At 45.6% G+C, this 70,000-nt stretch overlaps 3 protein-coding genes across 3 annotated transcripts in view; 1 reads left to right on the top strand and 2 right to left on the bottom strand.

The window, feature by feature from the left end:
* Positions 1-7,101, bottom strand: part of LOC120039471 (lysosome-associated membrane glycoprotein 1-like) — a 13,941-nt gene extending 6,840 nt beyond the window's left edge. The window contains exons 1-4 of the mRNA XM_038984862.1: positions 6,807-7,101; positions 1,882-2,000; positions 1,498-1,714; positions 1,206-1,367 (exon numbers count right to left, since the gene is read on the bottom strand). Of these exons, the coding sequence (XP_038840790.1) occupies positions 1,206-1,367; positions 1,498-1,714; positions 1,882-2,000; positions 6,807-6,858 (550 nt within the window). The 5' untranslated portion in view covers positions 6,859-7,101. The remainder of the gene's footprint in view (positions 1-1,205; positions 1,368-1,497; positions 1,715-1,881; positions 2,001-6,806) is intronic.
* A 4,415-nt stretch (positions 7,102-11,516) lies between these two features.
* LOC120039470 (cullin-4A-like) lies at positions 11,517-35,088 on the bottom strand. Its single transcript, XM_038984861.1, has 19 exons — positions 34,464-35,088; positions 33,733-33,848; positions 29,775-29,878; positions 27,793-27,862; positions 27,597-27,670; positions 27,149-27,311; positions 24,534-24,623; positions 24,332-24,414; positions 24,110-24,177; positions 22,922-23,040; positions 22,643-22,835; positions 22,246-22,461; positions 20,187-20,272; positions 17,182-17,289; positions 16,915-17,028; positions 16,524-16,629; positions 13,266-13,438; positions 12,748-12,900; positions 11,517-12,380 (listed from the first exon to the last, which is right to left on the bottom strand). Exons 1-19 carry the CDS (start codon positions 34,603-34,605, stop codon positions 12,285-12,287), a joined length of 2,274 nt encoding a protein of 757 aa, XP_038840789.1. The 5' UTR covers positions 34,606-35,088; the 3' UTR covers positions 11,517-12,284.
* A 1,839-nt stretch (positions 35,089-36,927) lies between these two features.
* Positions 36,928-46,533, top strand: LOC120039476 (transforming growth factor-beta receptor-associated protein 1 homolog). The gene is made up of 12 exons (XM_038984871.1): positions 36,928-37,019; positions 38,163-38,873; positions 38,981-39,175; positions 40,917-41,071; positions 41,608-41,846; positions 42,001-42,186; positions 42,927-42,984; positions 43,215-43,358; positions 43,545-43,703; positions 44,468-44,627; positions 44,995-45,443; positions 45,760-46,533. Exons 2-12 carry the CDS (start codon positions 38,186-38,188, stop codon positions 45,949-45,951), a joined length of 2,625 nt encoding a protein of 874 aa, XP_038840799.1. The 5' UTR covers positions 36,928-37,019; positions 38,163-38,185; the 3' UTR covers positions 45,952-46,533.
* Positions 46,534-70,000: the final 23,467 nt, after the last annotated feature.

Here is a 70,000-nt window from a genome sequence, read left to right as displayed (position 1 = left end):
TGGTCAGTGTACAGTTGTTAATGGTTGATGGTCAGTGTACAGTTGTTAATGGTTGATGGTCAGCGTACAGTTGTTAATGGTTGATGGTCAGCGTACAGTTGTTAATGGTTGATGGTCAGCGTACAGTTGTTAATGGTTGATGGTCAGCGTACAGTTGTTAATGGTTGATGGTCAGTGTACAGTTGTTAATGGTTGATGGTCAGTGTACAGTTGTTAATGGTTGATGGTCAGTGTACAGTTGTTAATGGTTGATGGTCAGTGTACAGTTGTTAATGGTTGATGGTCAGTATACAGTTGTTAATGGTTGATGGTCAGTATACAGTTGTTAATGGTTAATGGTCAGTGTACAGTTGTTAATGGTCGATGGTCAGTGTACAGTTGTTAATGGTTGATGGTCAGTATACAGTTGTTAATGGTTGATGGTCAGTGTACAGTTGTTAATGGTTGATGGTCAGTATACAGTTGTTAATGGTTGATGGTCAGTATACAGTTGTTAATGGTTGATGGTCAGTATACAGTTGTTAATGGTTGATGGTCAGTGTACAGTTGTTAATGGTTGATGGTCAGTGTACAGTTGTTAATGGTTTATGGTCAGTATACAGTTGTTAATGGTCGATAGTCAGTGTACAGTTGTTAATGGTTGATGGTCTGTGTACAGTTGTTAATGGTTGATGGTCAGTGTACAGTTGTTAATGGTTGATGGTCAGTATACAGTTGTTAATGGTCGATAGTCAGTGTACAGTTGTTAATGGTCGATGGTCAGTGTACAGTTGTTAATGGTTGATGGTCAGTGTACAGTTGTTAATGGTTAATGGTCAGTATACAGTTGTTAATGGTCGATGGTCAGTGTACAGTTGTTAATGGTCGATGGTCAGTGTACAGTTGTTAATGGTTGATGGTCAGTGTACAGTTGTTAATGGTCGATGGTCAGTGTACAGTTGTTAATGGTTGATGGTCAGTGTACAGTTGTTAATGGTTTATGGTCAGTATACAGTTGTTAATGGTTAATGGTCAGTGTACAGTTGTTAATGGTCGATGGTCAGTGTACAGTTGTTAATGGTTGATGGTCAGTGTACAGTTGTTAATGGTTGATGGTCAGTGGTGAACAATAAGAGTGCGTCCCAAATTAGCCCCGGTCCAAAGTAGTGCACTATCTAGGGAAGAGGGTGGGATTGGGGGCTCAGCCCAGGTGTTGGTGACAGTACCGTCGGGGCTCAGATCGTCTCCTGTCATGTAGGCCTCCATCGTGACGTTTGAGAAGGTGACGGTGGCTCCTCCCACTATGACAGATGAGGCGCTGATACATCTGTAGGTGGTGTTGACCCTAGCAACCATCCCTACAGAGGTCGTCTCCACAGTTACCACATCTGTAGAAAAACAGACAAGACACATTGGTCAGAAATCAAATAATAATCCATTCCGTGTGTGTGTACACGCAAAGTGTGTTAGTATGTGTGTGTGTGTGTGTATATGTGTGTGTGTCTGTCTCTTTCTAACCGGTGCCGTTGGCCTCTGGGAAGGTAGCGACATCACTGAGGTTGTACTGCAGGGTGAGGTTAGCGACGCTGTACAGAGTGTCATTGGATGAGAAGCTGAGGCCCAGGGTGTGGCCATCCCCGAACAACGCCACGAGCCAGGGGGAGCGGCCGTCACCCCCACACGAGCTGGCCACACCCACCACCGCCGACCCTGGGAGGGGCACCATCACCGTACGCTGGAGAGAAGAAGAAGTTGTACATTTAAAACATGTTCAGGATAGTACCGTTTGCCCAAACTCATGCACACAGTGGTCCTGGGAAGAGAGACTTATGTTCAGGACATTATCAAAAGTACAATCTGTGTTTCTCTAAGCCGGAGAGGATTGTGGGGGATGTAGTTTACCGTGCCGTTGGCGGTGTCATAGGTGATGGAGAAGGAGGCGGAGAGTTCAGCTTTTATACAGGTGGAGTTTCCCTCTGTCACCTCCAGAGTGACCTGAGACTGGACTACTGTCACGCAACCTGGGGAGAGACATCATCATCATCATCACCATCAGCAGCACCATCACTTGAGCAACAACCTGAGTAGTATTATCAAAGACAGTACAGTATGAAGATAGGCAGAAATTGCTTCTCCAATAGAAATCCACGATCACGCTTATAAGTGATATCTAGGTTGTGACTCAAGATTTAGAGAAAACCAACTACTAAGGAAGAATTCTTCACTTCTCTTATTGACTTCTCAAACCCCAAACCTCGGCCTGGTCTGTTTCGCAAGCATTCCTGTGTGACGCACTTCGTAAGCAGTCTTGCGCCTCTTGGTTTAGAAATTCTGTGGTGCTAGTCTCATCTCACAGCTGCTGTACAACCTGAGAGACAACAACAAGCAAACTCCATCCAGTGCAGGGAAACATATCAGTACTAAGCAATGACCAGCAGAGGGTAGTAGAGGGCTAGAGTTGAGACAGGGACTCAGGTCACATATCAATCTAGAGTTGAGACAGGGACTCAGGTCACATATCAATCTAGAGTTGAGACAGGGACTCAGGTCACATATCAATCTAGAGTTGAGACAGGGACTCAGGTCACATATCAATCTAGAGTTGAGACAGGGACTCAGGTTACATATCAATCTAGAGTTGAGACAGAGACTCAGGTCACATATCAATCTAGAGTTGAGACAGGGACTCAGGTCACATATCAATCTAGAGTTGAGACAGGGACTCAGGTCACATATCAATCTAGAGTTGAGACAGAGACTCAGGTCACATATCAATCTAGAGTTGAGACAGAGACTCAGGTCACATATCAATCTAGAGTTGAGACAGGGACTCAGGTCACATATCAATCTAGAGTTGAGACAGGGACTCAGGTTACATATCAATCTAGAGTTGAGACAGAGACTCAGGTCACATATCAATCTAGAGTTGAGACAGGGACTCAGGTCACATATCAATCTAGAGTTGAGACAGAGACTCAGGTCACATATCAATCTAGAGTTGAGACAGGGACTCAGGTCACATATCAATCTAGAGTTGAGACAGGGACTCAGGTCACATATCAATCCAGAGTTGAGACAGAGACTCAGGTCACATATCAATCTAGAGTTGAGACAGGGACTCAGGTCACATATCAATCTAGAGTTGAGACAGAGACTCAGGTCACATATCAATCTAGAGTTGAGACAGGGACTCAGGTCACATATCAATCTAGAGTTGAGACAGAGACTCAGGTCACATATCAATCTAGAGTTGAGACAGGGACTCAGGTCACATATCAATCTAGAGTTGAGACAGAGACTCAGGTCACATATCAATCTAGAGTTGAGACAGGGACTCAGGTCACATATCAATCTAGAGTTGAGACAGGGACTCAGGTCACATATCAATCTAGAGTTGAGACAGGGACTCAGGTCACATATCAATCTAGAGTTGAGACAGGGACTCAGGTCACATATCAATCCAGATAGACAGATAAGTGATTTCACAGCCTGAACACACGTCTACAACATAATCCAGAACCCTCACGTCTACAGCTGAGAAGCATCCCCACCTGTACGTACGACCAGAATAAGTTCTAGCAGTTCAGTTCCAAGCATGGGAGGAGTTCTAGAATGTTTCCCGTGATGATGTAATGACAGTACAGATGTAAAACTGGCAGGTCCCTCCCACCTCCTTCGCATGTACAATTACCAAACCCTTTATTACCAACCCTCTAGTCGGCACACACAGCCTACGACAGACTATTAATACCTGCTATGTTTCAAAATGGCACACCCTATATAGTGCACTATTCAGACTGATTTACACCTGCTGGCTACCACAACAGACACAGAGGTCGAGGGGTTAAATATGTGTCTAGGGACATACTGTTAAAGGTCAGGTTATTAGTGTGTGGCTAAGGAGTGCCTGACCAGAGGGCGTGTCTCAATAGTGTAGACTGGCTTCCTTTCTCTCCTCAGAGGATCAGTTCATCCAAATCCAGCCCTAGTGTTCAGACAGAATGAATGTCAGATAAACTAAGAGTACATTCTAAATTACACCCTATTCCCTATATAGTGCACTACTTTTGACCAGGACTATTTTTGAGCAGCCCTATAGGCCCTGGTTAAAGGTAGTGCACTATCCCCTATAGGCCCTGGTCAAAAGTAGTGCACTATCCCCTATAGGCCCTGGTCAAAAGTAGTGCACTATCCCCTATAGGCCCTGGTCAAAAGTAGTGCACTATCCCCTATAGGTCCTGGTCAAAAGTAGTGCACTATCCCCTATAGGCCCTGGTTGCAGTTTTCTTGAAGATCACTCCGCGACCCTCACGATGCAGCGCTGTCGTTCAGCAGCAGATGATGCGCTGTCAGCCAATGACTTGTTATTCTCACTCGCCGCTGTCATCAAATAGACTCATGCTAGCCACAACAAGTTCTGACTGAGCTCAATTGTCATGAAACGCATATACAGCGATGAGTTTCTCTCTCTTTCATACAAACGTATAACGAGGAGCACCAACAATGTCTTTTGTGTGTGGAAGTGCTTAGTAATGAGTCTCGCATAAGGAACAAATTAATGAACCGACATGTCCTGACCAAACATCCACAGCATTACGGTAAACCCAGGAAGTTCTTTCAGAACAGGGCGGAATGCTTCAGGAAACATCACTTCGACAGTGGAAAAGTAAGTCAGCTAAGCAAGGCATTGTTGTCATTTTATAACAGGTGATGATCAGCAGAAATAAGGGAGTACTAACTAACTCTTATAGTAGTAGATGTGAGTTTCTCTTTCAAACAATCCCCTGGCCTTGTACACAGCTAATAGCTAACATTCGCCAAAGCAAGTTAGCTACTGATAGTGCAGCCGTAGTAACAGTACAGATGAAGATGAAAATGATCAATGCATTCTACAGAAGATAATGGTATAGGAAACCTACAAAATAATAGCAAGAACCCCCTCTGCAGTTCAGAAAATACTGTCATAATGCTGTGCTGATAAACATTTACAATACATGTTTAATCTTACAGTACATCTTACTGTAGAAATGATTGTTGAAAACTAGTTAAGGTTGGAACTGTTGCTGTTAAAAGACTAGTCATCATTTTTATTCTTTACTGGAATAAACTGATTGAAGCAAGATGTTGTTTGAGGCAAACCCACACAGTTCTGGGTTGCTCATCTACAGCAGGAAGTGGTCTCCTGCCTGACTGAGATAGCAGTAGATGTTCTGGTCCTGTTTGGCACCACATACCGATGTGAGTCAGGGTTCTCAACTCTGGATTACTTAAAAAACAAGTACAGAAAAATTCAAGGCTGAGAATGACCTCAGTGTTACACTGTCTAAAACAGAGCCCAGAATAGACCTGCTGCTGTTAAATACATCTTTTATATTCTGAACTGGAATAAACCGATTGATCACATCACACAGATATAGACCAGAAAAGGACTGTGTGTGTGTTTTCTGGTCTAAATCTGTGTGATGTGATCAATCAGTTTATTCCAGTTCAGAATAAAAAATGACTTGTATTTTAACAGCAACAGTTCCAACCTAGACTTACTTTCAACAATAATTTCTACAGTGAGATGTACCGTAGGCCTGATCATTTTTACAGTAAGATGTACCGTAGGTCTGATCATTTTTACAGTAAGATGTACCGTAGGCCTGATAATTTTTCATCTGTACTGTTACTTAGGGTTTCACTATCAAAAAGCGTATTTATGTATAGTTGCATATTTTCCTAAGCTTGGGTCCCAGGAAAACTGAATTTACTGGGTTATTGGGTCCATTAACTATCTGTCCTGGTTGAGAGCAGAGAGCAACAGGCCCTGCTGTGCTTCCATCATGCACCAGTGTGATGATGACTCAGGGAGTTTTACTCCAGTAGTTGAACATGACCCTGCCTGCCTCACATCCTCCATAACACACACACACACACACACACACACACACACACACACACACACACAGAAAGAGATAGCAAAACAGACAACACTGAAACAAAGAGCAACCACACTATAACACTGTTTCCACAGCAGTAGAGAGAAGACATGTGACTCAACACTGTAATCACAGGTTGACTACCACACACACCTTACCAACCCGATTCCCTTTCTTATGTAGGCCTGGATCTTATCAATATTAAATACAAAATAAAGGCAAGGGACAATGTTTCAAATGTCAATGAACCTGTGACCTGGCCCATGAATAGCAGCACAGCACACAAACTGTCCACAAAACAGTAGAAACAAATCCTAACCACAACTACATGAGGCCTATAGCTTATAGTCGGTTGACTTGACAGTGCTGTGACAACACATCTGTGTGTTCGTGTCACTCAGTATGCGCGGCCACCGGCCAGCTAATGGTCGGTCATAGAGAATCCAGTGTTTCAACACACAAAGCACCTCTACGGTCACGTGAAGCGTTCCCGGAACAATGGGTTGACAGAGAGACAGAACGCGCTGTTGATTTTAGGAAAACAAACTGCCCGTTTGTCTGTTCCCATTTGATTCACTTGACCTTCTACTGTCTGTCACACAACATGTCCTAGACATCATGACGAAATCAACATGTTGTGTACAAATACGACAGAGAGAAAAAAAATAACACGTAACACTGAAACGTCCATAAATATAACGTATATCCAAAAACATAATACACGAATATTCTTTATGTTATAGGCTCCTATAGATGTATATATGTATTTCTAACTTCCTTATGCCGAATTAACAAGCCACCATACTACACGATAGTAAAACACTAGCGGAGATTATGGCGTCGTTTCATTTCCCCCTCCGTCTCAGTAACAGTCCTCGATCGACCACCACTATAGTAAACACTTACCAAGAATCGCAAAGCAGGCGATCCCGACAACGAATGGACATGTTCGAGTCATGTTTCAAGTCCAGAGTTCAGTTTAATGGATAGCACAAACCGCTTGTCCAAAGCAGCTGTCCAGGCAGTGCAACAACAGCCCCGAAAAGTAAAGATCGACCTTCCTTTAACTCTTATTCTGTCCCCTTTATTTGGCCGTTATTTAATATTTTTTCATATTCGTGGTCCTGTTTTCGGAGCAGGTTGCAGAAGTCGGACAGTATCGCTCCCTTTCATGTCCTTAATACGAGGAGGGAACGTCCAGTCACGTGAACCAAGCTTTAGAACCACCCAGCACCGTCACGTGAGTCAGCCAGCGACACCCGACATTACAGCTCGATGGCGACCGACACCTCCCCTCCCTGACACAACTCAGTACTCTGCTACTACTGGCAAACCCTGCTCAAATCAGAATCCGATTTCTACTGTAAAATACTGTATCATAGAATGTGTTATTTCGTTCTGGATATTTGAAAACGTCAGCTAAAACAAGTACTGATGATCTATTAGATTTATGTGTTTTATGTTGCGTTAACTATGTATACTGCTGTCGTGGCTCACTTGGAAAATATGTCAACGTGACCTGTCTGGTTAAATAAAGGATGGTGGCTAATGTTTTATAACTTGTCTGTGATTTATGTGGAGAGATATATATAAAGCCCATTGTCTTATATCTTATAGTAAAGAGGAACGGCAGACAGCAGTAGCCAGTGTCTTATAGTAAAGAGGAAAGGCAGACAGCAGTAGTCAGTGTCTTATAGTAAAGAGGAACGGCAGACAGCAGTAGCCAGTGTCTTATAGTAAAGAGGAACGGCAGTGAGACTGAGCCATGTGAGGAGCCAGGTCAGGGTAGAGTACCGCCCTGGGAGGTCAGCTGACTATTTCGGTGTTTCAAATGGCACCCTAATCCCTATATTGTGCCCTACTTCTGACCAGAGCACTATGGATCCTATGGACTCTGTTCAGACGTAGTGCACTATATAGGGAACAGGGTGCCAGTCCTGGTCTAAAGTAGTGCACTAAATAGGGACTAGAGTGCCGTTTGGGATACAAACAATATCAAGGCGAGATATGAGACAACTGGTGCCTCGCCTTCAGTTAGTTTGACTTTCTCGTCTTCGGTTTCATCCTTCTATTCCAGGGATCATCAACTAGATTCAGTTGCGGGCTGATAATAAAAATATATATATTTGTAGACTGCAATTTGACCGTAAGAAGCCCAAACAGATATATTTCAAATCAAATTTTATTTGCCACATGCGCCAAATACACCTGGTGTAGACTTTACTGTGAAATGCTTGCGAGCCCCCCCAACAACGCAGTTTAAAAATAATAGTAACAAGAGGAATGAAATACACAATGGAGCTATATACAGGGAGTACCAGTACCAGATCAACGTGGAGCTATATACATGGAGTACCAGATCAATGTGGAGCTATATACAGGGAGTACCAGTACCAGATCAATGTGGAGCTATATACATGGAGTACCAGATCAATGTGGAGCTATATACAGGGAGTACCAGTACCAGATCAATGTGGAGCTATATACAGGGAGTACCAGTACCAGATCAATGTGGAGCTATATACATGGAGTACCAGATCAATGTGGAGCTATATACAGGAAGTACCAGATCAATGTGGAGCTATATACAGGAAGTACCAGATCAATGTGGAGCTATATACAGGGAGTACCAGATCAATGTGGAGCTATATACAGGGAGTACCGGTACCAGATCAATGTGGAGCTATATACATGGAGTACCAGTACCAGATCAATGTGGAGCTATATACAGGGAGTACCAGTACCAGATCACTGTGGAGCTATATACATGGAGTACCAGTACCAGATCAATGTGGAGCTATATACAGGAAGTACCAGATCAATGTGGAGCTATATACAGGGAGTACCAGTACCAGATCAATGTGGAGCTATATACATGGAGTACCAGATCAATGTGGAGCTATATACAGGGAGTACCAGATCAATGTGGAGCTATATACAGGGAGTACCAGATCAATGTGGAGCTATATACAGGAAGTACCAGATCACTGTGGAGCTATATACAGGGAGTACCAGTACCAGATCAATGTGGAGCTATATACAGGGAGTACCAGTACCAGATCAATGTGGAGCTATATACAGGGAGTACCAGATCACTGTGGAGCTATATACAGGGAGTACCAGTACCAGATCAATGTGGAGCTATATACAGGGAGTACCAGTACCAGATCAATGTGGAGCTATATACAGGGAGTACCAGTACCAGATCAATGTGGAGCTATATACAGGGAGTACCAGATCAACATGCAGAGGTACAAGCTATTTGAGGTAGATATGGACATGAAGGCAGGTCAAGTGACTAGGCATCAGGATAGATAAGGTATTTGAGGTAGATATGTACATGAAGGCAGGTCAAGTGACTAGGCATCATAGATAATAAGATTCAAATGTGTAAAAGTGTGTGTTATGTGTGTGCGTATGTAGTGTGTGGGTTTCTATTTGCCTAAAACAACATGGTTGATTTCTTCAGGGCTCCTGGCCAGTACGGTTGATTTCTTCAGGGCTCCTGGCCAGTACGGTTGATTTCTTCAGGGGTCCTGGCCAGTACGGTTGATTTCTTCCGGGCTCCTGGCCAGTACGGTTGATTTCTTCAGGGGTCCTGGCCAGTACGGTTGATTTCTTCAGGGGTCCTGGCCAGTACGGTTGATTTCTTCCGGGCTCCTGGCCAGTACGGTTGATTTCTTCAGGGCTCCTGGCCAGTACGGTTGATTTCTTCAGGGGTCCTGGCCAGTACGGTTGATTTCTTCAGGGGTCCTGGCCAGTACGGTTGATTTCTTCCGGGCTCCTGGCCAGTACGGTTGATTTCTTCAGGGCTCCTGGCCAGTACGGTTGATTTCTTCAGGGGTCCTGGCCAGTACGGTTGATTTCTTCAGGGGTCCTGGCCAGTACGGTTGATTTCTTCCGGGCTCCTGGCCAGTACGGTTGATTTCTTCAGGGCTCCTGGCCAGTACGGTTGATTTCTTCAGGGGTCCTGGCCAGTACGGTTGATTTCTTCCGGGCTCCTGGCCAGTACGGTTGATTTCTTCAGGGCTCCTGGCCAGTACGGTTGATTTCTTCAGGGGTCCTGGCCAGTACGGTTGATTTCTTCAGGGCTCCTGGCCAGTACGGTTGATTTCTTCAGGGGTCCTGGCCAGTAAGGTTGTTGAGAATGTAGGGGTGGTGGTGTGATAAGAGGACTACTCTAAATGCAACACTTACAAGCAGCAGCAGCTCCTCTGACTCATCACTAAGCCACATACACCCTGTTCTGTTGGGAGGAGTGGAGGGGCAGCCTCACTGAGGAGAATTGCAATAGTTTAAAATACCTTGCTTTACTGTACTTGTGAAATAATTTAACTATTCAATAGCAAACTGCTGGTAAAAGGACTTGGTTTTAGTTGAGATGGAGAGGAGACAAGAGGAAGCCACTTTAGACAAACCCAGGGATGAGGAGAGGTTGGGGGGGGGGTTGAGGGGGGTGAGGAGAGGTTGGGGGAGAGGTTATTCCACAACAGCATGCCAAAAGGAGACAAGCTGGGACCAGAATCTCTGACATCACAGGTCACTCACGCTCCTCCTACTAAAGCAATTATAATTTGTTTGAGGAATGACTCCACAGGCAGAAATCACATCAGCCTGGCCTGGAGCCATGCACTGTCAGCCTGGCCTGGAGCCATGCACTGTCAGCCTGGCCTGGAGCCATGCACTGTCAGCCTGGCCTGGAGCCATGCACTGTCAGCCTGGCCTGGAGCCATGCACTGTCAGCCTGGCCCGGAGCCATGCACTGTCAGCCTGGCCCGGAGCCATGCACTGTCAGCCTGGCCTGGAGCCATGCACTGTCAGCCTGTAGCTCCCTCCATACACACACAGAAACATCATGTTGGTGAACACAGTTGAAAGGATGAACAGAGAACACTTGCGATTCAGTTGAGGATTATTTCTCACAAGGTCAACCAACTACTCAGTCACACCACTATGTTATACACATCTACTCAGTCACACCACTATGTTATACACAAGTACTCAGTCACACCACTATGTTATACACAAGTACTCAGTCACACCACTATGTTATACACAAGTACTCAGTCACACCACTATGTTATACACATCTACTCAGTCACACCACTGTTATACACATCTACTCAGTCACACCACTATGTTATACACATCTACTCAGTCACACCACTATGTTATACACATCTACTCAGTCACACCACTATGTCATACACATCTACTCAGTCACACCACTATGTTATACACATCTACTCAGACACACCACTATGTTATACACAACTACTCAGTCACACCACTATGTTATACACATCTACTCAGTCACACCACTATGTCATACACATCTACTCAGACACACCACTATGTTATACACAACTACTCAGTCACACCACTATGTTATACACATCTACTCAGTCACACCACTATGTTATACACATCTACTCAGTCACACCACTATGTTATACACAACTACTCAGTCACACCACTATGTTATACACATCTACTCAGTCACACCACTATGTTATACACAACTACTCAGTCACACCACTATGTTATACACATCTACTCAGTCACACCACTATGTTATACACAAGTACTCAATCCATTTGATGTTCACACAATGAATTAACTCTTCATTAAATATCAATTTATTCATGTTTCCTTTCTCTCTCTTACAAAGAATACAATCTGGTCTACAAAATTCAGAGCGTGGAAAGTGTTGGTCAAAATACAGGAGAGTGTCCCCAGACCCAAAATCATCCCTCCCCTTGTATCGGTATCCATGTGACCCCCCCAACCTGTTCCTGTACCCTGTCTGACAACACTGTCACAGTGTTATCCCAGGCCGGGAAGTTATGTTACCTCACAGGAAAAAAACTGAATAATCCCCAGGAGCTAAACTACAGATGAACTGAGACTGAAAAAGAAACATGTGGATGGATCACAGCCCCCAGCCCCCCCCCCCAAGCTAAACTACAGTGGAACAGACTGATAAAGATAGATGTGGATGGATCACAGCCAGCCCCCCCCCCAAAACAACACATTTGAGAAAGTGCTACGTTGTTCTCGTTGTTAGCGTCGTCAGCGGATGATTTGTGCCGGCCGGCCTTCCACCCACCAGACAGACTCCTCCAGCCCCAGGACCCAGCCTGCCCTGCTCTGAGCCCCCCCCCCCCCGAGGGTGGTGTTGGCTGGGCTGGTGTTGGACCAGGTTGGGCTCTAGCCTCCAGACTGGCCCTCTCAGAGCTGGGCCCCAGAAGCAGGGGGGAGGGGCGGTGAGGGGGTGGGGTGGTTCAAGGAGAGGTGGGGCTATATCAGGGCCAGCTGATGCTGACTATCTGAGCCCACTGGCAGGGCACCGGAGGGGTGGTGAGGATGGAGGTGGCGCCCCCCTCAGGCCACATAGTGGTACTGGTTGGGACTCTCCTTGTCTCTCTCCATGTAGTCTCTGTCGATCAGCGACTCAATCCGCTTCTTCAGGTCTCCAGGCTGAGGAGAGAGAACACACAGAGAGGAGTGACACCGAGGAGAGAGAACACACAGAGAGGAGTGACACCGAGGAGAGAGAACACACAGAGAGGAGTGACACCGAGGAGAGAGAACACACAGAGAGGAGTGACACCGAGGAGAGAGAACACACAGAGAGGAGTGACACCGAGGAGAGAGAACACACAGAGAGGAATGACACCGAGGAGAGAGAACACACATAGGAATGACACTGAAGGGTATGCAGCTTAGAGCTGAGGGTGTACAGTTCACGTGATGTGAATGCCTGTTCCACATGTGACTATATTTCAGGGCAGGAAAAAAGAACAAAAGCGAAAGAAAATAAATGAGAGTGAAAATGAAAGAGTACCTTGACAGGGAACTTGAGCTGGTTGTAGAGTTCTGACACCAACAGGTTGTGGCCCAGGGTCTTCCTCATCTTCATGATGCGGACAACGGCCGCGTCGATCTGGTACTGTCTGTCCTGAAACACACGCTCAGTGGTGCTCACCTGCTCCTCAACCTGGACACACACAGAAACACACAGAAACAACACACAGAATTGTAATTCACCGTTTATTTTCTGTGAACGTTTCACTTCCTGAATGAATTGACTCCAACTCCAGAGTTGACTGTGTGAATGCATGATGGCCACACTTCCTCCAAATGATGGGCAAGGGAGGGACTCAACACTTAGGCAATAAGATTTAAATGACGGGAACTTGAGGCGTCAACCCTCAGTGGAAAGCACCATTATATGGATGAATTAGTCTGATATAACAGACACAATGATTAGAGGAGTCAGCACTCCTTTCTGTTCAACAGGCAGGCACAGACTTGACAATGTACCGTTTCCTTCACAGAGACAGAGAGAGGTGTTAACCCTACCGTTTCCTTCATCTGAATCTGGTTGATCTTGATGCGGAACAGTTTGTGTCTGAAGTCGTTGTTGAAGTTGAAGCGGTCTCCGTCTTCGATGTCCTTCCCCCGGGGAGTCTTATTGAGGACGCGCGCCTTCCCACAGGCCAGAGACTGCAGGGTACGCCTCAACTCACCCTCCTCTGGGGACGGAAAGGGGACACAGATCACGGTTACACTACTTCATTTCATCAAGTTTAAATTGGGGAAATTACTTGCGTTTCATGAATGAGCCAAAATGTTAATTACCCCAAATACGCAATGAGATGAATGTAGAAGAGAGATCGAGATGATTAGAAGGGCACTCAACATGTACGGCACTGACACAAATCACTGATGACTGGTTGAAATAGATAAGATTGCAGGAGCTGTACTGTTAGAATTCAGTGCAGCCTTTGGTATTATTGACCCTAACCGGTTGAGAAATATATACGATATGGCAATCTAATAGAACCTTCTCTAATGTCAAACATGTAAAGTGTGGTGTACCGCAGGGCCGCTCTCTAAGTCCTCTACTTTTTTTCTATATGAACAGAAAATAAACAAAAATAAACGCAACAAGTGTTGGTTCCATGTTTCATGAGCAGAAATAAGAGGCCAGAAATTTTTCATAACCACAAAAAGCGTATTTCTCAAAAATGTTTTTTGTTTACATCCCCAAATTTGTTTACATCCCCATTAGTGAACATTTCTCCGTTGCCAAGATAATCCATCCACCTGACAGGTGTGGCTTATCAAGAAGCTGATTAAACAGCATGATCATTACACAGGTGCACCTTGTGCTGGGGACAATTAAAGGTAACTAAAATGTGCAGTTTTGTCACAACATAAGGCCACAGATGTCTGAAGTTTTGAGGGAGCGTGCAATTGGCACGTAGACTGCAGGAATGTCCACCAGAGCTGTTGCCAGAGAATTTAATGTTAATTTATCTACCATAAGCTGCCGCCAATGTAGTTTTAGAGAATATGGCAGTACGTCTAACTGGTCTCACAACCGCAGACCAGCTATTACCACGCAAGCACAGGACTGCCACAGCTGGCTTCACAACAGCAGACCACCGGTTACCACGCCAGCCCAGGACTGCCACACTTGCTGGTTAGTCTGAGACCAGCCAGTCCGGACAGCTGATGAAACTGACAAGTATTTCAGTCTGTAATAAAGCCCTTGAGGGGAAAACCTCATTCTGATTGGCTGGGACTGGATGCGCCAGAGATTCGGACCTAATTTATTTATTTCAATTGACCGATTTCCTGATATGAACTAACTCAGTAAAACTGTTGAAATAGTTGAGTTTACATTTTGTGTTCAGTATATTTTTACCAATGACCTGCCACTGGCATTAAACAAAGCATGTGTCTATGTATGCTGATGATTCAACCATATACACATCAGAAACCACAGCTAGTGAAGTCACTGAAACCCTTAAAGAGTTGCAGTCTGTTTTGGAATGGGTGGCCAGTAATAAACTGGTCCTGAACATCTCTAAAACTAAGAGCATTGTATTTGGTACAAATCATTCCCTAAATTCTAGACCTCAGCTGAATCTGGTAATGAATGGTGTGGCTGTTGAACAAGTTGAGACAAAATTAGATGGCGTTACCTTTGATTTGTAAACTGTCATGGTCAAAACATATAGATTTAATGGTTGTAAAGATGGGGAGAAGCTTAGCCGTAATAAAGAGATGCTCTGCTTTTTTGACACCACACTCCACAAAGCAAGTCCTGCAGGTTCTAGTTGGATCTTATCTTGATTATTGTCCAGTCATGTGGTCAAGTGCTACAAAGAAAGACCTAGTTAAGCTGCAGCTGGCCCAGAACAGAGTAGAACGTCTTGCTCTTCATTGTAATCAGAGGGATAATAGTAATACTAGGCATGCCAGTCTCTCTTGGCTAAGAGCTGAGGAAAGACTGACTGTGACACTTCTTGTTTTTATAAAAACACATTGTGTTGGAAATTCCAAATGGTTTGCTTAGTCAACTTCCACCAGACATGACACCAGGGGTCTTTTCATTGTCCCCAGGTCCAGAACAAATGAAATTAAATGTACAGTATTATGCAGAGCCATGACTGCATGAAACTCTAACATCTTATATAGCGCAAGTGGACAGCAAACCAACTAATAAAGCAACATTACAGCACCACGCCTCTCCCCATGTGACCTACTTGTGGTGTGTGTTTGTGTGTACTGACATGTATGTGGAACTGATAGATACATACACACCACAAGTAGGTCACATGGGGAGAGGCGTGGTGCTGTAATGTTGCTTTATTAGTTGGTTTGCTGTCCACTTGCGCTATATAAGATGTTAGAGTTCCATGCAGTCATGGCTCTGCATAATACTGTACATTTAATTTCATTTGTTCTGGACCTGGGGACAATGAAAAGACCCCTGGTGTCATGTCTGGTATAAGTTGACTAAGCAAACCATTTGGAATTTCCAACACAATGTGTTTTTATAAAAACAAGAAGTGACGCAGTCAGTCTTTCCTCAGCTCTTAGCCAAGAGAGACAGGCATGCATAGTATTACTATTATCCCTCTGGTTACAATGACAAGCGAGACTACATGTTAATGTTTAAATATTTGTACACTGTTAAATCAGTCTGTAATGTCTTTTTCATTATGTGTCGGAGCCCAGTAACACTAGCTGTCTCCATTGGCATCGGCTGAAGGGGATCCTAATCAATCTAGAGATAAATAAGGAGAGTAGTTAGATTAATCTAAGGACCAGAGAACATTAATGTAGACCTTTGTACCTATGAAGACAGACCAGACAGAGAAGCTGTACCTATGAAGACAGACCAGACAGAGAGGGAGAAGCTGTACCTATGGAGACAGACCAGACAGAGAGGGAGAAGCTGTACCTATGAAGACAGACCAGACAGAGAGGGAAAAGCTGTACCTATGAAGACAGACCAGACAGAGAGGGAGAAGCTGTACCTATGAAGACAGACCAGACAGAGAGGGAAAAGCTGTACCTATGAAGACAGACCAGACAGAGAGGGAAAAGCTGTACCTATGAAGACAGACCAGACAGAGAGGGAAAAGCTGTACCTATGAAGACAGACCAGACAGAGAGGGAGAATCTGTACCTATGAAGACAGACCAGACAGAGAGGGAGAAGCTGTACCTATGAAGACAGACCAGACAGAGAGGGAGAAGCTGTACCTATGAAGACACAGACACTGTACCTATGAAGACAGACAGACAGAGACAGAAGCTGTACCTATGCCAGTGGCTGATTTGATCTCCTCCACGCTGAACTCCTCCCCCTCGTTGAACATCAGAAGCACCAACGTCTGGAACAGAGACACCTGCAGCTCCTTCTTACCCTGTAGAGACACACAGTTAGAGACACGTCTGGAACAGAGACACCTGCAGCTCCTTCTTACCCTGTAGACAGACACACAGAGACACGTCTGGAACAGAGACACCTGCAGCTCCTTGGTAAAAGACGCATTCGAAATTTGACATTTCAAACAAAGAAAGCTGTCCATCTTCTCAGACAGTGTTGCTCTGGTCGTCACCTACCATTTCTATTGTATCCCAGCATGTTTAACCTGGTGGCTATTTGAGGAGCAGAGAAGCACTGTTGTAGGGAAACCTTTCAGTCTCACCTCTTTAAACTCAGTCTTTAGAACAGCGTGGCCCAGGGTGGGCTGCCACTGGAGCTTCCTGCCACTGTGTTTCCCCAGATAGAACAGCTTGAATACCTCCTGGAGCTTCACCATCTGGGAAGAGCGAGGAGGAGGGGAAGAGCGAGGAGGAGAGAGATACTTTATATAGGCTTCATAAAACCTAACCAACACTCAGATTAGATTCATACCTTCTACAGTACTTATTGCTAGCATACACACCACCCAACCACAGACAGACAGACATACCTCAGGGGGCAGGTGGACCTCCATAGGAGTGTAGGAGGGCCAGTAGCCCATGGTGAGGATGTTGACCGTCAGCTCCAGCTGGCTGGGCTCACTCTGGTTCTGGGTGTACTGGAGGTGACAGACAACCTGACTCAATACATTCATGTACTGGAGGTGACAGACAACCTGACTCAATACATTCATGTACTGGGGGAGACAGACAACCTGACTCAATACATTCATGTACTGGGGGAGACAGACAACCTGACTCAATACATTCATGTACTGGGGGAGACAGACAACCTGACTCAATACATTCATGTACTGGGGGAGACAACCATGTTCAATACTACACTGCTCAAAAAAATAAAGGGAACACTTAAACAACACAATGTAACTCCAAGTCAATCACACTTCTGTGAAATCAAACTGTCCACTTAGGAAGCAACACTGACAATAAATTTCACATGCTGTGGTGTAAATGGAATAGACAAAAGGTGGAAATTATAGGCAATTAGCAAGACACCCCCAATAAAGGAGTGATTCTGCAGGTGGTGACCACAGACCACTTCTCAGTTCCTATGCTTCCTGGCTTATGTTTTGGTCACTTTTGAATGCTGGCGGTGCTCTCACTCTAGTGGTAACATGAGACGGAGTCTACAACCCACACAAGTGGCTCAGGTAGTGCAGCTCATCCAGGATGGCACATCAATGCGAGCTGTGGCAAGAAGGTTTGCTGTGTCTGTCAGCGTAGTGTCCAGAGCATGGAGGCGCTACCAGGAGACAGGCCAGTACATCAGGAGACGTGGAGGAGGCCGTAGGAGGGCAACAACCCAGCAGCAGGACCGCTACCTCCGCCTTTGTGCAAGGAGTTAATTAATCTAAACTAACAATATGCCAATTGACGTTGATGTCAATTAAGGCAGCCCCCCCCAGCACCTCTCTGATTCAGAGGGGTAGGGTTAAATGTAGAAGACACATTTCAGTTGTACAGCTGACACACACACTTGAAGTCGGAAGTTTACACGACACCTTAGCCAAATACATTTAAATTCAGTTTCACAATTACTGACATATAATCCTAGTAAAAATTCCCTGTCTTAGGTCAGTTAGGATCATCACTTTATTTTAAGAATGTGAAATGTCAGAATAATAGTAGTGATTTATTTCAGCTTTTATTTCTTTCATCACATTCCCAGTGGGTCAGAAGTTTACATACGCTCAATTAGTATTTGGTAGCATTGCCTTTTAAGTTATTTAACTTGGGTCAAACATTCTGGGTAGCCTTCCACAAGCTTCCCACAATAAGTTGGGTGAATTTTGGCCCATTCCACCTGACAAAGCTGGTGTAATTGAGTCAGGTTTGTAGGCCTCCTTGCTCACACATGCTTTTTCAGTTCTGCCCACAAATTTTCTATAGGATTGAGGTCAGGGCTTAGTGATGGCCACTCCAATACCTTGACTTTGATGTCCTTAAGCCATTTTGCCACAACTTTGGAAGTATGCTTTGTGTCATTATCCATTTGGAAGACCCATTTGCGACCATGCTTTAACTTCCTGACTGATGTCTGGAGATGTTGCTTCAATATATCCACATAATTTTCCTTCCTCATGATGCCATCTATTTTGTGAAGTGCACCAGTCCCTCCTGCAGCAAAGCACCCCCACAACATGATGCTGCCACCCCCGTGCTTCACGGTTGGGATGTTGTTCTTCGGCTTGCAAGCCTCCCCCTTTTTCCTCAAAACATAACAATGGTCATTATGGCCAAACAGTTCTATTTTTGTTTCATCAGACCAGAGGACATTTCTCCAAAAAGTACGATCTTTGTCCCCATGTGCAGATGCAAAACGTAGTCTGGCTTTTTTATGGCGTTTTTTTGAGCAGAGGCTTCTTCCTTGCTCAGCGGCCTTTCAGGTTGTCAATATAGGACTCGTTTTACTGTGGATATAGATACTTTTGTACCCGTTTCCTCCAGCATCTTCACAAGGTCCTTTGCTGTTGTTCTGGGATTGATTTGCACTTTTCGCACCAAAGTACGTTCACCTCTTGGAGACCTCTAGGAGAGCTCCTTCCTGAGCGATATGACGGCTGCGTGGTCCCATGGTGTTTATACTTGCGTACCATTGTTTGTACAGATGAACGTGGTACCTTCAAGCATTTGGAAATTGCTACCAAGGATGAACCAGACTTGTGGAGGTCTACAATTTTTTTTCTGAGGTCTTGGCTGATTTCTTTTGATTTTCCCATGATGTCAAGCAGAGGCACTGAGTTTGAAGGTAGGCCTTGAAATACATCCACAGGTACACCTCCAACTGACTCAAATGATGTCAATTAGCCTATCAGAAGCTTCTAAAGCCATGACATAATTTTCTGGAATTTTCCAAGCTGTTTAAAGGCACAGTCAACTTAGTGTATGTAAACTTCTGACCCACTGGAATTGTGACACAGTTAATTATAAGTGGAATAATCTGTCTGTAAACAATTGTTGGAAAAATTACCTGTCATGCACAAAGTAGATGTCATAACCAACTTGCCAAAACTATAGTTTGTTAGCAAGAAATTTGTGGAGTGGTTGAAAAACGAGTTAATGACTCCAACCTCAGTGTATGTAAACTTCCGACTTCAACTGTAGCCATGTCAGTAAGCTAGCTAGCTACAACAGCTCCACAGCTGAAAGTCACGGCACTAGCGACCAACGTCCTGGCACACAACTTGTACAGGAGACAGCTACCCGTTTACTTCCTTCTCACAATTGCAAACTGATGAATCCCTGTAACATCTGCAATAATGGAGTCATACGAGAGTGCAGTGAAATAAAACAATTAGGAAGTACAGTATGTTTTGATTTTAAAACAACGGACACTAAATATTGAAATACGAGTTCCACGTCCTACAAGACAGAATGGTTGAGGGACGAGCGTCACGGAGGAGTGACGACAACATAGTCTCAAGTCAGGTGGCATCTATGATTCCCTGGTGGTAAATGTATATTACAGTAAGTAGTGATATGAGTCTGTGTTAACCTGTTTGAACTGGATCATAACGTCTTTGGAGAGCTCCATGTCCTTAAACATCCCCTCCAGCTTACTGGTGAAGGCCGCTCCACACTCTGCAGGGACAGGAAGTCACAAATCATCACACTCACTTCCTGTTAACAAGTTTTTATAGAGTATTATAAGCAGGGTGGTTCGAGCCGTGAATGCCGATTGGCTGACAGCCAGGGTATATCAGATCGTATACCACGGGTATGAGAAAACATTTATTTTTACTGCTCTAATTACCTTGGTAACCAGATTATAATAGCAATAAGGCACCTCGGGGGTTTGTGGTATATGGCCAATATACTACGGTTAAGGGCTGTATCCAGGCACTCCTGGTTGCGTCGTGCTTAAGAACAGCCCTTAGCTGTGGTGTATTGGCCATATTCCACACCTCCTACGGGCCTTAGTGCTTAAATACATTGCATGACCTGGTGACTGGTGGTGTTTCTACAGTCACACACCAGAGGTAGTGACAAACCACCGATGGGCTAACCTCACTGCTGAGGCAACAATCAGCATCTGCCGGAGGACATTTGACATTATCCCACGAACACAGGGCCTAAAATAAAAAACCACGCCAAATGCGGGTAGATTTTGACATTGGCGGGTAAAGACGTCTACTTCACCAGCCATGTTGGCGGGTAAAGACGTCTACTTCACCAGCCATGTTGGCGGGTAAAGACGTCTACTTCACCAGCCATGTTGGCGGGTAAAGACGTCTACTTCACCAGCCATGTTGGCGGGTAAAGACGTCTACTTCACCAGCCATGTTGGCGGGTAAAGACGTCTACTTCACCAGCCATGTTGGCGGGTAAAGACGTCTACTTCACCAGCCATGTTGGCGGGTAAAGACGTCTACTTCACCAGCCATGTTGGCGGGTAAAGACGTCTACTTCACCAGCCATGTTGGCGGGTAAAGACGTCTACTTCACCAGCCATGTTGGCGGGTAAAGACGTCTACTTCACCAGCCATGTTGGCGGGTAAAGACGTCTACTTCACCAGCCATGTTGGCGGGTAAAGACGTCTATTTCACCAGCCATGTTGGCGGGTAAAGATGTCTACTTCACCAGCCATGTTGGCGGGTAAAGATGTCTACTTCACCAGCCATGTTGGCGGGTAAAGATGTCTACTTCACCAGCCATGTTGGCGGGTGGTCAGGGCAACAGAGCGCCAGGATTTCACTCACATGTACAAATAAACATGTCGTTAGGAAGTAGGAAAACATTTATAACTAACTAAATGCTGCAGTAACTGTTTGGTCCTTTTGGTTCATAGATGGTAGGTAATCACAAAGAACTAGGTATCCACTCAAATATATATCCCGTGAGGCGCTGCAACAACGCCTGGCTGGGGAGCTGTGAACACTGGGATTGAAAGTGCTCAATATGCACAGGCATAGAAGTCAGTCTAATTTACTGGAAAGTCCACTGAAGTGAGAACTTGTGTTTCTTGGCTATTTACATTGTTTTGTTCACAAGCTACGTTGTTTTTCAATGTTTGACTTTGCTTCAACTACCAGTGAAGACGTCAGCTACTAGTCAGACCATCTACTCTAATATCTCACAGGCACACCGTCACTGACCACTCCAGCGGCTGGAGTACCATCGTTGCCACGGTAACCTGCCGCCCTTAAAGGGGCAGCTTAACATGTCTCATCTGTGATATTTTGGTTAAAAAAGTTAGTTAAAATGATTAGCCCTATACCACATCACTTCTTACTAGTAATACATTTGTTTTTGAAACATCAAAGCTTCTGAAACATCACAAAGCTTCTGAAACATCACAAAGCTTCTGAAACATCACAAAGCTTCTGAAACATCACAAAGCTCATTCGTTTTTTGTTGTTGTTCTAACTTAACAATATTTTGTCTGGTAAAACTGGAGTGGCTGCCAGACCAAAAAGTTAGTTGTAGTCCCTACCCACAAACAAAGCCTGCTTCAACACAGATACCATAACATGTGATGGTGACAAAGTTGTAATTTTGGAGATCACTGCACTGTATCCTGTTATCATACAGTGTTTGAGTTGGGACAACTTACCGTGTTTGAGTTTGGACAGCATGGACTTCTCAGCGTCCACAGAGGCACTCTTCCCCACCAGCAGGCGTTTGGCCAGGTCCTTCTTATAAAAGGCCTCGAACACATCCTTCCCGTGGATGAAGCGGAAGATGATCATGATCTTGTCTAGAATTCTCTCCATCTCCTCCTCGGTAGCTTCCTTGTTGCCCGCCCGCAATTTACAGTCCACGTACTTCGCTGTGCAGAGACAGGACACCGCCAGTTAGATAAAACATACAGGAAACATTCATATCAACATAACTGGCGTGGGACCTCTGACTGGTGTTTTAAGCAATGGAACATTCGTTTTAAGATTCCAGGTGCCTTTAAATATCTCCTGCCCTGACTCTTTGCACACACACAGCGGTCTTGTCCTCACCGATGAGTTCAGCAGGTTTGTTGGGTCTGTTGTTGATGAAAGCTTCAAAGGCCTCCTTCATAGCGTTGATGAAGCTCTCGTTTCTGTTGAAACAGCCCTGGGCCACGTTGTCCATCTTATCCTTAAAGTCCAACAGGTCTTGAACCATGTCCTTATCCTTCTCTGGGGTGCCCACAATCTCACCACCAAAACTCTGTTAGGAGACATCTCAGTGAGACTAGAGTCAATAGAAGCGTTTCATAGTGAGAGTAGTATAAAGACAGAGAGAAGAGAGCGTACCTTGATGTAGTCTCTCCAGTGCTGCAGCAGAGTGGGGAGTCCTCCCTTCACCTTACTGAAGAGCTGGTAGAGCAGAGCCAGCTCCATCACCCGGTTACCATCTAACAGAATACTGAGACCTGGAGGAGAGGGTCAATATCACCCAGTTACCGTCTAACAGAATACTGAGACCTGGAGGAGAGGGTCAATATCACCCGGTTACCGCCTAACAGAATACTGAGACCTGGAGGAGGGGGTCAATATCACCCAGTTACCGTCTAACAGAATACTGAGACCTGGAGGAGAGGGTCAATATCACCCAGTTACCGTCTAACAGAATACTGAGACCTGGAGGAGAGGGTCAATATCACCCGGTTACCATCTAACAGAATACTGAGACCTGGAGGAGGGGGTCAATATCACCCGGTTACCGTCTAACAGAATACTGAGACCTGGAGGAGGGGGGTCAATATCACCCGGTTACCGTCTAACAGAATACTGAGACCTGGAGGAGAGGGTCAATATCACCCGGTTACCATCTAACAGAATACTGAGACCTGGAGGAGAGGGTCAATATCACCCGGTTACCGTCTAACAGAATACTGAGACCTGGAGGGGAGGGTCAATATCACCCGGTTACCGTCTAACAGAATACTGAGACCTGGAGGAGGGGGTCAATATCACCCGGTTACCATCTAACAGAATACTGAGACCTGGAGGAGGGGGTCAATATCACCCGGTTACCATCTAACAGAATACTGAGACCTGGAGGAGGAGGGTCAATATCACCCGGTTACCGTCTAACAGAATACTGAGACCTGGAGGGGAGGGTCAATATCACCCGGTTACCGTCTAACAGAATACTGAGACCTGGAGGGGAGGGTCAATATCACCCGGTTACCATCTAACAGAATACTGAGACCTGGAGGAGGAGGGTCAATATCACCCGGTTACCGTCTAACAGAATACTGAGACCTGGAGGAGGAGGGTCAATATCACCCGGTTACCGTCTAACAGAATACTGAGACCTGGAGGGGAGGGTCAATATCACCCGGTTACCGTCTAACAGAATACTGAGACCTGGAGGGGAGGGTCAATATCACCCGGTTACCGTCTAACAGAATACTGAGACCTGGAGGGGAGGGTCAATATCACCCGGTTACCGTCTAACAGAATACTGAGACCTGGAGGAGGGTCAATATCACATACCTTTCTGTAAGATGGCCGTCATGTGTTCTCCAAGCAGCTGCTTCTCTACATTAGAGATAAGTGGCTTCCTGTTGAATACAAACAGAGAGAGAGATGATAAAGACAGATGGAGGGGGTGAAAGAGTAAGTAAAGTGGTTCAAATCTGTGAGATGATCTAGTGTACTCTGATTGGAGCACAGGCCTGTCAGTCTAAGGGGTGTGGAGGAAGAGGCGGGTCTTACTGAGTGCTCTGGTCGAGGTAGCTGATGACACGATCGTTCTCTTCTTCCAACCGACGAGCCACATGATGCAGGTACTCCGGCACCTGGACACACACATACACGTCACTTATGACCGTCACTAGGAGAAAGCCAAGTATGCTATCTATATAGGGGCGTGGTCATAATATGGAATCAAAGCATTTGATTGACGGCTGTCACTCACATCTCGTTCCTGCATCAGCCTCTGTCCCTCTGCAGCGTACAGTCTGTTAGTCTCCATCAAAAAACGCTCCTCAAACGACTCTTTATACACCTGAGGAGAGACAATAGATTACACCAGGAGATCAGAGAATCTACATAGACCTGAGGAGAGAGACAATAGATTACACCAGGAGATCAGAGAATCTACATAGACCTGAGGAGAGAGACAATAGATTACACCAGGAGATCAGAGAATCTACATAGACCTGAGGAGAGAGACAATAGATTACACCAGGAGATCAGAGAATCTGATCTCCCGTCTTCAAGAGAGCGAGAGTTGCACCCCTTCTGAAAAAACCTACACTCGATCCCTCCGATGTCAACAACTACAGACCAGTATCCCTTCTTTCTTTTCTCTCCAAAACTCTTGAACGTGCCGTCCTTGGCCAGCTCTCCTGCTATCTCTCTCAGAATGACCTTCTTGATCCAAATCAGTCAGGTTTCAAGACTAGTCATTCAACTGAGACTGCTCTTCTCTGTATCACGGAGGCGCTCCGCACTGCTAAAGCTAACTCTCTCTCCTCTGCTCTCATCCTTCTAGACCTATCGGCTGCCTTCGACACTGTGAACCATCAGATCCTCCTCTCCACCCTCTCCGAGTTGGGCATCTCCGGCGCGGCCCACGCTTGGATTGCGTCCTACCTGACAGGTCGCTCCTACCAGGTGGCGTGGCGAGAATCTGTCTCCTCACCACGTGCTCTCACCACTGGTGTCCCCCAGGGCTCTGTTCTAGGCCCTCTCCTATTCTCGCTATACACCAAGTCACTTGGCTCTGTCATAACCTCACATGGTCTCTCCTATCATTGCTATGCAGACGACACACAATTAATCTTCTCCTTTCCCCCTTCTGATGACCAGGTGGCGAATCGCATCTCTGCATGTCTGGCAGACATATCAGTGTGGATGACGGATCACCACCTCAAGCTGAACCTCGGCAAGACGGAGCTGCTCTTCCTCCCGGGGAAGGACTGCCCGTTCCATGATCTCGCCATCACGGTTGACAACTCCATTGTGTCCTCCTCCCAGAGCGCTAAGAACCTTGGCGTGATCCTGGACAACACCCTGTCGTTCTCAACTAACATCAAGGCGGTGGCCCGTTCCTGTAGGTTCATGCTCTACAACATCCGCAGAGTACGACCCTGCCTCACACAGGAAGCGGCGCAGGTCCTAATCCAGGCACTTGTCATCTCCCGTCTGGATTACTGCAACTCGCTGTTGGCTGGGCTCCCTGCCTGTGCCATTAAACCCCTACAACTCATCCAGAACGCCGCAGCCCGTCTGGTGTTCAACCTTCCCAAGTTCTCTCACGTCACCCCGCTCCTCCGCTCTCTCCACTGGCTTCCAGTTGAAGCTCGCATCCGCTACAAGACCATGGTGCTTGCCTACGGAGCTGTGAGGGGAACGGCACCTCAGTACCTCCAGGCTCTGATCAGGCCCTACACCCAAACAAGGGCACTGCGTTCATCCACCTCTGGCCTGCTCGCCTCCCTACCACTGAGGAAGTACAGTTCCCGCTCAGCCCAGTCAAAACTGTTCGCTGCTCTGGCCCCCCACTGGTGGAACAAACTCCCTCACGACGCCAGGACAGCGGAGTCAATCACCACCTTCCGGAGACACCTGAAACCCCACCTCTTTAAGGAATACCTAGGATAGGATAAAGTAATCCTTCTGACCCCCCCCCCCCCTTAAAAGATTTAGATGCACTGTTGTAAAGTGGCTGTTCCACTGGATGTCATAAGGTGAATGCACCAATTTGTAAGTCGCTCTGGATAAGAGCGTCTGCTAAATGACTTAAATGTAAATGTAAATGTAATCTACATAGACCTGAGGAGAGAGACAATAGATTACACCAGGAGATCAGATAATCTACATAGACCTGAGGAGAGAGACAATAGATTACACCAGGAGATCAGAGAATCTACATAGACCTGAGGAGAGAGACAATAGATTACACCAGGAGATCAGAGAATCTACATAGACCTGAGGAGAGAGACAATAGATTACACCAGGAGATCAGAGAATCTACATAGACCTGAGGAGAGAGACATTAGATTACACCAGGAGATCAGAGAATCTACATAGACCTGAGGAGAGAGACAATAGATTACACCAGGAGATCAGAGAATCTACATAGACCTGAGGAGAGAGACAATAGATTACACCAGGAGATCAGAGAATCTACATAGACCTGAGGAGAGAGACAATAGATTACACCAGGAGATCAGAGAATCTACATAGACCTGAGGAGAGAGACAATAGATTACACCAGGAGATCAGAGAATCTACATAGACCTGAGGAGAGAGACAATAGATTACACCAGGAGATCAGAGAATCTACATAGACCTGAGGAGAGAGACAATAGATTACACCAGGAGATCAGAGAATCTACATAGACCTGAGGAGAGAGACAATAGATTACACCAGGAGATCAGAGAATCTACATACTATCTGCCTATGGAACAATAGTTTTACACTGCTAAGAAAATGCACTCGTATGACTAGCAACTGACTGCCTTGACTTGATTGGTTCATTGGCCAAATGGTAAGACAAGCCTTATGAAACATTGACCAATCACCTGAAGATCTGAGAGCATGCCCAGTAGGCTGCGGAGAAGGCTGCGGTCCACGGTCTCTCCGTTGCGTTCACGTTCGATCTGTTCCAGGATCCCATCGACCGTGCGCTTCTGGACAGGCCCGTCGCTCACGATGTGGTTCCGGAAGAGTTCCAGCCCGGTATCCCTGTGGAACACACACAGTCACGGTGGACGGTCACGGTGGACGGTCACGATGAACAGTAACTGTCTGCATCCCAGATGGAACCCTATTTCCTACATAGTGAACTCTTTTAGCCCAATGAGGACCTCATCAAAGGTAGTGCACTGCGAAGTGAATAGGGTTCCATTTCAGACACAGTCTGTCAGAGGACAGAAAGAAACGTTCACCATCTCAGAACAGGAAAGCCGTTTACCGCTGAGAATGGATGAATGTTTGTGTCTCCTAATGGCTAGTGGACGGGTCTCTTACCAGATGGAGGGGAGCAGGGAGTTCTGGAGCACGTAGGTACGATCCAGGAACAGAAAGATACTCCGGATCATGATCTGCAGTAAACCAGGTTACACATAACACACTGACATTAGACTAATCTACAACATACATTTTAGACAGATTAAATGTCACATGATCAACACAAAGTTGAGATGATAAAGGCTGTCTGACTAACCGTCTGTCTGCAGTGGTCCTGCCAGCATCGGTTCATCCTCTTCAGGAAAGACAGGCTGTCCAGGGACTCTGTGAGGCGCTAAGGTTAAGGAACGGGCCTCAATTCAATCAAACAACAGTCAAACACTCTTTGGACGGGGCCTCGGCTCGCACCAGGTTGTGGTTGAAAACATGACAACCTTCTGATGACTACAAACTGTGTAGTTAGTTTACAGAGATCCCCATTACAGGGATGTTCATGTGCCATCAGTCCAAGCAGCGTGTCGCTGTGTGCAGCTAGCTGGCTGAAGAGGTCCAAAGTGCCCCCTGGGCGGCAGGTAGCCTAGCGGTTAGGAGAGTTGGGCCAGTAAACCGAAAGGTCGCTGGTTCGAATCCCCGAGGAGACTAGGAGAAAAATAAGTCGATGTGCCATTAAGCAAAGCACTGTAAACCGAATTGCTCCTGTAAGTATCTCTGGATAAGAGTGTCTGCTGAATGAACAACATGTCAAACGTAGTGGTACAGAGACACTACTACACAGCGGCCCGCTGAGAAGACATACAGCTGGTACAGAGACACTACTACACAGCGGCCCGCTGAGAAGACATACAGCTGGTACAGAGACACTACTACACAGCGGCCCGCTGAGAAGACATACAGCTGGTACAGAGACACTACTACACAGCGGCCCGCTGAGAAGACATACAGCTGGTACAGAGACACTACTACACAGCGGCCCGCTGAGAAGACATACAGCTGGTACAGAGACACTACTACACAGCGGCCCGCTGAGAAGACATACAGCTGGTACAGAGACACTACTACACAGCGGCCCGCTGAGAAGACATACAGCTGGTACAGAGACACTACTACACAGCGGCCTGCTGAGAAGACATAAAGCTCTAACAGGAGGCTGCCAGGTTCCTTTAAGCCTCCCCAGTCACAACTAACCAGATAAACAAGTGTTATCAGGGAGACCCAGGCCAAGGTTATTGTGGCAATGATGGTATTCCAGCCGCTGGAGTGTTCCGTGACAGTGTGCCTGTGAGATATTTATGCAATAAGGACCGAGGGGTGGTATATGGCCAATATACCACGGCTAAGGGCTGTTCTTAAGCACAACGCATTGCAGAGTGCCTGGACACAGCCCTTAACCGTGGTATATTGGCCAAATACCAAAACCCCCCGAGGTGCCTTATTGCTATTATAAACTGGTTACCAACGTAATTCGAGCAGTAAAAATAAATGGTTTGCCATACCCGTGGTATACGGTCTGATATACCACGGCTGTCAGCCAATCAGCATTCAGGGCTGGAACCACAGTTTATAACACAGTAGACTAGTCTGACTAGTAGCTGACGTCTTCACAGGTAGTTGAAGCAAAGTCAAACATTGAAAAACAACGTAGCTTGTGAACAAAACAATGTAAATAGCCAAGAAACACAAGGTGCAGCAATACAAAACTATTTTTAAAAAAAAAACGTTAGAGACGGTTCTAAAACGTTAGAGACGGTTCTAAAACATGTTAGAGACGGTTCTAAAACATGTTAGAGATGGTTCTAAAACATGTTAGAGATGGTTATAAAACATGTTAGAGACGGTTCTAAAACATGTTAGAGACGGTTCTAAAACATGTTAGAGATGGTTCTAAAACATGTTAGAGATGGTTCTAAAACATGTTAGAGATGGTTATAAAACATGTTAGAGACGGTTCTAAAACATGTTAGAGACGGTTCTAAAACATGTTAGAGATGGTTCTAAAACATGTTAGAGATGGTTCTAAAACATGTTAGAGATGGTTATAAAACATGTTAGAGATGGTTATAAAACATATTTATCTCCTCAGAGGAGACACTGTCATGCAGCATCATACATGACAGACATTCCTATCAAGTCAACTAGAAACCCACCAAACAGGCTTTTAGAAACATCCACACAGACGCACCGGCAAAAACAAAGGAGCACACTTTCCCATGGCAAAGACACACAGAGTGTAAAGGATATTCTCTGAACTGATGTATCTGGGCCTGGACATGGTCCTCACAGACCTGACGGAGCTGCTTGTACAGTGTGGGGGAGACTTTATAGGAACACAGGTTCTCCACCGCCTGAAACAGAGGAGACAGGAATACTTAGTATGTTCACCTCTAAATTCTGTAAGTCATCCTCCCTGTTTACTGGCTTAATAATAGCAAAAGTTACAAGACAGAGTTAACCAAGTCAACAGGCTGGTGACTGGTCAGAGTGACAGGATTAACCAAGTCAACAGGTGGTGAATGGTCAGAGTGACAGGGTTAACCAAGTCAACAGGCTGGTGAATGGTCAGAGTGACAGGATTAACCAAGTCAACAGGCTGGTGAATGGTCAGAGTGACAGGGTTAACCAAGTCAACAGGTGGTGAATGGTCAGAGTGACAGGGTTAACCAAGTCAACAGGTGGTGAATGGTCAGAGTGACAGGATTAACCAAGTCAACAGGTGGTGAATGGTCAGAGTGACAGGGTTAACCAAGTCAACAGGCTGGTGAATGGTCAGAGTGACAGGATTAACCAAGTCAACAGGCTGGTGAATGGTCAGAGTGACAGGGTTAACCAAGTCAACAGGTGGTGACTGGTCAGAGTGACAGGGTTAACCAAGTCAACAGGTGGTGACTGGTCAGAGTGACAGGGTTAACCAAGTCAACAGGTGGTGACTGGTCAGAGTGACAGGGTTAACCAAGTCAACAGGTGGTGAATGGTCAGAGTGACAGGGTTAACCAAGCCAACAGGTGGTGACTGGTCAGAGTGACAGGGTTAACCAAGTCAACAGGTGGTGAATGGTCAGAGTGACAGGGTTAACCAAGTCAACAGGTGGTGAATGGTCAGAATGACAGGGTTAACCAAGTCAACAGGTGGTGAATGGTCAGAATGACAGGGTTAACCAAGTCAACAGGTGGTGAATGGTCAGAATGACAGGGTTAACCAAGTCAACAGGTGGTGAATGGTCAGAGTGACAGGGTTAACCAAGTCAACAGGTGGTGAATGGTCAGTGACAAGATTAACCAAGTCAACAGGTGGTGACTGGTCAGAGTGACAGGGTTAACCAAGTCAACAGGCTGGTGAATGGTCAGAGTGACAGGGTTAACCAAGTCAACAGGCTGGTGAATGGTCAGAGTGACAGGGTTAACCAAGTCAACAGGCTGGTGAATGGTCAGAGTGACAGGGTTAACCAAGTCAACAGGTGGTGACTGGTCAGAGTGACAGGGTTAACCAAGTCAACAGGTGGTGACTGGTCAGAGTGACAGGGTTAACCAAGCCAACAGGTGGTGACTGGTCAGAGTGACAGGGTTAACCAAGTCAACAGGTGGTGACTGGTCAGAGTGACAAGATTAACCAAGTCAACAGGCTGGTGAATGGTCAGAGTGACAGGGTTAACCAAGTCAACAGGTGGTGAATGGTCAGAGTGACAGGGTTAACCAAGCCAACAGGTGGTGACTGGTCAGAGTGACAGGGTTAACCAAGTCAACAGGTGGTGACTGGTCAGAGTGACAAGATTAACCAAGTCAACAGGCTGGTGAATGGTCAGAGTGACAGGGTTAACCAAGTCAACAGGCTGGTGAATGGTCAGAGTGACAGGGTTAACCAAGTCAACAGGCTGGTGAATGGTCAGAGTGACAGGGTTAACCAAGTCAACAGATGGTGAATGGTCAGAGTGACAGGATTAACCAAGTCAACAGGTGGTGACTGGTCAGAGTGACAGGGTTAACCAAGTCAACAGGTGGTGACTGGTCAGAGTGACAGGGTTAACCAAGTCAACAGGTGGTGAATGGTCAGAGTGACAGGATTAACCAAGTCAACAGGTGGTGACTGGTCAGAGTGACAGGGTTAACCAAGTCAACAGGCTGGTGAATGGTCAGAGTGACAGGGTTAACCAAGTCAACAGGCTGGTGAATGGTCAGAGTGACAGGGTTAACCAAGTCAACAGGCTGGTGAATGGTCAGAGTGACAGGGTTAACCAAGTCAACAGGTGGTGACTGGTCAGAGTGACAGGGTTAACCAAGTCAACAGGTGGTGAATGGTCAGAGTGACAGGGTTAACCAAGTCAACAGGTGGTGACTGGTCAGAGTGACAGGGTTAACCAAGTCAACAGGTGGTGACTGGTCAGAGTGACAAGATTAACCAAGTCAACAGGCTGGTGAATGGTCAGAGTGACAGGGTTAACCAAGTCAACAGGCTGGTGAATGGTCAGAGTGACAGGGTTAACCAAGTCAACAGGTGGTGACTGGTCAGAGTGACAGGGTTAACCAAGTCAACAGATGGTGAATGGTCAGAGTGACAGGGTTAACCAAGTCAACAGGTGGTGACTGGTCAGAGTGACAAGATTAACCAAGTCAACAGGCTGGTGAATGGTCAGAGTGACAGGGTTAACCAAGTCAACAGGCTGGTGAATGGTCAGAGTGACAGGGTTAACCAAGTCAACAGGTGGTGACTGGTCAGAGTGACAGGGTTAACCAAGTCAACAGATGGTGAATGGTCAGAGTGACAGGGTTGACCAAGTCAACAGGTGGTGACTGGTCAGAGTGACAGGGTTAACCAAGTCAACAGGTGGTGACTGGTCAGAGTGACAGGGTTAACCAAGTCAACAGGTGGTGAATGGTCAGAGTGACAGGGTTAACCAAGTCAACAGGCTGGTGAATGGTCAGAGTGACAGGGTTAACCAAGTCAACAGGCTGGTGACTGGTCAGAGTGACAGGGTTAACCAAGTCAACAGGTGGTGACTGGTCAGAGTGACAGGGTTAACCAAGTCAACAGGTGGTGAATGGTCAGAGTGACAGGGTTAACCAAGTCAACAGGTGGTGAATGGTCAGAGTGACAGGGTTAACCAAGTCAACAGGTGGTGAATGGTCAGAGTGACAGGGTTAACCAAGTCAACAGGTGGTGAATGGTCAGAGTGACAGGGTTAACCAAGTCAACAGGCTGGTGAATGGTCAGCACGGTGGTTGGGTATACTGACTGCTGATGTGAGCTACAGAACCTGCTGGCTGGCATGGAGCAGCGCTCCTCTCCAATACTTTGAGACTAGAGAGGCATAGTGTCCTAGGACCGATCTATGTCGCCCCAGTTGGAATCGGGTAACGTCCCAAATGGCACCCTATACCCTAAATAGTACACCACATAGGGAATAGGGTGTCAGTTGGCACCACCAACCCAGACTGGCTGGGGCAACCAGCAGGTCACATGACAAGATAGCTGGAGTAATGGTACACAGATACAGACAGTAAAGGGCAACCAGCAGGTCACATGACAAGACAGCTGGTGTAATGGTACACAGATACAGACAGTAAAGGACAACCAGCAGGTCACATGACAAGACAGCTGGAGTAATGGTACACAGATACAGACAGTAAAGGACAACCAGCAGGTCACGTTACAAGACAGCTGGAGTAATGGTACACAGATACAGACAGTAAAGGACAACCAGCAGGTCACATGACAAGACAGCTGGAGTAATGGTACACAGATACAGACAGTAAAGGGCAACCAGCAGATCACGTTACAAGACAGCTGGTGTAATGGTACACAGATACAGACAGTAAAGGACAACCAGCAGGTCACATGACAAGACAGCTGGAGTAATGGTACACAGATACAGACAGTAAAGGGCAACCAGCAGGTCACATGACAAGACAGCTGGAGTAATGGTACACAGATACAGACAGTAAAGGGCAACCAGCAGGTCACGTTACAAGACAGCTGGTGTAATGGTGTCATACAGATGCAGACAATAAAAGTGCCCATATCGGTACATATTATTCACATGGAAACACTGGGACTTGGATATAGGCATGTCACCAAGGCCCGGTGGACACATGAACTAGGCCTATGATTTATTATGGTAAATAAGGGCTGTAGCTCTCCACAAACCATGTGTTTCATGTCCTGAAAGTGCCACTGTGTGCATGATGTTTGATGCTTTAGGCCTGACCTGGTAGAGTTCCTCTAGGTTGTACTTGATGGAGGTGCTGTTCTGGATGGCTCCTACCGCATCCCTCAGCTTCAGCCAGGTGTCCTCAGTGTAGTTGTCCGCTAGCTTTGGCCTGTCTGGGAACACAGTTACGCCACACCAAGGCACAGCAAAATGGTTAGACAGACAATCAATACAACCATTCGTTTTTTTAAGCCTCTAACTGGTTACCTCATTTAAATGAGGAGAAATGTAAAGTTAATTTGTAAACAAGGAGAATATTGTTTGTAAACAGTTTACTATTGTTTGCATACTCAACCATATGTAAACATCTGGCAGGGACAGAGTCAACAAATGTCTAAATTGTATGCAAAAAATATATATTTATTCTGCCAGAATGTCATTAGCTTGGTAAAGTTAGCTAGATGACGTAAACAGAGTTGAGCAATATTTCCAGTGTCTGGTTGCAACGGAATATTATGTTGTTTACATGCCATGGCTATCAATTGCTTCAAATATGTCACAAGCTAACTTGGTCTAGAAACCTAGGCTACCCAGCTGGCCATCATGGACAACTTTCAAATATGAACTTTAGTTACGCTGCCATTTATGGGGAGTTACACGTTACATAACTAGAGTTAACTAGTTAGCCAATTACTAAGCGATAGTTGATAGTCAGGCAAAACGGCCAAATAACGTTTAGCACGGTTAGCTAGCCAGCTAACGTTAACTAGCTATTCAGCACGCGTTACCTTTGAAATTTTTTATAACTAATTTCTTGGAGGCGCCAGTTTTGTTGGAGGCCAGGCCAGAAATCTTCGTCACTCCGTTGTTGTTGTGCTCCGTCAGAGCAGAGAAGTTTGCTTTCTTGTCCTGTCGTATGTCTTCTGCCATTATTAGATTAATGCAGAGGGCCGTTGTTGTGAAGAGTTGTTAGCTAACGTTAGCCTGTCAGCGGCACTTCTACTCGTCCTCTCAAACGAGCCTAAAGTTGGATTATACAACTCTGACCCTGTTTCTTAAATCATTTACGATTCACCACTTAGTCCGATCCCTCACTTGAGCAAAAGTAGATACCTAGCCCAAAGCCATAAATCGCAGGGAAACTTTTGGATGAACCGAACAACTGAAAATTAGATTTCGTTCAAGTAAGCTAACGCGTTAGCTAGTTTAGTTAGCGAAACAAACAATTTAGTATAACAGCTGCGTCCCTCCCTGGCCCGTATTAAAATGATGCAAATATTAAATGTTATATATTTCAGACTTCATTGTGTGAAACAAATTAAAAGCTATATTTAATCTGAAATTATCCATCGTTATGCTACCGCTGGAGATGTGGCGCTAGCCACATAGCAAACATAACAAAATGGCTTTCTACCCCCCCCCTCCTTGACAAGTGCATCTTGGGAGATTCGCATTCTTCCCATGTGATGTTTGAAACTTAAACATTATTTTGACTTTTTTTTTTTTAACAAGAGTTCATCTTTAAAGGGTCCTAATTACATTTCCTATTCAATTACTTCAGTGAAATTCATCGACTTTTGTCGATTTTGCATGATGTAAAAGCATTTTAGGTACAAGCAATAACACATAAAACTCTTATTCAAATGATGTAGACTCAAGGCAAAAAATGTGTGTTTCCAACTGTGATGGTGGAATATAAATTGGTGCAGGATTGGTGCATCGTGATTTTATCAGTTTACCCTGTTCTAAAAGTTAACTAGATTAAAAGGTATGATAGTGTACAGTATTCTACATTTAGTTGCTCATTTTAAACATGTTTAAACGGTTTCATTTTCTTGGACAGACGAGAAAGGTGTATTTACAGCCCGCAATTCGGGGCATTCCTGCATGTGGGCATTCCTGCATCTTTAGGAACCCCTCTTTATACTTATATTGGTAAATGTTTAATCGCATAGACAATCAGAGGTAATCTAGAATATCAAAAGTGTCATGCAAACATGAAGATGGCGTGCTCTTGAGGGGGGGTGTTCATGCAGGAAACAATGGTATGCTTGTGTGGGGGGGCGTTCATGCAGCTATTAATGGTATGCTCAACGGGGACCTTCATGCAATAACCAATGGGATACTCGAGGGGGGGGGGGTTCATGCAGGTATTAATATGATGCTCGACGGTGGAATTTCATGCAGTAACCAATGGAATGCCCTGAATTGCGGGCCGCAATCACACACTATTGGAACAGACCAAGCATATTTTTGTAGGCCCTGGTACTCCACCAAGGTTCGAAGGACAAAGCCTATGGGGCAAATGAATGGAGTTTTTGTAGGGTGTTTGGATAAACTGTGAAAATGAGGTCTGTGGTAAAACACAGGCTTATGAGATCTTGTACATTTTGTTCAATTTGATCATTTTCATCAGCTAATGTCACTTTTTGTGAATTTTGAAGCATTTGTTGTAATCAAAAGCACATAAAGCTCATAAAGGCTTTATAATTCATAAAGGTCATGTTAACTGACTGATATTATCTCACAAAACGAATAAGATCTCCTAAACCTGTGTTAACCTCAGACCTTATTTTCGGGAATGGCTGAAGGAACCATAGGTAACTAATTTCCGTTTTTTTTAGGACTACAAGCTTGCAGGCTCTTTAGCCCCCAATCTGGTTTTAATGTCTGGGAGAATCTCAATTGCATACTCACGAGGAGGATGGTGGGAGGAGCTATAGAAGGATGGGCTCATTGTAATGTCTGGAGTGGAGTAATAGAACGGCATAAAACACATGGAAACTCCATGTTTGACTCCGTTCCATAAACTCCATTCCAGCTATTACAATGAGCTCACCCTTCTATAGCTCCTCCCACCAACCAGGAAGAGAGGCCCAACTCGGCGGAAAATCTGTCTCCCTCCAGCAGGTGTCGTTTTTTCGCCCACCAAGCAAGGAGTTTTTGTATGGAGGTCAAGGAGTGTTAGTCAACAATTTGGTCAACACACAAATGAATGTCTTATTTGCAACGTGAGGTTTATTTGATCGAATATAAGTTCCACTAATCCAAAGAAAGGATAGCTGGGAGCTAAACAGCCCGCCCTGCCGCTTTGTGGACAACAACTACCATTTTAGGGCGGAAAGACATGTATTTTGTCAATATATGCATATATTGGATTGTAAACAGGAAGCACAACCTCCTAATGACCTTCTTCGAGCTGAAAACGTAGCGGCAGCTCTCCCTAGTGGTTAGCAAGCAGTTAGCAGCGAAGGGAGTGGAGAGATTGAGAAGTGAAAAGGCAGGAAGGAAGGCCGTGGTACATCGGCGTCTCCTATACTAGATCTGCAGTGGCTACAGCTGGGGTATGACAGCTTCTAGCTATCGTGTTTGTATGGACATGTAAATAGCTGTTTTTGAAAGGTTTTTACAGTAAACAGCAGCACCGATTTACCAATAATGACAGCCTGAGTCATTGCTTAGTAGCTAGATATATACAGCCAGTCAGCTAGCTAGCTAGCTGCTAAAACTGGTTAACATTAGCTGGAGAGCTTACTTTACTTCAGTCATTGCTCTACTTCCACAACTGATCGTCAATATTTGCATGATATTGCTAGGTAATTAACTGCCAGCCAAAACTGGCTCTGGGTTTGCTAATCAAAGTGCCCCAGAATTTCTCTAGAAATGATCGTATAGAGAAGGTTTGTTGCCAGCTAGGCTAGCTAGCATGATGGCTAACTGTCAAGTGATAATTGCTAGTAGTCTCTAGTTGTACCATTATTGCGGTATCCTCCTAGCTAACTAGGTGGCCCTAGAGTTTTTCCAGGTCCGTTCACGTGATCAGGAAAAGTTCCTGGTCCTACTGATTCCACACTAACCTTGGAGTTGGGACTCTCAGTGAGAGCTTGTAAAATATTATTGGAAAGGCTGTTTCTTTGCACTTACAGGATGCATCCCAATTATCCACCCTTCTCCCAAAGTGTGCATGGATTTAAAAACATTGGACTTATGTAATTGGCTGAAGGAAATGTCCACCGTTGTTACAGAGAATCGGGACGCATCCACGGTGTGTTGACCTGATCTCACCCTCCTGACTCTTACAGGAGATGTCTGTGTTGACCTGATCCCACCCTCCTGACTCTTACAGGAGATGTCTGTGTTGACCTGATCCCCTCTTCTCTTGCAGGAGATGTCTGTGTTGACCTGATCCCCTCTTCTCTTACAGGAGATGTCTGTGTTGACCTGATCCCCTCTTCTCTTGCAGGAGATGTCTGTGTTGACCTGATCTCACCCTCCTGACTCTTGCAGGAGATGTCTGTGTTGACCTGATCTCCTCCTCTCTTGCAGTAGATGTCTGTGTTGACCTGATCTCACCCTCCTGACTCTTGCAGGAGATGTCTGTGTTGACCTGATCTCCTCCTCTCTTACAGGAGATGTCTGTGTTGACCTGATCCCCTCTTCTCTTACAGGAGATGTCTGTGTTGACCTGATCTCCTCCTCTCTTGCAGTAGATGTGTGCTGTGCCTTCAAGATGAGTGTGAAGGCATTTGAGCTGGTCCCTGCCGTGGAGCGGGAGCTCCTGATGGGAGACAAGGCCCGCATCAACATTGAGTGCATCGAGTGCTGCGGCAAGCACCTGTACGTGGGCACCAACGACTGCTTCATACATCACTTCCTGCTGGAGGAGCATGCCACGACCAAGGGGATGCTATCCTACACCGTCCAGAAGCTGCTGTTCAAGTACCTGGGCCTGAAAAAGCCTGTGGAGGCCCTGAAGGCCGCATCAGCGTTAGAACGCATCATTGTGCTCTGTGATGCTACAGTTAGTGTTGTTGACATGATCACCTTAGAACCCGTGCCTTCGGGCGGGGCCAAGATTAAAGGCGTGGCCGCGTTCTGCGTCAACGAGAACCCGGTGAACGGGGACCCGTTCTGCGTGGAGATCGGGGTGATCTCGGCCCGGCGGCGCACCGTTCAGATATACATGGTGTACGAGGACAGGGTGCAGCTGGTGAAAGAGGTCAACACGCCGGAGCAGCCATGTGCGGTCAGTCTGGACGGTTATTTCCTGTGCCTGGCCCTCTCCACGCAGTACATGATCCTTAACTACAGCACAGGGGCCGCGCAGGACCTGTTCCCCTACGACAGCGAGGAGAGGAAGCCCATCGTCAAGAGGATCGGCAGGGAGGAGTTCCTCTTGGCTGCCCCTGGTGGCCTGGGTGAGTCATTACAACAACAGCAGCTGTATGGTTTATCAATAGATCTTGTTACTAAATATCACTAGTGAAGTATGCTCTCTCTGTCTGTCTCTCTCTCTCTCTCTCAGGTATGTTTGCCAATGCAGAGGGTATATCCCAGCGTGCCCCAGTGAACTGGTCAGAGAGTGTGATTGGAGCGGCGGTCTGTTTTCCCTATGTGGTGGCGCTAGACGAGGGCTTCGTCACCGTCCACAGTATGCTGGACCAGCAGCTCAAGCAGACCCTCTCCTTCAGAGACGGACACATCCTACAGGACTTTGAAGGTGTCAACATGGCTCCCCTACACTACTCTAAATGTCTAACCTTGTTGGCTTACCTCAGTAGACCTGTCTACAGTATCTATGGCTGTGGAGATGGTGACCGTTCCTGTCTGTGTCCCTAAACCTAACCTGTCTGTGTCCCTAAACCTAACCTGTCTGTGTCCCTAACCCTGACCTGTCTGTGTCCCTAACCCTGACCTGTCTGTGTCCCTGACCTGTCTGTGTCCCTAACCCTGACCTGTCTGTGTCCCTAACCCTGACCTGTCTGTGTCCCTAACCCTGACCTGTCTGTGTCCCTGACCCTGACCTGTCTGTGTCCCTAACCCTGACCTGTCTGTGTCCCTAACCCTGACCTGTCTGTGTCCCTAACCCTGACCTGTCTGTGTCCCTAACCCTGACCTGTCTGTGTCCCTAACCCTGACCTGTCTGTGTCCCTAACCCTGACCTGTCTGTGTCCCTAAACCTGACCTGTCTGTGTCCCTAACCCTGACCTGTCTGTGTCCCTAACCCTGACCTGTCTGTGTCCCTAACCCTGACCTGTCCCTGTCTGTGTCCCTAAACCTAACCCGTGACCAGTCCCTGTCTGTGTCCCTAACCCTGACCTGTCTGTGTCCCTAACCCTGACTTGTCCCTGTCTGTGTCCCTAACCCTGACTTGTCCCTGTCTGTGTCCCTAACCCTGACCTGTCCCTGTCTGTGTCCCTAACCCTGACCTGTCCCTGTCTGTGTCCCTAACCCTGACCTGTCTGTATCCCTGACCCTGACCTGTCTGTATCCCTAAACCTGACCTGTCTGTATCCCTGACCCTGACCTGTCTGTATCCCTAACCCTGACCTGTCTGTGTCCCTGACCAGTCCCTGTCACTAACCCTGACCTGTGCCCCTGACCTGTCCTTGTCTGTGTCCCTAACCCTGTCCCTGTCTGTGTCCCTAACCCTGTCCCTGTCTGTGTCCCTAACCCTGTCCCTGTCTGTGTCCCTAACCCTGTCCCTGTCTGTGTCCCTAACCCTGTCCCTGTCTGTGTCCCTAACCCTGTCCCTGTCTGTGTCCCTAACCCTGTCCCTGTCTGTGTCCCTAACCCTGTCCCTGTCTGTGTCCCTAACCCTGATTTGTCCCTGTCTGTGCCCCTGACCTGTCTGTGTCACTAACCCTGACCTGTCCCTGTCTGTGTCCCTAACCCTGACTTGTCCCTGTCTGTGCCCCTGACCTGTCCTTGTCTGTGTCCCTAACCCTGACCTGTCCTTGTCTGTGTCCCTAACCCTGACCTGTCCCTGTCTGTGTCCCTGACCTGTCTGTGTCCCTAACCCTGACCTGTCTGTGTCCCTGACCTGTCTGTATCCCTAACCCTGACTTGTCTGTGTCCCTAACCCTGACCTGTCCCTGTCTCTGTCCCTATAGGTAAGGTGGTTCTAGCCTCCACTAAGGCTGTGTACGTGCTGGTGCCCCTACCCCTGTCCCTAACTGTGTCCCTGTCCCCTACCTCTGTCCCTAACTGTGTCCCTGTCCCCTACCTCTGTCCCTAACTGTGTCCCTGTCCCATGTCTCTGTTCCTAACTGTCTCTGTCCCTATAGGTAAGGTGGTTCTAGCCTCCACTAAGGCTGTGTACGTGCTGGTGCCCCTACCCCTGTCCCTAACTGTGTCCCTGTCCCCTACCCCTGTCCCTAACTGTGTCCCTGTCCCCTACCTCTGTCCCTAACTGTGTCCCTGTCCCATGTCTCTGTTCCTAACTGTCTCTGTCCCTATAGGTAAGGTGGTTCTAGCCTCCACTAAGGCTGTGTATGTGCTGGTGCCCCTACCTCTGGAGAGACAGATTCAGGAGCTGCTAGCTGGACACAGAGTGGAGGAGGCTCTCGCCCTTACAGAGGGAGCCAGGAGGAACATTCCCAAAGACAAGTTCCAGGTACAGACGGCCACAAATAGTGTTTCTGCTAGAGAGCTTTTCAATACTCGCCACTAGCTGAAAACGGATTAGAGTTCGACCGATTATGATTTTTCAACACCGATACCGATACCGATTCTTGGAGGACCAAAAAAATCCGATACCGATTAATCGGACGCTTTTTAAAATGTATTTGTAATAATGACAATTACAACAATACTGAATGAACACTTATTTAAACTTAATATAATACATCAATAAAATCAATTTAGCCTCAAATAAATAATGAAACATGTTCAATTTGGTTTAAATAAAGCAAAAACAAAGTGTTGGAGGAAAGTAAAAGTGCAATATGTGCCATGTAAGAAAGCTAACGTTTAAGTTCCTTGCTCAGAACATGAGAACATATGAAAGCTGGTGGTTCCTTTTAACATGAGTCTTCAACATTCCCATGTAAGAAGTTTTAGGTTGTCCTTATGAAATGTAAAATATAGAATAGGAGGGATGAGATGTGATGCATCTTTAACTTTCTCTTTCATTACACCCCCCTTCCTCAGATATTGCACAAAAGAATCCTCCAGCAAGCAGGATTCATACAGTTTGGACAGCTTCAGTTTTTAGAAGCGAAAGAACACTTCAGGACAGGTCAGTTGGACGTCCGGGAGTTGATCTCCCTCTACCCTCTCCTCCTCCCGGCCTCCTCCTCCTTCACCCGCTGCCACCCGCCGCTCCACGAGTTCGCCGACCTCAACCACCTGGCGCAGGGGGACCAGGAGAAGGTCCAGAGGTGCAAGAGGTAAGAGATGTGGTCCTCTGTAGCTCAGTTGGTAGAGTATGATGTTTGCAACACCATAATAGGGGGTTTGATTCCCAGGACCATCTGTATGTAAAATACAGATAAAAGTGGATAAAAGTGTTCCGCTAAATGGCTATTATTATTATTATTCTAGGTTCCTCATCACGTACCTGGGTGAGGTGCGAAGCACGGAGGGGGCGAACGGCTGCCGGGAGGACGTGGACACGGCTCTGTTGAAGTTGTACGCTGAGCAGGACCACGAGAGTCTTCTTGACCTGCTGGCCTCCCCCAATGCCTGTTTACTGGCAGACAGCGCCCCCTGGCTAGAGAAACACCACAAGTGGGTACTGCAGCTAGCCTAGCGGAGACTGCAGCTAGCCTAGCGGAGACTGCAGCTAGCCTAGCGGGTACTGCAGCTAGCCTAGCGGGTACTGCAGCTAGCCCTGGCGGGTACTGCAGCTAGCCCTGGCGGGTACTGCAGCTAGCCCTGGTGGGTACTGCAGCTAGCCCTGGCGGGTACTGCAGCTAGCCCTGGCGGGTACTGCAGCTGGCCCTTGCGGGTACTGCAGCTGGCCCTTGCGGGTACTGCAGCTGGCCCTTGCGGGTACTGCAGCTGGCCCTTGCGGGTACTGCAGCTGGCCCTGGCGGGTACTGCAGCTGGCCCTGGCGGGTACTGCAGCTGGCCCTTGCGGGTACTGCAGCTGGCCCTTGCGGGTACTGCAGCTAGCCCTGGCGGGTACTGCAGCTAGCCTTGCCTAGCGGGTACTGCAGCTAGCCTTGCCTAGCGGGTACGGCAGCTAGCCCTGGCGGGTACTGCAGCTAGCCCTGGCGGGTACTGCAGCTAGCCCTGGCGGGTACTGCAGCTAGCCCTGGCGGGTACTGCAGCTAGCCCTGGCGGGTACTGCAGCTAGCCTTGCCTAGCGGGTACGGCAGCTAGCCTAGCCCAGCCTAGTGGGCACTACTATAGTTAGCCTAGTGGACACTAAGATATTGTGTTCAAAGTAGCCTGCTATGCTATTGCCTTAAAAGTGTGTAATGAGTGTGTTTTTTATGTTGGTTTATCTTTCTCCTGTACATCAGGTATTTTGCACTAGGCCTCCTCTACCATTATAACGGTCAGGATTCAGCTGCTCTACAGGTAAACATGCTACTACTGTACACTACCTTAGTTTGAACACGGTGACAGTACCACCATGGCTCTTATATGGCAAGTCAAATCTAATCAAACATGGCCACATCTTAAACTAATGCGTTTTGAGCACCTAGGTCGAAAAGCCCTATAAATCCAATCCATTATCTTGATTATTATTTAATATGAATTGTAATGAAGTGACTATGGGGTTGTAAAATACATCTCTCCTCCTGTAGTTGTGGGTGCGGGTAGTGAATGGGGACCTTCAGGACTCTACCAGGTCTGATCTGTATGACTACATTGTGGACTTCCTGAGTTTCTGTTCCAACCCGGACTTGGTGTGGAAATATGCAGACTGGGCCCTGCAGAGAGACCAGACGGTACGTTTCTGCCTGCGTTCCAAATGGCACATTAATCCCTATATTGTATACTACTTTTGACCAGGGCCCTAAGTTCTAGCAGAAACTAAGTAATGATGTCGACTGCCGGCCATTTTGGATATACCCATAGGAGTAAAGAAGACTCTACTCATTGTAATTCTATGGGTGTTTATCTGTGGTCTCTAGGTAGGGGTGCAGATCTTCACCAGGAGGCCGGTGGGTCAGGACCAGGTTAAGGAGCAGAAGGACCAGGTGAACCCAGACGACGTCATCACGTACCTGGGGAAACACAGCCAGGCTCTGCTGCTCTACCTGGAACACCTGGTGCTGGGCCGACGGATACAGGTCCGAACATACACTACATAGGACTTCAGAACATATTCATAACACGTTCATAACATGTTCATAAGGGGTACATAAGAAATGCCATAATTACAGCAGCAGCGTCTATAATGGTAATACTTCACTTGAAGAGTACCTACTTAGGACTTCATAACCCATTCATAGCACAACTATAACCCCTTCATAGCACAACTATAACCCATTCATAAGCAGTACCGAGCATTTACAACGGACGAGACGTAACGATTGTTGACATTAGTTGATTATAACTGTCTTGTCCCTCTCTGCATATTACTCCACGATTTACCTCCTTTCCCTGGTGCTTGTTCTTTACTGCTCTCTGTCTCTCTCTCACTGTCTGTCTCTCTCTCACTGTTTGTCTGTCTCTCACTGTTTGTCTGTCTCTCTGTCTCTGTCTCTCTCTGTCTCTGTCTCTCTCTGTCTCTGTCTCTCTCTCTCGCTGTCTCTCTCTCTCGCTGTCTGTCTCTCTCTCTTTCTCTCGCTGTCTCTCTCTCGCTCTCTGTCTCTGTCTGTCTCTCTCTCTCTCTCACTGTCTCTCTCTCTCTCTCACTGTCTGTCTCTCTCTCACTGTCTGTCTGTCTCTCTGTCTGTCTCTCGCTGTCTCTCTCTCTCTCGCTGTCTGTCTCTCTCTCACTGTCTGTCTGTCTCTCTGTCTGTCTCTCGCTGTCTCTCTCTCTCTCGCTGTCTGTCTCTCTCTTTCTCTCTGTCTGTCTACTGTATGTAACTCTGTCTCTCTCTCTCTGTAGAAAGAGAAGCTCCACACCCACCTGGCAGTGCAGTATACAGACAGAGTCCTGTCTCTCCTGTCTCAGTCCCCCACAGTGGACCAACAGGTGTCTATAGCACGGGACAAACTCCAGCTCCTCCTCAGGGAGTCCAGTCTGTACCGCGTCCAACTACTACTGGGTGAGCTGTCCATTGTCATTGTGTCCCAAATTACACCCTATTCCGTATACAGTGCATAGGGCTCAGGTCAAAAGTAGTGCACTGCATCAGGAATGGGGTGTAATTTTGTAGGTGGCCAATGTTGTTGATTTTAAACGTTTTAAACGATATTTTAGTGTGATCTAGTCCAGTTGAAGTATTGTTACTGTTTAAACATGAGATAATACCAATACCCCACATTTAGTTTCCTGGCAGACTAATGGGGTCATCCAAAAGGACATGGTATGAGACATGTAACCAGAGAATGTCTATAACCTACTATAACCCTGCTATTATCCATGATGACATGGCTATAACCAACCATAACCTCTGGCTCTGTCTCCCTCAGGTAAGATCCAGGAGTGTGACCAGTTGTTTCTGGAGAGAGCCACGCTCCACGGGAAACTAGAGGAGCACGATAAGGCGTTACACATCCTGGTGCACCAGCTCAAAGACTTCCCCGCTGCTGAGGCCTACTGCGTGTGGGGTTCCGCCTCCCGGGACCCGGCCTACCAGCAGCGCCTCTTCCACCTCCTTCTGGAGGTCTATCTGGACCGGGACCTTCCCAGTAGTACCGGCTCCGGGGAGCTGGAGATGGCAGCGGTGGATCTGTTAAACCGGCACGGGGAGGTGTTTGACGCTGTGCGTGTGCTGGACCTGCTTCCTGAAGGGTGGTCCCTGCAGCTGCTTCGCCCGTTCCTCGGACGCGCCCTGCGGGGGAGTATGCACGCCTTCCGTACCTCCCAGGTTGCACTGGGGCTGGCGAGGTCAGAGAACCTACAGCTGCAGCACGACAGGGTGAGACTGGAACGACGAGACACACACACACGTCAAACACGCACACATACAAAATCAAATCACATTTGTTTGGTCACATACACGTGTTTAGCAGATGTTATTGTGGGTGTAGTGAAATGCTTGTGTTTGTAGCTCCAACAGTGCAGTAATATCTAACCATTCACAACAACACACACACACACGACGCACACACAACTCTGTATTATGTGTTTACTACAAAGCTCTTCTGATTTTTAAATCTTTGTAATTGCTCCTACGTTCTGCTGAGTCATGATGAAGGTGAGATGTAACTCTGGCCATGTTGTCCTGTCATCAGTTGAAGCAGAAGAGAAGCCCAGTCCTGGTATCAGAGAAGAAGGGGTGTGTTCTGTGCCACAACACCTTCAGCGAGCCGGACTGTGTGTGTCTTCCAGGCGGCGTGCCCGTACACACACACTGTGCCGCCCAGAGGGTGGTACGAGACTCGCCCACCAGGAGACAACTAGCCAATAGCAACAACCACACATGAAGCCCCTGCCCACCACCACCACCCAAGCCTCGCCCAGAGCCAGTGTGATGGGAGGAGCCTAGCAGCAGCCCGGGCTGTGATTGGTTGCGTCTGGGGGGGGTCACATCAGATGATGACTATGGGGGATAAAAGCACGGAGGTTACCATGGCTACCGTGGTCCAGCGTAGTGGGAGCAGCCCTGGAGCATACTCAGAAACACAGAGCTGACCACACTTCTCTACTGTGTGTGTGTGTGTGTGTGTGTGTGTGTGTGTGTGCTCTCGTTCATTTGTGAATGAAGGAAGGAAGGTATTTATTTCAGTGCCTCCAGTCATAAACAACAGGGAGACTGATGACCGACTGAGATGTGAATGAAGTTCTACAACAAGAACTAACTCCACATCCATCATGACTCTAAACACATTGAAGTGAAACCTACAGTCTGTCCTGGTCCAGTGCTGAACCCCTCTGCTATGTCTGTCCTGGTCCAGTGCTGAACCCCTCCTCTGCTATGTCTGTCCTGGTCCAGTGCTGAACCCCTCCTCTGCTATGTCTGTCCTGGTCCAGTGCTGAACCCCTCCTCTGCTATGTCTGTCCTGGTCCAGTGCTGAACCCCTCCTCTGCTATGTCTGTCCTGGTCCAGTGCTGAACCCCCTCCTCTGCTATGTCTGTCCTGGTCCAGTGCTGAACCCCTCCTCTGCTATGTCTGTCCTGGTCCAGTGCTGAACCCCTCCTCTGCTATGTCTGTCCTGGTCCAGTGCTGAACCCCTCCTCTGCTATGTCTGTCCTGGTCCAGTGCTGAACCCCTCCTCTGCTATGTCTGTCCTGGTCCAGTGCTGAACCCCTCTGCTACGTCTGTCCTGGTCCAGTGCTGAACCCCTCCTCTGCTATGTCTGTCCTGGTCCAGTGCTGAACCCCTCTGCTATGTCTGTCCTGGTCCAGTGCTGAACCCCTCCTCTGCTATGTCTGTCCTGGTCCAGTGCTGAACCCCTCTGCTATGTCTGTCCTGGTCCAGTGCTGAACCCCTCCTCTGCTATGTCTGTCCTGGTCCAGTGCTGAACCCCTCCTCTGCTATGTCTGTCCTGGTCCAGTGCTGAACCCCTCCTCTGCTATGTCTGTCCTGGTCCAGTGCTGAACCCCTCCTCTGCTATGTCTGTCCTGGTCCAGTGCTGAACCCCTCCTCTGCTATGTCTGTCCTGGTCCAGTGCTGAACCCCTCCTCTGCTATGTCTGTCCTGGTCCAGTGCTGAACCCCTCCTCTGCTATGTCTGTCCTGGTCCAGTGCTGAACCCCTCCTCTGCTATGTCTGTCCTGGTCCAGTGCTGAACCCTCCTCTGCTATGTCTCCTGCTATGTCTGTCCTGGTCCAGTGCTGAACCCCTCCTCTGCTATGTCTGTCCTGGTCCAGTGCTGAACCCCTCCTCTGCTATGTCTGTCCTGGTCCAGTGCTGAACCCCTCCTCTGCTATGTCTGTCCTGGTCCAGTGCTGAACCCCCTCCTCTGCTATGTCTGTCCTGGTCCAGTGCTGAACCCCCTCCTCTGCTATGTCTGTCCTGGTCCAGTGCTGAACCCCTCCTCTGCTATGTCTGTCCTGGTCCAGTGCTGAACCCCTCCTCTGCTATGTCTGTCCTGGTCCAGTGCTGAACCCCTCCTCTGCTATGTCTGTCCTGGTCCAGTGCTGAACCCCCTCCTCTGCTATGTCTGTCCTGGTCCAGTGCTGAACCCCCTCCTCTGCTATGTCTGTCCTGGTCCAGTGCTGAGCCCCTCCTCTGCTATGTCTGTCCTGGTCCAGTGCTGATCCCCTCCTCTGCTACGTCTGTCCTGGTCCAGTGCTGATCCCCTCCTCTGCTACGTCTGTCCTGGTCCAGTGCTGACCCCTCTGCTACGTCTGTCCTGGTCCAGTGCTGAACCCCTCTGCTACGTCTGTCCTGGTCCAGTGCTGAACCCCTCCTCTGTTACGTCTGTCCTGGTCCAGTGCTGACCCCCTCCTCTGCTATGTCTGTCCTGGTCCAGTGCTGAACCCCCTCCTCTGCTATGTCTGTCCTGGTCCAGTGCTGAACCCCCTCCTCTGCTATGTCTGTCCTGGTCCAGTGCTGAACCCCTCCTCTGCTATGTCTGTCCTGGTCCAGGCCCAAACCTGAGGTGAGCTTGAGTCTATCCCTGGGAAGGGTCTTACTGCAGACCAGTTAGGCACCTCCTCCTTCACTACAGTGGCTCCTCTCTGCTGCTGGTATCTGAGACTGAGCTTGAAGACGATGATTCCCCAAGTGAGGCTGCGTTCAGAGCCAGGAGAGTTCCTAAGTGTTGCTAAATGTTCTGCTGTGTTGCACACGCTCTCTCACCCCTCCAACCTGCTCCCCTACCCAAACCTTGTGTCCACACTGCTCAAGAACTGTCTCTCTTGGTTTTCACTTTGCAAACCAAGGTGGGGTTGAAACATCCAGCTAACCTGATGCTAGCTGGTTTCAGCTCAGACCAGGGCCGTATTCATTAGGCACCAAACTGAAGAAAACGGGAGAGGGACTAGCTGAGCCATCTCGAAAAACAAACTTGTTTTCCTTTTCCACTGCGAAACGTTTTGCTTCGGTGTTCCCTGATGAACGTGACCCAGCTCTATGGGATGTGAAATGCTAAAACAGAACAGAAGAATTGGCTAATGTCTCACTAACCAAAGCTACGTTTAACCTGGTCCCAGATCTGTTTGTGCTCATGCCAACTTTATTGCTATTAGTCAAGCCAATTATTTTTGGCATGACTATGAGTGACAAGGAGTTGTCATGGTGACACAAACAGACTGGCACTCAGGCTAAGCTATGTCCTATTTATAGAGTTCTCAGCTTTGTATCTGTCCCATTAAGGCGTCAGTGACAGCATGGGCAGCACCATTGAGGCCATCACCATTTTAAAGTAGTACATTTTCTTATTTTTTTTTATGTTTGAAAAAGTGTATCGCTAATATTAGTGATTTACCGCCACCTGCATTGCCTGGGGTCTTGAACCAAATCTTGTCATTCATTTATTGTGGCCACTAGATGGCGGTGATATAGCTTAAAGCCATTTACAAACTCAGCAAACCAATTTTGAAGAGGACAATGCTCTGATCATTGACTGATCACTCCCAACTCATAGGAATCCCTGTCCAGTTGACTACTTTAAAATGGTGGAAGCGCTCAGTGGCAAAGTCCATGCAACTAGTGTTATTTCCAGGTAATGATCTCTATACATCTATGGTCCTGTCCCAGTTCATGTAGATCAGTGAACAACATGATTGTGGGTCGAACAAAGCAAGAAATAAGCCTTTGTATTAACACATTGATTTACAGGGAACCCTTCAATTATGCAACTTAGCCGGTAAAATATTAGTTTTTGTACCGACGCGTTAAAACCAGCTGAGCATTTTGTGAACAGTAAAAGGGAAAACGCATTGCAATGCAGTCTATTTGTTTCAATGCTTTAGCTGTTTTGTTCTCACGCTGCTTGCAAGGTTTATAGCAAACTGATTTCTCTGTCAAAAAAAACTATTTTGACTTTTTAAAATGTGTGAAATGTCAAATTTTTGATGGATATTGCAATAGACCATTTGATGAGCACAGACTAAGTGAAACCCCTCTTTCACACACACACACACACACACACACACACACACACACACACTCTTCTGCTCTATGATATCCAGTTATATCCAGTTTGTTTCTCTGTTGGTGAAGGGTGTTGTGTCTCTGTCTGTTTCTCAGGTGGCACCCTATTCCCTATATAATACACTACATTTGACCAGGACCTCTGGCCATTTGGGGATGCACCCTCTGTCTGTTTCTCAGGTGGCACCCTATTCCCTGTATAATACACTACATTTGACCAGGACCTCTGGCCATTTGGGGATGCACCCTCTGTCTGTTTCTCAGGTGGCACCCTATTCCCTACATAATACACTACATTTGACCAGGACCTCTGGCCATTTGGGATGCACCCTCTGTCTTTGGGGATGATCAAAACAACGTTTTTTTTTAAATGTATTTTTTTTTATTTTATTCAGCCTTTAATTCAAAACTCCGTCCTGTTCACACCGTAACTGCTACCATGTGAATAGAAACAGCCTGCTATGACTCTACATGTTGTAGATGAGGGTGTTGCTGTCTGGCTCTCTGTTCCCTCCATACTTCACGACTGCTTTCATTCTCTATTGGCACCTGCACCTGTTATCTACTTAATGCTCTGTTACTTGATAAAGGAATGAATCACTGTCCTGTTTGAATGAATCACTGTCCTGTTTGAATGAATCACTGTCCTGTTTGAATGAATCACTGTCCGTTACACGATTTGAAGATCTAAATGTTTTTTTAATCATTGGAAGAGGGTGTAGTAGGATGGGAGTGTAGAATACCGGACTGAGCAGTCTTCAAGGTTTTGTTAAACGCCAAAGGTATTGTTCCCATGATATTTGGGGAAAACAAAAATTAAAAATAATCATTCTTGTGTATGTAAAGCCAGTAGCATATTTGTGGGCATGGCTGACTATTCCAGTGGCTGGTTCCATGCACAGTGATTGGCCAGGATAACTAGGTCAGGCGTACCGATTGGACACATTAATCACAGTAACTCCGCCCCCCCCAAGAGTGGCACGTTTTGGAGGAGATGATATCAGTGCACAACACCTTTTAACACTGTTTGGCACCCTATTTAGTATGTAGTGTACTACTTTGGACCAGGGCACATAATGGATCTGGTCTAAAGTAGTGCACTATATAGGGAATGGGGTGCCATTTGACCTGGTCTATAGTGCACTATATAGGGAATGGGGTGTCATTTGCCCTGGTCTAAAGTAGTGCACTATATAGGGAATGGGGTGCCATTTGACCTGGTCTAAAGTAGTGCACTATATAGGGAATGGGGTGTCATTTGCCCTGGTCTAAAGTAAAGCACTATATAGGGAATGGGGTGCCATTTGCCCTGGTCTAAAGTAGTGCACTATATAGGGAATGGGGTGTCATTTGCCCTGGTCTAAAGTAAAGCACTATATAGGGAATGGGGTGCCATTTGGGATGCAGGGGTTTACTCTGCACAAACAAGGACTTACTGTCTTCTGCCTTCTCCCCTGACACCAATAACACGTGTATAAACATGACCTTAAACAAACCTCCCCTCTCCCTCTCTGGCTCTCTCCTTCTCTGGCTCTCTCCCTTTCTATCTCTCTGTCTCTCTCCTGATGTATTTTATAAATATATAGATACTGGTATGTGTATATACTGTATATATAGTAGTTTGTTGCTTTGTAAATCAATGTAGGTGGAATGTACAACATGTGAAGATGTCCATTTTAATAAACATGACTACATGCTGACATCAGTTGGTGGTTATATTGTAATGGGATTTAACAAATCGTCATATTACATGAAAGTAGATAAATACAGAAGTACATAAAGAATCCATCCAGGTCATTGGATCTGATTCTATATGTGACAATAATTTGCAAGAGAGGTTGTGAAGATTTAAAGATCCAGACTACATTATAAAATGTAATTTACTGTTGAGTCCACCGCCAGATCCACCCATGTTAAAGCAATGTGTCCTTTTACGACTTCTGAAGCAGTGTCTCCTTGTTCTGTCTGTGTTACCGTGGAGACGTGAGCATTCTGTCATCCTTCCCTAGAGGAGATACTTCTCTGTAAAGAAACCCGGACAGGACTGGATTAGAGCCAAGCCAGCATAGCAGGACGGATTTGTTGTGGACACACACACACACACACACACACACACACACACCTCTGGTTGTGCTGAAGCAGCCTTCACAGTGCACTGTCCCTCTGTGGAGCCACATACTGTCTCCTACATGGAGGTCTCCTAGAGGACAATGGCACACCTCACACTGTAGAGGAGAGAGAGGGGGAGGGAAGGGAAGGGGGGAGGGAAAGAGGAGAGGAAGATGGTTACATACAGTATGGGTTCAGAGACAGATTATTAGAATCACATGAATAACTGCCTACCCATTGCCTGACTGCCTACTGATTGCCTGACTGACTGCCTGCCTGCCTGACTGACTGACTGCCAACTGATTGACTGACTGCCAACTGATTAACTGATTGCCTGCCTGACTGACTGCCTACTGATTGGCTGACTGCCTGCCAGACTGACTGCCAACTGATTGACTGCCTGCCAGACTGACTGCCAACTGATTGACTGACTGCCTGCCTGCCAGACTGACTGCCAACTGATTGACTGACTGCCTGCCTGCCAGACTGACTGCCAACTGATTGACTGACTGCCTGCCTGCCAGACTGACTGCCAACTGATTGACTAACTGACTGCCTGACTGACTGCCAACTGATTGACTGACTGCCTGCTGTGTGACTGACTGCCAACTGATTGACTGACTGACTGCACACATGATACACATCTAGAGGGCATATCTGGTTATCACTACAGCACAACTATGTGGAATATGTGTGACTTCCTGTAGATGTGTGTTGAATAGATAGACGTGTAGACGTACTGTAGATGTGTGTTGAATAGATAGACGTGTAGACGTACTGTAGATGTGTGTTGAATAGATAGACGTGTAGACGTACTGTAGATGTGTGTTGAATAGATAGACGTGTAGATGTGTGAGACGAACTGTAGGTGTGTGAAAATGCCACACTATTCCCTATATAGTGCACTACTTTTGACCAGAGCCTATAGGATCCATTGGGCCTGGTCTGAAGTAGTGCAGTTTAAAGAGCTTAGGAGAGGCAATTGGGACACACATAGATATATGTTGAATAGACAGGTGTGTTGCTTTACCTTGAAGCAGGATGAGTGGCTGTAGATCTGTAGATCCTCCAGGATCATGTTGGCTCCAGCCACCATTGGTTGACAGCAGTACGAACACAGCCCCTTGGTCACACTCCTGTACAGTAGAGGGCAGTAGTGAGTTGGGTATAGAGAGAAAACATAGTGACAGCTTGGCTGAGTGCAGAGTTGGCACCTGTGATGTTCAATAAGACAAACACAGTCCTGATACAGTGTTCATTTACACATTATCATCTTTTTTAACATTTATTTTAACTGTTCAGACATTGATTTGCTACATGAACACAAAACACATGGCTGACATGTTGGGTATGGACTAGAGAGGAGAGTCTGGGTTGGAGTCAGGACTGACCTGTTCGGTATGGAGAGGAGAGTCAGGACTGACCTGTTCGGTATGGAGAGGAGAGTCTGGGTTGGAGTCAGGACTGACCTGTTGGGTATGGAGAGGAGAGTCTGGGTTGGAGTCAGGACTGACCTGTTCGGTATGGAGAGGAGAGTCTGGGTTGGAGTCAGGACTGACCTGTTTGGTATAGAGAGTCTGGGTTGGAGTCAGGACTGACCTGTTTGGTATGGAGAGTCTGGGTTGGAGTCAGGACTGACCTGTTTGGTATGGAGAGGAGAGTCTGGGTTGGAGTCAGGACTGACCTGTTGGGTATGGAGAGGAGAGTCTGGGTTGGAGTCAGGACTGACCTGTTCGGTATAGAGAGTCTGGGTTGGAGTCAGGACTGACCTGTTGGGTAATGAAGAGTCTGGGTTGGAGTCAGGACTGACCTGTTTGGTATGGAGAGTCTGGGTTGGAGTCAGGACTGACCTGTTCGGTATGGAGAGGAGAGTCTGGGTTGGAGTCAGGACTGACCTGTTGGGTATGGAGAGGAGAGTCTGGGTTGGAGTCAGGACTGACCTGTTGGGTATGGAGAGGAGAGTCTGCGTTGGAGTCAGGACTGACCTGTTGGGTATGGAGAGGAGAGTCTGGGTTGGAGTCAGGACTGACCTGTTGGGTATGGAGAGGAGAGTCTGGGTTGGAGTCAGGACTGACCTGTTGGGTATGGAGAGGAGAGTCTGGGTTGGAGTCAGGACTGACCTGTTGGGTATGGAGAGGAGAGTCTGGGTTGGAGTCAGGACTGACCTCTTCGGTATGGAGAGGAGAGTCTGGGTTGGAGTCAGGACTGACCTGTTCGGTATGGAGAGGAGAGTCTGGGTTGGAGTCAGGACTGACCTGTTCGGTATGGAGAGGAGAGTCTGGGTTGGAGTCAGGACTGACCTGTTCGGTATGGTGAGGAGAGTCTGGGTTGGAGTCAGGACTGACCTATTCGGTATGGTGAGGAGAGTCTGGGTTGGAGTCAGGACTGACCTGTTGGGTACGGAGAGGAGAGTCTGGGTTGGAGTCAGGACTGACCTGTTGGGTATGGAGAGGAGAGTCTGGGTTGGAGTCAGGACTGACCTGTTGGGTATGGAGAGGAGAGTCTGGGTTGGAGTCAGGACTGACCTGTTGGGTATGGAGAGGAGAGTCTGGGTTGGAGTCAGGACTGACCTGTTCGGTATGGAGAGGAGAGTCTGGGTTGGAGTCAGGGAGGGAGGGTCAGGGAGTCTGGTCTCTAAACCTGCTCAGTCCTGATTCATTTTGGATTTTAGACAAATCTGACAGAGTTGACCAAATCTCCGGACACATTTTATCGGAATCACAGTTTTAAGATAAATATTATTTAAAGTCAAGAAAATACATAAAAGAAAATACATAAAATGCTTTTTCAGTTCCTAATCATTATTGACAGTTTTTAGAATTTTAAACACGTTTTTTTTTGGAGAGTTTGAAATCCGGAGAACGGCATTTCCAGGCATAGAGCCAACATGGAAATTAATAATATTGGAAATATTTAGAGAATTCCAAAAACAAATCTTCCCCCTTATGACAGCCTGGTCTCATAGACTAGACGTAACATAGTAAAAATAATTCCAGGACTCAAAATTAGTATGATATGTTACATTGGGTATGGTCACATAAGACAGAAGGTTACTTAAGGCAAAACCCCAAATGTTGCGTGTTCGAATCTCATCATGGACAACTTTAGCATTTTAGCAAATTAGCAACTTCGCAACTACCCTTTACTTTGCAACTACCCTTAAACCTAACTCCTAACCCCAATCTTAACCCTAACCCCTAGCCTAGCTAATGTTATCCACCTAGCTAACATTAGCTTTAGCCACCTAGCCAACGTTAGCCACAACAAATTGGAATTCGTAACATATCATACATTTAGCAAATTCCTCTTCTGGCTGTGCCGGCTGGAGATTATAAGAGTACATGGCCATTAAGGCCAGATCGTTCTTCAAGATGTTCAAATGTTCATAGATGACCAGCAGGATCAAATAATAATCACAGTGCAGAGTTAAAAAGTAAGAAAAATTTGCGAAATAAAAAAGGAAATAGTAACACAATAAAATAACTGTTCATTGTAGTCATGACTGAATGGATACTGCCAATCATCAATGTTCATTATGACAAAAGTACCTGATCTCACTGATTGAAGCTTGGGGCATTGGTGACTCGGTCATTGGAGGTGGTGGTGGTGGAGTTGTTGGTGGTGGTGGTGGTAGAGTTGTTGGAGGTGGTGGTGGTAGAGCTGTTGGAGGTGGTGGTGGTGGTGGTGGTGGTAGAGCTGTTGGAGGTGGTGGAGGTGGTGGTGGTGGAGTTGTTGGAGGTGGTGGAGGTGGTGGTGGTGGAGTTGTTGGAGGTGGTGGAGGTGGTGGTGGTGGAGTTGTTGGAGGTGGTGGTGGTGGTGGTGGTGGTAGAGCTGTTGGAGGTGGTGGTGGTGGAGTTGTTGGAGGTGGTGGAGGTGGTGGTGGTGGAGTTGTTGGAGGTGGTGGAGGTGGTGGTGGTGGAGTTGTTGGTGGTGGTGGTGGTAGAGCTGTTGGAGGTGGTGGAGGTGGTGGTGGTGGAGTTGTTGGAGGTGGTGGTAGAGTTGTTGGAGGTGGTGGTGGTGGAGTTGTTGGAGGTGGTGGTGGTGGAGTTGTTGGAGGTGGTGGTGGTGGAGTTGTTGGTGGTGGTGGTGGTGGTGGTGGTGGAGTTGTTGGGACTTCCGGGGGCTCTTCATCAGTGATATGGGTAATGGCGTGGGGGAGTACTTCTGGAGGGCTCAGTGGGGAGTAGAATATTTTTTTGGGGGAGGAAAAGACCCTTGCAGTAAAGAGGGACATGGATGGGCTCTTCACCGTTGAGCTTCTACATGACCACACGGAAATGAAACAAGATTTTTGGTCAGTTACTGTAATACGGCATTAAATAAAAGCTCACATACATAATCAAACTTTAAACTCATGTCAAGTCACTTGCTGTATGTGTCTGACTTACGTGGGGGAGTTTAGAGACTTTTGGGAGGTGCTCCCAGGACTCATGGCTGTCTTGGAGTCTTTCATGCTCTTTGAGGTGGTGCTGGGAGGAGAGGGAAGACAGTCGCGGTTCAGTACACTAATAGGATGGTCTGACAGTTTTTTTGTGAGTTTGGTACAATTTTAGTCCCCTGAGTTCGAATTTGGACCTCTTTACCTTAAAACGAAGGACACAGTCTTGGTCTTTGGAGGAAGTGGAGGGCTGAGGTAAAACGAAACAAACGAAAAACACAAATACATTTGTGAGGTAAAGAGACACACCTGTGTGAGAATGACGAAATATGATGAAGATACAGGTAGAGAGTGACCATCAGTTAGAGAAAACACTGTGACTACCAGATAGTAGATATAGAGTTAAAGAAAACACTGTGACTACCAGATAGTAGATATCTAGTTAAAGAATACACTGTGACTAGTAGATATATGGTTGAAGAAAACACTGTGACTACCAGATAGTAGATATAGAGTTAAAGAAAACACTGTGACTACCAGATAGTAGATATCTAGTTAAAGAATACACTGTGACTAGTAGATATATGGTTAAAGAAAACACTGTGACTACCAGATAGTAGATATCTAGTTAAAGAATACACTGTGACTAGTAGATATATGGTTGAAGAAAACACTGTGACTACCAGATAGTAGATATAGAGTTAAAGAATACACTGTGACTACCAGATAGTAGATATCTAGTTAAAGAAAACACTGTGACTACCAGATAGTAGATATCTAGTTAAAGAAAACACTGTGATTACCAGATAGTAGATATCTAGTTAAAGAAAACACTGTGACTACCAGATAGTAGATATATGGTTAAAGAAAACACTGTGACTACCAGATAGTAGATATAGAGTTAGAGAAAACACTGTGACTACCAAATAGTAGATATATGGTTAAAGAAAACACTGTGACTACCAGATAGTAGATATAGAGTTAAAGAAAACACTGTGACTACCAGATAGTAGATATAGAGTTAAAGAAAACACTGTGACTACCAGATAGTAGATATCTAGTTAAAGAAAACACTGTGACTAGTAGATATATGGTTAAAGAAAACACTGTGACTACCAGATAGTAGATATAGAGTTAAAGAAAACACTGTGACTACCAGATAGTAGATATCTAGTTAAAGAATACACTGTGACTAGTAGATATATGGTTGAAGAAAACACTGTGACTAGTAGATATCTAGTTAAAGAAAACACTGTGATTACCAGATAGTAGATATACTCCTTTTAGACAAGAAACAAATAACTTTCTTCTGAAACTCATCAGTCTATAATTGCTCTGAGAAATGAAGGCTATTCAATGTGAGAAATTGCCAAGAAACTGAAGATCTCGTAGAATGCTGTGTACTACTCCCTTCACAGAACAACGCAAGCTGGCTCTAACCAGATAAGAAAGAGGAGTGGGAGGCCCCGGTGCACAACTGAGCAAGAGGACAAGTACATTAGAGTGTCTAGTTTGAGAAACGGACACCTCACAAGTCCTCAACTGGCAGCTCCATTAAATAGTACCCGCAAAACACCAGTCTCAACGTCAACAGTGAAGAGGCGACTCCGGGATGCTGGCCTTCTAGGCAGGAACGCTGCTAAGATAAACATAATGCAAATGTACCTCTTGGTCAGATGGTTGACTGGGGTGCTAGGGCTGGCAGGGTTGGGCTGGCCCACCTCAGACTGCTGGCTGTGGTTAGCATCAAACAGACAGAGGGAGATGGATGTTAGAGAGAGAGAATTCTACCAAAAATTATATTGTCAAATCATTTAGATGTTTGACATTGGTAAACTTCTTACCATGGTGACAGTGTCAGTAGATTTGAGACAGCTCAGAACCTCTCCACACTGTGTGTGTGTGTGTAGTGTGTGGTGTGTGTGTGTGTGTGTAGTGTGTGTGTGTGTGTGTGGTGTATGTGTGTACTCGTGTATATGTGTGTCTAAGGATGCGTGTGTTTTTGTGTGTGTGTCCCACTTACTCCACTAGCTCCTCCTCCTCCTCCACGCTGCGTCTGATCCAGCTGTTGTCTTTCAGCAGACTGGTCTTCTTCCTGCTGCTGTCAGCTATGTTCTGACTGGCACTCATCTCCTTACTCCATCTGACAGGCTTAGACTTCTGACTGAAAACAGACATGGTAGAAAGCAGGCGAGGATGTTCCAATCTGTGCTAGAAAAAAATGAAATGTAACAAAGATATTGGTGTGATGAACACTCACACACCTGGGTCACCTGCTACGTTCCAACATTCCAATTACTTGTCCTGAGGACAGACCTGAATGTGGATGTATCTGTTTTATGATGACCGCTTCCTGATGTGGTTAAGAATGGCATGCTAGATGGTATGTTTGATTAAGCAATAATGTTCAACACATTATTATGATTGAACAATCACAAACTTAACGGGTTGAGAACAACAGACTTTGATTCCATGTGGCTTAATAGTGTTGCTATGGCTTAATAGTGTTGTTAGGGCTTAATAGTGTTGCTATGGCTTAATAGTGTTGCTATGGCTTAATAGTGTTGTTAGGGCTTAATAGTGTTGCTATGGCTTAATAGTGTTGTTAGGGCTTAATAGTGTTGCTATGGCTTAATAGTGTTGTTATGGCTTAATAGTGTTGCTATGGCTTAATAGTGTTGTTATGGCTTAATAGTGTTGCTATGGCTTAATAGTGTTGTTAGGGCTTAATAGTGTTGCTATGGCTTAATAGTGTTGTTAGAGCATAATAGTGTTGCTATGACTTAATAGTGTTGTTAGGGCTTAATAGTGTTGTTATGGCTTAATAGTGTTGCTATGGCTTAATAGTGTTGTTAGGGCTTAATAGTGTTGCTATGACTTAATAGTGTTGTTAGAGCATAATAGTGTTGCTATGACTTAATAGTGTTGTTATGGCTTAATAGTGTTGCTATGACGTAATAGTGTTGTTAGAGCATAATAGTGTTGTTAGAGCATAATAGTGTTGCTATGACTTAATAGTGTTGTTAGAGCATAATAGTGTTGCTATGACTTAATAGTGTTGTTAGGGCATAATAGTGTTGCTATGACTTAATAGTCTTGTTAGGGCTTAATAGTGTTGTTAGGGCATAATAGTGTTGCTATGACTTAATAGTGTTGTTAGAGCATAATAGTGTTGCTATGACTTAATAGTGTTGTTAGGGCTTAATAGTGTTGTTAGGGCATAATAGTGTTGCTATGACTTAATAGTGTTGTTAGGGCTTAATAGTGTTGTTAGGGCATAATAGTGTTGCTATGACTTAATAGTGTTGTTAGGGCATAATAGTGTTGCTATGACTTAATAGTGTTGTTAGGGCATAATAGTGTTGCTATGACTTAATAGTGTTGTTAGGGCTTAATAGTGTTGTTAGGGCATAATAGTGTTGTTAGAGCTTAATAGTGTTGTTAGAGCTTAATAGTGTTGCTATGACTTAATAGTGTTGTTAGAGCATAATAGTGTTGCTATGACTTAATAGTGTTGTTAGGGCTTAATAGTGTTGCTAGTGTAACGGATGTGAAATGGCTAGCTAGTTAGCGGGTACGCGCTAGTAGCGTTTCAATCAGTTACGTCACTTGCTCTGAAACCTAGAAGTAGGGTTGCACCTTGCTCTGCAAGGGCCGTGGCCTTTGTGGAGCGATGGGTAACGATGCTTCGTGGGCGACCGTTGTTGATGTGTGCAGAGGGTCCCTGGTTCGCGCCCTGGTCGGGGCGAGGGGACGGTTTAAAGTTATACTGTTACATTGGTGCCGTGACCCGGATCACTGGTTGCTGCGGAAAAGAAGGAGGTTGAAAGGGGGGTGAGTGTAACGGATGTGAAATGGCTAGCTAGTTAGCGGGTACGCGCTAGTAGCGTTTCAATCAGTTACGTCACTTGCTCTGAAACCTAGATGTAGGGTTTCCCCTTGCTCTGCAAGGGCCGCGGCCTTTGTGGAGCGATGGGTAACGATGCTTCGTGGGCGACCGTTGTTGATGTGTGCAGAGGGTCCCTGGTTCGCGCCCGGGTCGGGGCGAGGGGACGTACTAAAGTTATACTGTTACACTATGACTTAATAGTGTTGTTAGGGCATAATAGTGTTGCTATGACTTAATAGTATTGTTAGGGCATAATAGTGTTGCTATGACTTAATAGTGTTGTTAGGGCATAATAGTGTTGCTATGACTTAATAGTGTTGTTAGGGCTTAATAGTGTTGTTAGAGCATAATAGTGTTGTTAGGGCTTAATAGTGTTGTTAGAGCTTAATAGTGTTGTTAGAGCATAATAGTGTTGTTAGGGCTTAATAGTGTTGTTATGGCTTAATAGTGTTGTTAGGGCTTAATAGTGTTGTTAGGGCTTAATAGTGTTGTTAGGGCTTAATAGTGTTGTTAGAGCATAATAGTGTTGTTAGGGCTTAATAGTGTTGTTAGGGCTTAATAGTGTTGTTAGGGCTTAATAGTGTTGTTATGGCTTAATAGTGTTGTTAGAGCTTAATAGTGTTGTTAGAGCTTAATAGTGTTGTTAGGGCATAATAGTGTTGTTAGAGCTTAATAGTGTTGTTAGGGCTTAATAGTGTTGTTAGGGCTTAATAGTGTTGTTATGGCTTAATAGTGTTGTTAGGGCTTAATAGTGTTGTTAGGGCTTAATAGTGTTGCTATGGCTTAATAGTGTTGTTAGAGCTTAATAGTGTTGTTAGAGCTTAATAGTGTTGTTAGGGCATAATAGTGTTGTTAGAGCTTAATAGTGTTGCTATGACTTAATAGTGTTGTTAGAGCATAATAGTGTTGCTATGGCTTAATAGTGTTGTTAGGGCTTAATAGTGTTGTTAGGGCATAATAGTGTTGTTAGAGCTTAATAGTGTTGCTATGACTTAATAGTGTTGTTAGAGCATAATAGTGTTGCTATGACTTAATAGTGTTGTTAGGGCTTAATAGTGTTGTTAGAGCTTAATAGTGTTGTTAGGGCTTAATAGTGTTGTTAGAGCTTAATAGTGTTGTTAGGGCTTAATAGTGTTGCTATGGCTTAATAGTGTTGTTAGAGCATAATAGTGTTGCTATGGCTTAATAGTGTTGTTAGGGCTTAATAGTGTTGTTAGGGCATAATAGTGTTGTTAGAGCTTAATAGTGTTGCTATGACTTAATAGTGTTGTTAGAGCATAATAGTGTTGTTAGGGCTTAATAGTGTTGTTAGAGCATAATAGTGTTGTTAGAGCTTAATAGTGTTGTTAGAGCTTAATAGTGTTGTTAGAGCTTAATAGTGTTGCTATGGCTTAATAGTGTTGCTATGACTTAATAGTGTTGTTAGAGCTTAATAGTGTTGTTAGAGCTTAATAGTGTTGTTAGGGATTAATAGTGTTGCTATGACTTAATAGTGTTGTTAGGGCTTAATAGTGTTGTTAGAGCATAATAGTGTTGTTAGAGCATAATAGTGTTGCTATGACTTAATAGTGTTGCTATGACTTAATAGTGTTGTTAGAGCATAATAGTGTTGCTATGACTTAATAGTGTTGTTAGAGCATAATAGTGTTGTTAGAGCATAATAGTGTTGCTATGACTTAATAGTGTTGCTATGACTTAATAGTGTTGTTAGAGCATAATAGTGTTGCTATGACTTAATAGTGTTGTTAGGGCTTAATAGTGTTGCTATGACTTAATAGTGTTGTTAGGGCATAATAGTGTTGCTATGACTTAATAGTGTTGTTAGAGCATAATAGTGTTGCTATGACTTAATAGTGTTGTTAGGGCTTAATAGTGTTGCTATGACTTAATAGTGTTGTTAGGGCATAATAGTGTTGCTATGACTTAATAGTGTTGTTAGGGCTTAATAGTGTTGTTAGGGCATAATAGTGTTGCTATGACTTAATAGTGTTGTTAGAGCATAATAGTGTTGCTATGACTTAATAGTGTTGTTAGGGCTTAATAGTGTTGCTATGACTTAATAGTGTTGTTAGAGCTTAATAGTGTTGCTATGACTTAATAGTGTTGTTAGAGCATAATAGTGTTGCTATGACTTAATAGTGTTGTTAGAGCATAATAGTGTTGCTATGACTTAATAGTTTTGTTAGAGCATAATAGTGTTGCTATGACTTAATAGTGTTGTCTATGACTTAATAGTGTTGTTAGAGCTTAATAGTGTTGCTATGACTTAATAGTGTTGTTAGAGCTTAATAGTGTTGCTATGACTTAATAGTGTTGTTAGAGCATAATAGTGTTGCTATGACTTAATAGTGTTGTTAGGGCTTAATAGTGTTGTTAGGGCTTAATAGTGTTGCTATGGCTTAATAGTGTTGCTATGACTTAATAGTGTTGTTAGAGCTTAATAGTGTTGCTATGGCTTAATAGTGTTGCTATGACTTAATAGTGTTGTTAGAGCTTAATAGTGTTGCTATGGCTTAATAGTGTTGTTAGGGCTTAATAGTGTTGCTATGACTTAATAGTGTTGTTAGAGCTTAATAGTGTTGCTATGACTTAATAGTGTTGTTAGAGCTTAATAGTGTTGCTATGGCTTAATAGTGTTGTTAGAGCATAATAGTGTTGCTATGACTTAATAGTGTTGTTAGGGCTTAATAGTGTTGCTATGACTTAATAGTGTTGTTAGGGCTTAATAGTGTTGCTATGACTTAATAGTGTTGTTAGAGCTTAATAGTGTTGCTATGGCTTAATAGTGTTGTTAGGGCTTAATAGTGTTATGGCTTGCACCTTATTGAGAACTGTGATAACAGAACACTAACCATGCCATAGCCTTTCCTGAACAAATAAAGTTAAAGATCTCAGAAAAACACACAGGGATACAGAAATCCCAGCTACCAACTGCTCTCAATGATGCATCTCTCAATCAATATCATGTAAGACCATTTCAAACTGTGAAACTCAACAATGGTATGAGACCACTAACAAAGATGTACCCCCTTGATAGAAAATTATAGATGTGTCTGTTTAACTCACCGTGAAGAAGACCAGTGTTCACAATAGTGGCTGATGATCGTGGATTTTAGTATTTTCTCTGTCTCTCCGTCTCTCTCTCTCTCTCTCTTTCTCTCTGTCTCTCTCTCTCTCTTTCTCTCTGTCTCTCTGTCTCTCTCTCTTTCTCTCTGTCTCTCTCTCTCTCTCTCTCTCTCTCTGTCTCTCTCTCTCCGTCTCTCTCTCTCTATCTTTCTCTCTCTGTCTCTGTCTTTCTCGCTCTCTGTCTCTCTGTCTCTCTCTCTCTCTCTCCGTCTCTCTCTGTCTCTCTCTCTCTCTGTCTGTCTCTCTCTCTCTTACGCTACCCGTTCTGTCCTGAAGGGTAAGGTGTTGAAGGTAAGGATAGGGGTCAGGGAGGTGTGGATAAAACAGTACACATGTAAACCTGAAAGGTGAGTAACCTGAGTTGACTGTTATCAGTGAGACTGGAAAAACACTGGAGGATGATAATAAACAACTCATCAGGACAAAACTCAATGAGCTGCTCTACAAAGCAACAACAGTGTTAATCAACCATGGATGTGTGGCTGCCATTATTAAGGGATCTAGTAATGACTATATTTTGCTAGCCATGGACAGTATGAGACAGTAACCTAGCCATGGACAGTATGAGACAGTAACCTAGCCATGGACAGTATGAGACAGTAACCTAGCCATGGACAGTCTGAGACAGTAACCTAGCCATGGACAGTCTGAGACAGTAACCTAGCCATGGACAGTATGAGACAGTAACCTAGCCATGGACAGTATGAGACAGTAACCTAGCCATGGACAGTATGAGACTGTAACCTAGCCATGGACAGTATGAGACTGTAACCTAGCCATGGACAGTATGAGACTGTAACCTAGCCATGGACAGTATGAGACTGTAACCTAGCCATGGACAGTATGAGACAGTAACCTAGCCATGGACAGTGTGATGGTTTGAGACAGTAACCTAGCCATGGACAGTATGAGACAGTAACCTAGCCATGGACAGTATGAGACAGTAACCTAGCCATGGACAGTGTGATGGTTTGAGACTGTAACCTAGCCATGGACAGTATGAGACAGTAACCTAGCCATGGACAGTGTGATGGTTTGAGACAGTAACCTAGCCATGGACAGTATGAGACAGTAACCTAGTCATGGACAGTGTGATGGTATGAGACAGTAACCTAGCCATGGACAGACAGTATGAGACAGTAACCTAGCCATGGACAGTATGAGACAGTAACCTAGCCAAGGACAGTGTGATGGTATGAGACAGTAACCTAGCCATGGACAGTGTGAGACAGTAACCTAGCCATGGACAGTGTGAGACAGTAACCTAGCCATGGACAGTGTGAGACAGTAACCTAGCCATGGACAGTGTGATGGTATGAGACAGTAACCTAGCCATGGACAGTGTGAGACAGTAACCTAGCCATGGACAGTGTGATGGTATGAGACAGTAACCTAGCCAGGGACAGTGTGAGACAGTAACCTAGCCATGGGCAGTGTGAGACAGTAACCTAGCCATGGACAGTGTGATGGTATGAGACAGTAACCTAGCCAGGGACAGTGTGAGACAGTAACCTAGCCATGGGCAGTGTGAGACAGTAACCTAGCCATGGACAGTGTGAGACAGTAACCTAGCCATGGACAGTGTGATGGTATGAGACAGTAACCTAGCCATGGACAGACAGTATGAGACAGTAACCTAGCCATGGACAGTATGAGACAATAACCTAGCCATGGACAGTGTGATGGTATGAGACAGTAACCTGGTAGCCATGGACAGACAGTATGAGACAGTAACCTAGCCATGGACAGTATGAGACAGTAACCTAGCCATGGACAGTGTGATGGTTTGAGACTGTAACCTAGCCATGGACAGTATGAGACAGTAACCTAGCCATGGACAGTGTGATGGTATGAGACAGTAACCTAGCCATGGACAGTGTGATGGTATGAGACAGTAACCTGGTAGCCATGGACAGACAGTATGAGACAGTAACCTAGCCATGGACAGTATGAGACAGTAACCTAGCCATGGACAGTGTGATGGTTTGAGACTGTAACCTAGCCATGGACAGTATGAGACAGTAACCTAGCCATGGACAGTATGAGACAGTAACCTAGCCATGGACAGTGTGATGGTTTGAGACAGTAACCTAGCCATGGACAGTATGAGACAGTAACCTAGCCATGGACAGTGTGATGGTATGAGACAGTAACCTAGCCATGGACAGACAGTATGAGACAGTAACCTAGCCATGGACAGTATGAGACAGTAACCTAGCCAAGGACAGTGTGATGGTATGAGACAGTAACCTAGCCATGGACAGTGTGAGACAGTAACCTAGCCATGGACAGTGTGAGACAGTAACCTAGCCATGGACAGTGTGAGACAGTAACCTAGCCATGGACAGTGTGATGGTATGAGACAGTAACCTAGCCATGGACAGTGTGAGACAGTAACCTAGCCATGGACAGTGTGATGGTATGAGACAGTAACCTAGCCAGGGACAGTGTGAGACAGTAACCTAGCCATGGGCAGTGTGAGACAGTAACCTAGCCATGGACAGTGTGATGGTATGAGACAGTAACCTAGCCAGGGACAGTGTGAGACAGTAACCTAGCCATGGGCAGTGTGAGACAGTAACCTAGCCATGGACAGTGTGAGACAGTAACCTAGCCATGGACAGTGTGATGGTATGAGACAGTAACCTAGCCATGGACAGACAGTATGAGACAGTAACCTAGCCATGGACAGTATGAGACAATAACCTAGCCATGGACAGTGTGATGGTATGAGACAGTAACCTGGTAGCCATGGACAGACAGTATGAGACAGTAACCTAGCCATGGACAGTATGAGACAGTAACCTAGCCATGGACAGTGTGATGGTTTGAGACTGTAACCTAGCCATGGACAGTATGAGACAGTAACCTAGCCATGGACAGTGTGATGGTATGAGACAGTAACCTAGCCATGGACAGTGTGATGGTATGAGACAGTAACCTGGTAGCCATGGACAGACAGTATGAGACAGTAACCTAGCCATGGACAGTATGAGACAGTAACCTAGCCATGGACAGTGTGATGGTTTGAGACTGTAACCTAGCCATGGACAGTATGAGACAGTAACCTAGCCATGGACAGTATGAGACAGTAACCTAGCCATGGACAGTGTGATGGTTTGAGACAGTAACCTAGCCATGGACAGTATGAGACAGTAACCTAGCCATGGACAGTGTGATGGTATGAGACAGTAACCTAGCCATGGACAGACAGTATGAGACAGTAACCTAGCCATGGACAGTATGAGACAGTAACCTAGCCAAGGACAGTGTGATGGTATGAGACAGTAACCTAGCCATGGACAGTGTGAGACAGTAACCTAGCCATGGACAGTGTGAGACAGTAACCTAGCCATGGACAGTGTGAGACAGTAACCTAGCCATGGACAGTGTGATGGTATGAGACAGTAACCTAGCCATGGACAGTGTGAGACAGTAACCTAGCCATGGACAGTGTGATGGTATGAGACAGTAACCTAGCCAGGGACAGTGTGAGACAGTAACCTAGCCATGGGCAGTGTGAGACAGTAACCTAGCCATGGACAGTGTGATGGTATGAGACAGTAACCTAGCCAGGGACAGTGTGAGACAGTAACCTAGCCATGGGCAGTGTGAGACAGTAACCTAGCCATGGACAGTGTGAGACAGTAACCTAGCCATGGACAGTGTGATGGTATGAGACAGTAACCTAGCCATGGACAGACAGTATGAGACAGTAACCTAGCCATGGACAGTATGAGACAATAACCTAGCCATGGACAGTGTGATGGTATGAGACAGTAACCTGGTAGCCATGGACAGACAGTATGAGACAGTAACCTAGCCATGGACAGTATGAGACAATAACCTAGCCATGGACAGTGTGATGGTATGAGACAGTAACCTGGTAGCCATGGACAGACAGTATGAGACAGTAACCTAGCCATGGACAGTGTGAGACAGTAACCTAGCCATGGACAGTTTGAGACAGTAACCTAGCCATGGACAGTATGAGACAGTAACCTAGCCATGGACAGTATGAGACTGTAACCTAGCCATGGACAGTATGAGACAGTAACCTAGCCATGGACAGTGTGATGGTATGAGACAGTAACCTAGCCATGGACAGTGTGATGGTATGAGACAGTAACCTAGCCATGGACAGTATGAGACAGTAACCTGGTAGCCATGGACAGTATTAGAATGCAGCAGACATTGGCAAGAAGTAGGGCAACAGTTGACATACACGCAACCACACACATGCAGAATAGATAATGACAAATCATACGTCATGAATGAACAAATCAATGTCCCCTAACCTACGCGGTACCTTCATATATGATGTAACCAAGGTAACCACTGCACCTAGTGGCCCCCATCTGTTCAGAGGGGTCACTGAGTTTCACTGAGATCTGCCCTGAAATGGCAGTTGATGATGTAACAACTGCCAATAATGTAATAGCTGGTAGTAATATATTATCTTTTGCATTTATAATGTAATACATGCTGATGATGTAATACATGCTGATGACGTAATACATGCTGATAATAGCATGCTGATAACATGCTGATAATGTAATTATCAATTATAATGTAATACATGCTGATGATGTAATACATGCTGATAATGTAATACATGCTGATGATGTAATAATACATGCTGATGATGTAATACATGCTGATGATAGCATGCTGATAACATGCTGATAATGTAATTATCAATTATAATGTAATACATGCTGATGATGTAATACATGCTGATAATGTAATACATGCTGATGATGTAATAATACATGCTGATGATGTAATACATGCTGATAATGTAATACATGCTGATGATGTAATACATGCTGATGATGTAATACATGCTGATGATGTAATACATGCTGATAATGTAATACATGGTGATGATGTAATACATGCTGATGATGTAATACATGCTGATGATGTAATACATGCTGATGACGTAATACATGCTGATGACGTTATACATGCTGATGATGTAATACATGCTGATGATGTAATACATGCTGATGATGTTATACATGCTGATAATGTAATTAATACATGCTGTTGATGTAATACATGCTGATGATGTAATTAATACATGCTGATGATGTAATACATGCTGATGATGTAATACATGCTGATGACGTAATACATGCTGATGATGTAATACATGCTGATGATGTAAAACACACTTAGATATTACAGAGAATACAGTCCCAAATGTGTCTTCCGCATTTAATCCAACCCCTCTGAGGGCCCATACTCATGTTTCCCAGACGAGAAAAACAGGGAGATTGAGGCATTTGAATTCCGACACACTTAGATATTACAGATAAAACAGTCCCAAAATGTTGTCACATCTACACAAGACCAGAACATATGTAAAATAGAGCTGTTAAGGCAACTTTCTATTAAAACGTTTCTTGTACTGGTTGACCTGAAGAAGAAAAGGTGTCATACTTCCATATGTGAGGCACATAAAAGGACTGTAAAGGCAGATACATTAAAGTGGTGGAAAAAACAGAGATTTTGACCTTGGGTCAACGGGTTAAGTGTTAGTGAGTGAATCTGTCAGTCAGTCAGTCTGTTAGTGAACCCCTCCTCCTGCAAGTCTGTTGTGGCAATGGATGCAAATGAAAAGTATTCCTCAAGTGTGTGACACTTAATATGCATGACATTAAACAAAGAGAGTGATTTTAGGTTGTTAATACATCATTGGTTGAAGTCATTACACTATTGATGAAAAAAAAGTTACACACTTTATAATGTCATAATCAACGCATAATGTAATAACTAACTGTAGTAACTATTACATTATACTCAAAAATTGTATTACGTTATGCGTTCAGCATATTTATTACACATTATTGGCAATTTATTACATTATCGGCATTTATAAAATGTTAAATGTGAAAGTTATGACATTATTAGCAGATATTACATTATTGGCAGTTATTACATTATCAGTCGCTACAGACCTCCTTGTAGTTTTCAAGGAAACAAGATGACGTATTCCACCCTGATTATGCACGCAAGTGTTGTTGACGAGCACTCGCATTGTCTCTATCACACCCCAGCCCGCAACGGAGCTGTGATGCTTCTTAAGGTTGGCTTGCAAAACCACGATTAAAATGAAGAAGAAAAAGAAGATGGCCTTAAAAGGTTTTACACAGAGTTAGAAAATATTACATTATAACATATTTAATTATCTATCATAAAATTCCCCCTAAATTGTTTCTGAAATACACACATTTAATTGATACTTGTATAAAAGTACACAAAGTATCTGGTAACTTTCACATAGAATCTGAATCTGATATGATCCGTCACAGAACCCCGGGAATGTTTTTATCTTCCCTCCCCCCACGTGTGTACATCGGTCCTCGGGTGGAATGTTTGTTGATGTACACCTATGAGTAGAAACGTATCAAAATTACTGTTGTAATATATATTTATCGGAGTAATGTTGAAATCAAAAACTTTCGTAAAGAAGACCCGATCAGGCGGGATCATGAAAATAGTCCGTGAGCACTACCTGCGAGACGATATTTGGTGCGGGAGTGAAGTTTGTACAGAATGCAAGCAAGAAGAGTCCGTGTTGCAGAAAGACGCTTGCATTGAAAGCAACTTGTGTCTTTCCCACACTATTTGCTCCCAGACACAAATGTTGTGTTGAGCCAGGTAAGTTACTGTGGAATAATGTCTAACGTAAACTGTATTATTAACAACAAATCAATACAAAAAGTACATGTCTAAAGTAAACGCTAGATTTGCCACCGCATCACTACAGTTTAGATGTCTGACACGCCTCTAGTGAAAGTGTGAACCCCACTTATCAAGCTCAGTGTTTCCCAAACTCGGCCCTGCCCCGTCCCCGGGTGCACGTTTTGGTTTTTGCCCTACACAGCTGATTAAAAATAATCAAAGCTTGATGATGAGTTGG

Source organism: Salvelinus namaycush, unplaced genomic scaffold (genome assembly GCF_016432855.1).
Source record: "Salvelinus namaycush isolate Seneca unplaced genomic scaffold, SaNama_1.0 Scaffold274, whole genome shotgun sequence".
Taxonomy (NCBI): Eukaryota; Metazoa; Chordata; class Actinopteri; order Salmoniformes; family Salmonidae; genus Salvelinus; species Salvelinus namaycush.
Note: the sequence above shows the minus strand (reverse complement) of the source record. Positions and strands in the feature narration are given on the sequence as shown.

Bases quoted from the DNA above. Each gene is read 5' to 3' on its own strand.
- LOC120039470 (XM_038984861.1), bottom strand. From the start codon at position 34,605: ATGGCAGAAGACATACGACAGGACAAGAAAGCAAACTTCTCTGCTCTG. The intron at 29,879-33,732 runs GTCAGGCCTAAA...CCTCTGTTTCAG, and splicing joins ACCTAGAGGAACTCTACCAG to GCGGTGGAGAACCTGTGTTC. The intron at 27,671-27,792 runs GTTAGTCAGACA...GGTTTACTGCAG, and splicing joins AGGACCACTGCAGACAGACG to ATCATGATCCGGAGTATCTT.
- LOC120039476 (XM_038984871.1), top strand. From the start codon at position 38,186: ATGAGTGTGAAGGCATTTGAGCTGGTCCCTGCCGTGGAGCGGGAGCTC. The intron at 39,176-40,916 runs GTGTCAACATGG...CTGTCCCTATAG, and splicing joins CATCCTACAGGACTTTGAAG to GTAAGGTGGTTCTAGCCTCC. The intron at 43,704-44,467 runs GTCCGAACATAC...CTCTCTCTGTAG, and splicing joins TGCTGGGCCGACGGATACAG to AAAGAGAAGCTCCACACCCA.